Source organism: Chenopodium album, chromosome 6 (assembly GCF_948465745.1).
Source record: "Chenopodium album chromosome 6, dcCheAlbu1.1, whole genome shotgun sequence".
Taxonomy (NCBI): Eukaryota; Viridiplantae; Streptophyta; class Magnoliopsida; order Caryophyllales; family Amaranthaceae; genus Chenopodium; species Chenopodium album.
This window is the reverse complement of record NC_137839.1, coordinates 10,866,911-10,938,999: the sequence shown is the minus strand read 5'-3', so window position 1 is coordinate 10,938,999 and position 72,089 is coordinate 10,866,911. Positions and strand designations below refer to the sequence as shown.

The 72,089-nt window shown below is 35.3% G+C and overlaps 3 protein-coding genes across 3 annotated transcripts; 1 reads left to right on the top strand and 2 right to left on the bottom strand.

Moving 5' to 3' along the window:
- Nucleotides 1–34,316: 34,316 nt before the first annotated feature.
- On the top strand, nt 34,317–38,532 carry LOC145635850 (putative serine/threonine-protein kinase PBL16). The gene is made up of 6 exons (XM_081687220.1): nt 34,317–34,768; nt 35,618–35,913; nt 36,010–36,145; nt 37,347–37,483; nt 37,614–37,737; nt 37,844–38,532. The coding sequence occupies exons 1-6, from the start codon at nt 34,702–34,704 to the stop codon at nt 38,218–38,220; spliced, it is 1,137 nt and encodes a 378-aa protein (XP_081543346.1). The 5' UTR covers nt 34,317–34,701; the 3' UTR covers nt 38,221–38,532.
- Nucleotides 38,533–39,060: 528 nt separating this feature from the next.
- LOC145635849 (WD-40 repeat-containing protein MSI4-like) lies at nt 39,061–48,494 on the bottom strand. Its single transcript, XM_081687219.1, has 15 exons — nt 48,243–48,494; nt 47,369–47,432; nt 46,266–46,352; nt 45,666–45,728; nt 45,106–45,171; nt 44,916–44,990; nt 44,724–44,799; nt 42,818–43,013; nt 42,637–42,718; nt 42,130–42,203; nt 41,526–41,637; nt 41,369–41,443; nt 40,467–40,543; nt 39,998–40,097; nt 39,061–39,563 (listed from the first exon to the last, which is right to left on the bottom strand). Exons 1-15 carry the CDS (start codon nt 48,362–48,364, stop codon nt 39,462–39,464), a joined length of 1,371 nt encoding a protein of 456 aa, XP_081543345.1. The 5' UTR covers nt 48,365–48,494; the 3' UTR covers nt 39,061–39,461.
- Nucleotides 48,495–50,713: 2,219 nt separating this feature from the next.
- On the bottom strand, nt 50,714–55,796 carry LOC145634584 (uncharacterized). Its single transcript, XM_081686001.1, has 4 exons — nt 55,649–55,796; nt 55,445–55,551; nt 51,067–51,145; nt 50,714–50,953 (listed from the first exon to the last, which is right to left on the bottom strand). The coding sequence occupies exons 1-4, from the start codon at nt 55,649–55,651 to the stop codon at nt 50,906–50,908; spliced, it is 237 nt and encodes a 78-aa protein (XP_081542127.1). The 5' UTR covers nt 55,652–55,796; the 3' UTR covers nt 50,714–50,905.
- Nucleotides 55,797–72,089: the final 16,293 nt, after the last annotated feature.

Below are 72,089 nucleotides of genomic sequence, written 5' to 3'. Positions count from 1 at the left end.
GTTCACAGGGTGAAGGTTACACCCCTTAACGATCCAGGAGATCGTTTACTCCAATAAGTCTTGAACCAAGACTGGAAGTTCGGGGATGAAGGTACAAATCCAACCTAAAAGAGATTGAACCTGCCCTAATAATAGGCCTCTACTTTATTCTGATCGTATTCATATGCGCTTTCTGACTAACATGCAATCAATAGATTAACCCTAAATCTGTTTATCTATGTTTGTTGAATATTAATGCACAAATAAAACTATTATTGGCTTTTTCAAAAAACTATTATTGGCGATCACTTGAATTATAATCAAATTAACCATAAACAAGATTATTAATTATCTTATTAAGCGTGATTAGAACTACCAATTCCCTTTTAACATGCATAAAAGGCATGATCAAGAAATAACAATAGAAATATAATCAAGCAACATATAATAATAATCATAACAATTATAATAATCATAATAATAATAATTAAAATAATCATAATCATGCTAAAGCATAATAATAGCAAGATCCTAGGCATGATACTAACAAGATTAATAACAAACCCTAGCATGTCATTAAACATCAAAGATCAAATATATAGCCCTAACATGCTACTAACATGAATATTAGGAAGACATAGAAAGCATCTGTCATATTTGATATTAGAAATTATAGTTATTATTCTAAACATGATACTAGGAAGATCAAAACGCCCTAACATGATTTCTATATCATAATATCAATGAAAACAATTAAAGTACTTACTTGGATGCCTCGTATCTCTTTCTAATAACAAAATACACAAGTTAGTAACTTCAAGGAAAATAAAAGAAAACAATTAAATTAAATAATTGAAATAGAGATTTGGGACCAAATCCTCAGAAATATCAAACCTTTCACATCTAGGGCGAAGGCAACTTCGAACTTGTCTAGGTGTGTCTAGTGCTAATGTATGAGGAATTGTGTTTGTAAAAGGCTAGGCTAGAAAGAGGGAGAGAGAGAATCAAGAAATTCTTGATGAGAGTTGATGAAAGAGAGAATTAGATGAGAAATTGATGATGGAAAACGGAGGTTTTAGGAGGCTATATTTATAGAGAAAACCAGCCGGATGTAATAAAAAAAACAAACCAGAGTTTCGAAAAAAATAAAACACGACCGCAGCGTCAAACACGCGCGTGACGCCAAACGCTGAAGTGCAGCGCCACGCGCTAGGCTTGGCGTCCGGCGCTGAAAAACAGTTTTTGGGATTTTTTTTTTATCATATCTTTTGATCCAGAAGTCCAAATAAGTCATATAATATGTCGTCGGAAAACTCTTGAAGTCTACTTTCCATCCCAATTAGAATCAGATTAAAATATTTTGTAGATAAAAGGATATGGCCGAAATAGTAGAAGAGTGTCAGTTTTTGATAAAGTTTCATATCTAATTCATATTTTTTTTCTTTATGGCTCGGATTTAATATTATAATATATCATTGGAAAGATAATTTCAAGATCTATCCATCCATATAAAATTTTTATAAAGATTATGAGGCACAAAAAAATATCTGATTGTCTTTGAACATCTTTAAATTCGAATAGAATTAGGATTTAAGAAAAAGAAAGTTTTTATAAAAGGAAAGTTTTTATTCAAACTCAAATTCTTTGATTTTATCTTTTCAAAAAGGATAATTAAGATATTTTAGAATCTTATAGAAGATACTAATAAATCCTAATTAGTTTAGGAATTGGATTAGACCTTTGGACCCTCCACATGATCATTGGGCCGTAGGTAAAAATCGGTTTGGGCCCAGTTTAATATTTTGGCCATAACTTCCTCATTATTCATCGGAATTGAGCTTGTAATCTATCGTTGGAAAGGTCTTTTCAAGCCCCATCCAAATACACCATTATTGGACCCATATTATGGACCAAACTAAACTGGAATGCACGTTTTTCATAAATAGGGTAAGAAAAGAAATATTTTCAAAAACAGAAAGAAGAGATACTTTAATAAAAACATCCTCATCACTAGACTTTTCACACTTTCGCTTTATTCGATAATCAATGACATGAAAGGTATTTATCACCGGGTTTGGTTTTGGGGAGACACATTTGGGTGTCTACAGTTCTCATCATTTTTTCCACTATCAATAATATTGTACCCAACCCCTATGGTGCAATAATAAAAAAAAAAGGATGAATTACATATAAATGGATGAGTCATATCCAGATTTATCCATAAAAAAATGGATCCATTCAATCCAAAATTTGAAAATCTAATTCTATATAACAGATTAGAATCATATTTGACCTTTCATATTGTAAAGGCTACATTTCATATAGGCTAATACCACAAAATAACATATAGGATATGCACAATCGCACATTATATTCAATCACACTGATAATATGGATGCCAATGAAAATCTATCTACAGTTATTAATTAGGTCCGAGAAAAACTACCTGAAAATCCAAAAATCCGAAAATTCGATTCGAATCTGATTCGAAAATTCGATCCAAATCCAATCCGAAATTTTAGGATATATATCTGATCTGATTAGGAATTTCGGATCGGATCGCCGAAAATTCGGATATCGGATACCAACTCGGATAGCTATATTTTCAATTTCGCATATCCGAATAACCGATATATGGTTGGATATTGGATCAGATATTTGGATATCCAAAAAATTTCGGATATTTTTGGATAACGGATATCCGTATTCGATATATAGTATAAAAAAGTTTTTTTTTTATACATAAAAAATTTTAATTTTAAAATATATTTCAAAATAAAAAATAAAAATTAAAGAAAATTTCGGATAATTTGATATTTCGGATATCCGAACCTTTCGCATCAGATATCATTGATTCCGGACATCGGATATCCGATCCGTGCTCAACCCTAATAGTTATATACTATAGGAGAACAATACATGGCACATGTCAATCTATAATCATATCATATCACTAATATATAAAGTCGGTCTCGCAGCCAGGTCACGAAATAACAACACTTGACATTTCAGTTTTTCAGCAAGTGTCGCACCACATAGGCGAAATATAGGTATTATTGTGCACATATAGGTATTATCAATATATTTCTAATATTTCATATATACAAAATTAATTATAAATTTTTAATATATATCTTATAACTTAATAATTTTAGTTTGGTAAAAATACTTTTAGTTCATTAGAAATAATTCAAGTGCAATAAAAAAACATCAAATTAATAATAACATAGATATTTATTTACAAGTAAAACTACAAAAAGTACAATATTATATAAGTATAAGCGATATGATATCGTATGCCTTAATATTTTACATCATCAAAAAGGGTTATTATTAATCGTATTTAAGCTAAAAAGTTTAGGAAAATTCGGGTATCGCTCGAGCACAAAACTAGTAACTAATATATAAAGCTAAACTTTTAGCCAGGCCACGAGACAGCAACACTTGGCGTTTCAACTTTTCAACAAGTGTCGCGCCATATATGCAACAATTAAATATTAGTATGACATGTAGGATTTTTTTGGATATATCTTTTATGAATAAAAAAGTATTTTTAATATGATAAAAACTACTCCACATGATAGATTTTGTAGGATAAAATAAAATTAACTTAGAGTTTTATTTTAAATAAAATTTTGATAGATTTATAGGATTAAAATTGTTGCTTTAGAGTTTTATTTCCGATGAAATACCTATTTTTAGAGCGAATTATGTGATTCAAAGCGTATAATATTCATTTATAATATATCCTAATTGATTGAAATAAAATACTTCACAATCTAAAATGATTTTATTACTTTAGGTAGAATTGTCAATCGGATCGGGTAACAGGTCATTTCGAATCGAGTCACTTCAGGTCACAGGTTAAGGAATGTTCACACTAGACCAAAATTTTGGGTTCAGGTCAACTCAATGAGATAATCACAAATTTTTTGTTCACTTTATTTTTGGCTAATTTTTAGAAATTTATATTTCAAACTTAGTTTGTTTTTTTTTTATTTTAATAATTTTTTGAATCAAAAATTTTCACCAATATTATTATGTAATTTAAATCGTCACAAAATCACATCAATTCCTAACTAATTTTACATCAATGATATAATTAAAACTTTGTACATAGATAAAAAGTTTATTTTTAAATTTAATAAATAATCCGGGCATCGCATCGGGCACCAAACTAGTATTATTAAAACTCAAAGGGACAACATGTTACCGCCATGTGTCACCATTCATTCTATATGACTTGGCGCCACACGAGCACTATGTGTCACTTTATGGCATGTGTCGTCATTCATCACCTTATTACTCTTCATATGTGTATAAATTTTTAAAATTTTTTGAAAAAAAAAGTTATTATTTTATTGTGTAAAGTAAAGTGAAAAAAAAAAAAAACTAACACCCATTAATCTTAAATTTATTATTATACTTTAATTCACGTATAAATATTGTTGATCGAATACTAACCTTTTAAATTTAGTTTTTATCAAACTTACAAATTTATAGTGATCCAGGGTATCGCCCGGGCCAATAACTAGTTCCTAAATAAAAGATCTCCCGCCTAACTTCTTATAAATGTTAATTAAGGGTTCGTTTGGCATCGCTGTGGTTTTCTGATTTTTGGTTTTTAAAAGTATATGATATATGTCACATAATGAATAAAAAATTATTTAAACTTATTAAAATGATGATAATTTTGAAAACTGATAACAGAAAAGTGGAAACACCTTTTTCTTGTTTACTGTTTTTGGTTTTTAGTTTTAAAAAAAAACAGAAAACTAAAAACCATAAATGATGCCAAACAAACCCTAATTTCTTTGTTTGGTTTTTTTTTTTTCGCTAAATCATTTTAGGAAAATTTTTATGTTAGTATCATATTTTCCTTCCTATCTTACCATTATATTTGTCTCTTCAATGTAGATTATATATCAAATCTTTCTATCTTTTTGTTTCAAATTAAAAAAAAAAAAAAAAAAAAAAAACTTTCTATCGTTTTATTTATATATCAAGAAGAACTAATTTGAATGTAATGCAATCTTTCTCTCCTAAATTTAGTAAACCTTTTTTGTAATTACTTATAGAGAATTAACCATATATTATTATCATAAAGAAATTCATAATTTTAATTTTGAAATATGTACATACATCGTACAGGTGAACCTATCTAAAACATACTATTTGGAAGATTGCATAGATTATGAATAGCTTATTGTACTTCCTCGGCTTTTATATACTTGACTAACATTCCTAAAATGGAAATATTGTATTACTTGACCCATACTATACATGGTAAGCTTTAGTAGACAAATTCTCTAAACTACCCTCATACATTGCATATAGGGACAATTCTCTCCCCATTCCTTAAATATTGTGTCAAATATTACGGGTCAAGCAAATAGAAATGGAGGATCAAAAGTATATTATATAAAGAGAAAAAAAAAATTAGAAATACATGTTATTATGAAAGAAAAATACACTTTAATAATCCCAACTATGGGTGATTTACTCATAGGATTCCAACTAAGGTTTATCATCTAACAATCCTAACTATGGGGTTAATTTGCCCCTAATGGTCCCAATAATCAGCAACTTACTGAAAGAATTTTTTTTTAATAGCCACGTGTCAAGACGTGAATGGTCCAAATTTTGAAATTAAAAAAAAACATATAAAAAAAATAAAAATAAAAAGTGAGGAAAACCAAATTCTAGCCACCCTTTTCCCACCCCCAACTAGAGCTGTCAAAAGCTGACCCGACCCGAAATACCGACCCGAACTCGATTATTAACCGACCCGTTTGAACCCGAAAAAAATGGTGACTCGAACCCGACCTGAAACCAACCCTAGACCCGAGTATTGAGACCCGAACTCGAACATGAACCTGCCTGGAGATGACCCGATCCAAATGTAACCCATAAATTATTGTCCTAAACCGAACCCGACTTGAACCGAAATTGACCCAAACCCGTTTTAACCCGTCAAAACCCGAATTTAACATGACTTGTTACTAACCCGACCTAAATTCAAATCAACTTGTTCCTAACCCGACTCGAATTTAACCCAACATAATGTTACTAGCCCAACTCGAAATTCAACCGTACCCAACCTGTTACAAATCCGACCCGAAATCAACCCAACTTGTTATTGACCTGACCCAAATTTCAACCTGACTTGAATTGTCCCGACCCGAATTTTACACGATCTATTACTAACCCGACCCAAAATTCAAGTCGATCTGTTACTAAGCCGACCCAAAATCAACACGACTTAGCTTGTTATTGACCTAACCTAAATTCAACCCAAATTGTTTCTGGCCTGATTTCAAATCACCTTAAAGTCAATTTAGACCACCTTATTATTATTGATCAAAGCATTTTGTCTAGGCAGACCAAATCAGTCCACGCCAGCAAAAGAAAGAAGCATCATCCCCAAATTTAAGAGTTAAATATAGTATATAGAATTACCTAACCCGTGAAAACCCGAATTAAACCCGACCTATTATTCACCTGACCCGAATGTAACCTGACGCAAACCCGATAAGATGTATGACCCGATGTGACCCGACTCAAGCACGACCCAACCCGAACCCGACTCGCATAGGCTATGTCATTAACCCGAATTGACCCGACCCGAGTTTACCCGCTCAACTCTTACCTGACACAAACCCAACCCGTTTATCCGAATTGACATCTCTACCCCCAACCTCACTGGAATCCTAACCCCACCCCTTTAAGTTCGTCGAAAACCGGTCGGCCACCTCCCTTAGCCATCGAAACCGGCCGACCGGTCCTCTACCTCCACATCGAACCTACCTCGACCCCTTAAACTAGCACCCCGACCCCAATCACCGTCGACGCACAACGAAGAATCACCGCAACAACGGCAATTCAACGTGATCGTTTGCGCCATAGATTTCAGCAACGGGTGGGGCTAACCTTCTTTCTCAGGCAATCCCCTCAATTTTCCCTCTCATTACCACCCTCGCTCTTCATCCCAGAAAACGGTGCAGAAACTCATCATTGTGGTTGGTGGTTTTTGGGGTTGGGGTGGCTGTTTGGATGGTTTTCGAGGTCGAGGATAGGTTAGATGGGGTGAAAAAAGGTCAGTGATTCGATTTTGGTGGTTAAGGGGGGTGGCCAGCCAAAGCATGTTTATAGGTAGGGGTAGGGTTTTGCGGTGGTTGAAGGTGTCTGAGAATTTGTGTTTTTATTTTAATGTTTTTTTTGTTTTTTATTTTTTATTTTTTTTGGACCAATCACATATTGACATGTGTCATGGTAATGTGTTATAACACATCGTTGAATTGGTGTGAACCGATTGGGACCATTGAAGAAAAATTGATCCTATAATTAAGATTATTAAATAATAAAACTTAGTTGGGATTATTAGAAGTAAATCGTCCATATTAGAATTATTGTAGTTACTTCCTATTAAGTGAGGATCTATGTAAACAACCTGTACAAAAAGACAAACACGACTTTACACTAACTCATCCTAAGAGAAACATAGAAATTGAGATGCCGTCGAATCTTTCTTGGATCATGTGTTCAACCAATTTTTGGCAATTCAATTGTATTGGGCTATTTCTTGCCGACATTGATACAAGAGGCCCTACAACAAATTCTTCATCTATAGACTATAGTCACCTCAAATCCTCATTTCTTTGAACTGGTGCTTCACCGCTACGTGCTATAGATTCTTGATAAGGTTAGTTGCAGAAGAGTTACTTAACGTAACATTAAATTTGGAGAAACAAACCTAAAAGTACAATATACAACTATCTTAAATTTAATTAATTAGCTAACAAAAACTAGCATAGAAAATTGATGATATATGTGAATAAGTTCGTTTATTCAAATGACGGAAATGAGTAAGTTGTCAATATTTAAGAAATTAAAAGTAGGAAGTATTTTGGTTTTCGAGATATTTTACACTTTGTAAAGATGATGATGATACAAATTAAGGTGTTGTTTGGTTGATGTGGGAATTTAATTCCCATAGGAATTTATACTTCATGGGAAGTTAATTCCTTAATGAAATTCCTAAGAATTTCTTAAATGTGTTTAGTTGGCAATAAGGGAAACTAGAATTCCCATGAATTTTGGTTTACCTTGGGGGGGCTAGGTAATTTACTTCTCATGTTTTGTGGGAAGTTGAAATTCCCATGAATTCCCACTTCCCCCATTTTTGCTTTCTTATGTCAACCAAACAACTTCTTATTTTCTCAATTCCCATGAATTTTCAATTCCCCCATTTTAGAATGTCAACCAAACAAGGCCTAAGTCTGAAAAGCAATTAAATTTATTCGTTAAACTTTTGCATAGTACTTGTACAAGTTTAATTAATTTGCTATTTTGCCTGCAATTTACCCAGATATATTGGGCTATAATATCAATATGATTGTTTAACATATCGAGCCTAACAGAATAAGTAAATATGGTATACAAATACAAGACTATTATGACAAAACCAAGTAAAGCTTGGTGGACTTGGTGGGAAACTCACCTTGTGACTTTGAAATCACAAGTTTAAACCCCACTAACAACAAATTGCATGGGAGTAGAGGAATTCCCTTACCACTAACGATTGACGCGTGGTTTAACATTCATTCCCAAATTACTAGCTACTCCGATCCACACCATTTTAGGAAGTAAATTAGAGTGTTATCTAGTACCCTAGGGACGTTCGTTAGCAGGATCCCCAGATAAGTGCTAATAGGGAACTCTTGTACAAAGTTAGTGATGAGGTGGAGCTGAAGAAGATTAAAGGCCTGTTCTCATACGTTTATTTTCAGTACAGTTCAGTTCAGCTCAATTCAGTTCAGTTCAGCTCAGTTCAGTTCAGTTCAACTCAATTCAGCTCAGCTCCTAATTTCCTTCTCTTATAAAATATTCAGTTCAGTTCAGTTCAGCTCAGTTCAGTTCAGTTTAGTTCAGCTGATTTAAGTCTATTAGAACAGGCCCTAAGAGTTGACAATTTAATAGTTAGCCAAACACTTGAGAGTGGAGGGAAGGACAAGAAAATAATCTCTATGGCCAAATATGCTCATCACTTGGCAAGAGTTAAACCTTAAATCTCTAAAATATGAGGTAAGATTGTAAGAATCTTATCAAATGAGTCAACCCTTGCTTGATTGTCAGTAAAAAAATTGTTTACAAAAACTGTCATAAACAATAAATCGTATATTCTACGCATGGCAATAACATACGTAGAGAAAAAGGTAGCAAATTAAGCCATAGAATTTCCCAATGGCCAAATGTAGTCCAACAAGTCAAAGATTTAAAAGACTTCCCAATTGTTTACTCTTGCGGGACCAATATAATTAAGGGGTATGCGCAATTTTGAACTCAATTTTTCCTCATGATCATCCTCAAGGGGTGCATTCTTTTTATAATCATCTCACATGAAATGTGAACAACTCTGAATTTACTAAGGAAAATATCCAATATAGATGGTCCACAATATATATGATTTCTTAAAACACATGCATATCCATCATAGAGCATAGAAAGTACAAGTAACATGGACTAGATGTTCCTAGGCTAGAGATCTTGATGGTTAAGTAATCACTTCGTTCTTAAATAAAAGTTCTATTCAACCAAAAAATCTATTTTCTAGATAAATAATCTACTTTTTTTTTTCCCTAACTACTTGTAAATTAGATTACACTATAGTTATTTTATTCATTTTTATTCAATTAAACCTCAGTATCACGATTTTTTTATATACATTGTAAATTAAAAAAAATCCTAGCTATACTTTAAAAAATAAAAAAAATCACCAGTAATCAATCAAACCCTAATACTTCCTCTGCCCACAATTATGTGCAACAAAGGAATATTTTATATCTCATAAATGATACCCCTTTGTTGCACATAATTGTGGTCAGAGGAAGTATATACTTGTATTTTCTTTATTTATTCACCTTCCTAAAACACATGTATTAAAAGACAAATAAGAATTTTGTTTAAGGGACAAAGGGAATATATTGGAGGATATATTTTGGGAAATTATTAGGATATATTTAGTTTCCATAATTTATGCCTAGTATATATCTTATGCATAACATAATATCTTTTTGGGATCTTTTGATTATTTCCTAATTCTATCGGGTTAGGGAAACGATGTATTATTTATTGGCTATGGCCATCATCATTGTAATTCAAGCTTTGAGGTTTTACACAATTTAACATGGTATCAGTCGCTCAGGTTAATTGAAACCCAAAAACCATGGTCGGTGAAAATACTTTATTACCACCGCCATCAAATTCTACCATTTCCACCGTGATTGGGGGTTGCGGAGTTGGAACTTCGGTCACTCTTATCAATGGTGGATTTTCTAAGATATTTTCGGCAGAACAATGGAAGGCCTTAGCAAGTTTAATTGGTAATACAAAAAGTAATGATGATTGGTTGAACAATGGTTCGTTTGACAATAGAATGTGGATTATAGACACAGGGGCTTCTAGACATGTCACTTGTGATGATGTGTGGTTATTTGACATTCATGATGTCTCGTTTTGTCCGGTTGGTCTTCCGAATGGCAAATCAGTTATGGCCACAAAAGAGGGTTCAGTCCGTTTGTCTACCAAAATAGTTCTTAAAAATGTGTTGTTTGTTCCGGAATTGAGTTGTAACTTAATTTCAATATCACAATTGATTGATGATATGCATTGCATTGTTCAATTTAACTCTTCTATGTGTGCTATATAGGATCAGTCGGGGGACTTGATTGGAACGAGTATTAGGCGAGATGGACTTTTCTACTTCAATGGAGTAGAGTCGGTGCAACAAGTTTCAGTGAATGCGGCTTCTTCTACCTTGGAGTTATGGCATAACAGGATGGGACATCCGTCAGAAAAAGTGGTGAAGCTTCTTCCTCCAGTACGTCATTGTAAGGGTGATTTGAATAAAGCATGTGAGGTGTGCTTTCGTGCTAAACATGCCAGAGACAAATTTCCTGTAAGTTAGAATAAGACTTCTAGAATTTTTGAAAAGGTTCATTAGGGGTCCATATAGACACCCTTCTTCTTGTGGTGCTCGGTATTTTTTGACAATTGTGGATGATTTTTCCCGTGCGGTTTGGGTTTATTTACTCATTGATAAAACTGAGGTGTTTCGTATGTTTATGTCGTTTGTCGCCATGGTTGATAGACAATTTTCGTAGACAATTAAAATAGTTCAAAGTGATAATGAGACAGAATTTAATTGTTTGCGTGATTTTTTTAATGCCATCGGCATTTTGTTTCAAACATCTTGTGTTGGAACTCCATAACAAAATGGGCGGGTTGAGAGAAAACACAAACATATCTTGAATGTGGCAAGAGCTTTGAGATTTCAAGCCAATTTACCAATTTATTTTTGGGGGGAGAGTGTTCTCGCGACCGTTCATTTAATTAATCGAACTCCCTCCCCTTTGCTACACAATAAAACCTCTTATGAAATTCTTTTTAATACTTATCCCTCATATGATTCCATTCGTACTTTTGGGTGTCTATGTTTTGCACACAATCAAAAAACAAAGGGGGATAAGTTCGCAATTAGGAGTCGTAAGTGTATTTTCTTGGGGTATCCTTTTGGAAAGAAAGGTGGGAATCTCTTTGATCTTGATTCGAAAGAATTTTTTGTCTCTCGTGATGTAAAATTTTTTGAAGATGTGTTTCCTTTTCTCGACCCGACTTCTTCAAATATAGTACCAGAAAATATTGTGCCTTTTCATGATGCTGTCGACTATGTTTTTGCAGAGTATATTGATGAGAATGATGACCCTCAACATGTTGGGAGCATGGTTGAGGGTGAGAACAGTAATGAAGAAGAAGGGGGGGGGTGGGTGATGCGTCACACCCCACAGTTCAGCTAGCAGGGCAGCAACAGCCCACTCAAGAGCAGCAACTCCCCGACCCGGCAGTTGGCACCGCAGGCACCCCGCAGCAAATGTCTGCTGGCCGCAGGGGGGTGCGAGACCCCACTGCTATGTCATCAGTCACCGAAAATATGCAGCAAGCTTCTTCACCTGCAAAAAATTATGAACAACAAGCATCTTCACCCGTCATCGAATGTGACCAACCAATTTCTCTAGAGCAACCTGTTGATTCAAATGCTATAGAATTGGGTCGTGGAATGAGGGAGAAAATACCCTCAGTCAAGTTACGTAATTATGTGACACATACTATTCTTGCTCAAAGTCCATCTCAAGCATCGCCTAATACATCGTCACCAAAGCATCCCTCAGGTACTCCCTATCCTATAGCACACTATATAAATTGTGACATGTTTTCTGTGAATTATCGCAAGTTTCTTGCAGCTGTTGTTCTGGGAAAGGATCCAAAATCCTTAAAAGACACTACTAGAAAACAGTGAAATTACGACGGAAATTTTCCGTCGGAAAACCCGTTTCTGTCGGAACTGGTTGTTGAAAAACATTTTGTAGGAAAAACGCACTTTTCCGACGGAAATTCTGTCGGAACCACTTTTCCGACGAAAATCAGTCCGTCTGAAGATAGTCCGTCGGAAATTTCCGACGGACTATATTCCGCCGGAAACTTCCGATGGAAAATCCGCCGAAAAATGCTTTAAAAAAACAAAAAAAAAAAAGCCTACCCCCACCACCAGCCACCACCGCACAACAGCAACCCCACACAAGCCCACCTAACACGTACTACCACCCATCACCCCCACCACTAGCCACCACTGCACAACACCAGCCCACCTAACCCGTACCACCACCCACTACCCCCACCACCAACCACCACCGCACAACACCAGCCCACCTAACCCGTACCACCACCCACTACCCCCACCACCAACCACCACCGCACAACACCAGCCCACCAAACCCAAACCCACCCAAACCAAACCTAGATCTTCATCCCTAACCCAAGCCCAATTCGGCCACCGAAAGCCACCGTCACCACTAAAAACCACTGTGGCCACCGAAAGCCACTATCACCACCAAAAAATAGCAAAAAAATTAAAGAAAAAAAATTAAAAACTTTAACCATTACCCACAAAACCCAAACTCCAACAGCAACACCCTTCCACCACCATAAATCGTAAAAAAATAAAACAACAATTTAAATCAGCATTGAAAAAAAAAATACATACCTTAATTCAACCACATATATACTCGAAATTGGGTTTAAGAGGCCAAATTCGACCATAAAAACTCTAGATCTAGAGTTTTCATGGTCGAATTTGAACTGAAAACCTTTGTTTTCAGCATGAGAAGAGAGAGAAAGGGCGAAAAAATGAAAATTGTTGTTGATGATGTTGATGTCGATGTTATTGATGATGGTGCTGCTGGTGTTTTGTTGATGTCGTTGGTTAGTGGTTAGAGAGAATGAGCAGGTTAATGAGAGAAAAAGAAGAAGAGAATGAGAGAGAGGAGGATCAGGAGAACGAGCGAGAAAAAGAAGGAGGAGTGAGAACGGAGAAGGGGAGGAAAGAGGAGAGGAGAGAGAAGAGAGGAGAGAGAAGAAGAGAAGGAGAGGAAAGACAAAGAGCGGTTGATGGAGAAGAGGGGAAATAGAACATGGGTGTTAGGGTTTCTAGAGGATTTTTTTTTTTTAAAATATATTTTCCGACGAACAATTCCGTCGGAAATTTCTGACGGAATAATAATCTGTCGGAAAAAATGTGCTTTCCGACGGATATTTCCGTCGGAAATTATTTTTTCCGATGGATTTGTATAATTTGTCGGAAATATTCGACGGAATAATGGGTCTGTCGGAACCAGTCCGTCGTTATTTGCCTGTTTTCTAGTAGTGAGAAGCGATGAAATTCGAAGGTTGGCGACGGTCAATGAAAGAAGAAATAAGGGCTTTGGAAGATAATGGGACTTGGACATTGGAGCATCTTCCTCCCGGTAAGAAAGCTCTAGGTTGTTAATGGGTGTACAAGACGAAATTTTTGTCTAATGGTGATGTTGAGCGTCTTAAGTCTCGATTGGTTGTTTTTGGTAATCATCAACGAGAAGGCATTGATTATGGTGAGACCTTTGCCCCGGCTGCAAAAATGACTATTGTCCGTGCTTTTCTTGCTATAGCCGTTTCAAAAAACTGGGAGATTCAGCAGATGGATGTTCATAATGCTTTCCTACATAGTGATCTAGAAGAGGAGGTGTACATGAAATTACCTCCAGGTTTTGAGAGCTCAGATTCGGGTTTGGTGTGTCGTTTGAGAAAGTCTTTGTATGGGTTGAAACAAGCTCCGAGATGTTGGTTTGCAAAACTCACTACAGCTTTGAAAGGGTACGGTTTTATTCAATCTTACTCTGATTATTCTCTTTTCACATACACTAAAGGCAATGTTCAGATTAATGTCTTAGTTTATGTTGATGATCTTATTATTTCTGGGAATGATTCCGCTGCATTAACTGTGTTCAAAGCTTATCTTGGTGACTGTTTCAAGATGAAGGACCTTGGTCCTTTGAAATATTTTTTGGGCATTGAAGTTGCTCGTAGTAAATCAGGTTTGTTTTTGTGTCAACGAAAATACACCTTGGATATTGTTTCTGAAGCAGGGCTATTGGGTGCGAAACCAAGTGGTTTTCCGATTGAGTAGAACCACAAGCTTAGTCTTGCTAGTGGTGAGTTACTTGAGGATCATGAGTCTTATCGTAGACTAGTGGGGCGGTTGATTTATCTCTTGGTGACTAGACCGGATTTGGCATATTCTGTTCATATTCTTTCTCAATTTATGCATGCATGAACCTCAGATTGAGCATTGGGAAGCAGCTCTAAGGGTGGCTCGTTATTTAAAGGGTACTCCGGGATAGGGTATTTGATATGTCTAGTTTATATAGTGTTTTATCCCCGTCCCTTGGTCGTTATTAGTAGTGTTTTTGGCTCTTTCGGGCCACTTTTATTACTAATTTGTGTGTTCTAGTGTTTTTGTAGTTTTAGTTGTATTTTACAGGAAATTGCACTCTTGGAGCATTTTCCCGGGCTTTATGGATCGACTACGGAAGCTAGAAGGACACGACCACTTTTGGAGCCCAGGATCGGTGAGAGCCGGTGATTAAGGGCTCGGTAATTGGGATCACGAGGCATTTGGACCAAGTATTCGAGACCCGAGAGGAAATCCGGATTGGGCCGAGAAATCTAGCCCAATCGAAGTCCAAGCCTCGAAGAAGAAGACCGGGCCCGATCGGGAAAGCATACGCCCGATCGGGCGGATGCGCGCAAAGGCACCCTTAAGGAAGAAGCGCGCCCGATCAGGTGAGCGTAGGCTCAATCAGGCGCAGCATGCCAGCAGTGGGCGTTGTAAAGAGGCGGGCCCGATCGGGCGGCCCTTCGCCCGATTGGGCGCGTGTTTTCTTAGTAGCTAATTAGTTTAGTTCTAATTCTTGTTTTTAGGAGAGGTTTAAATACGTTTTGTACGGAATTATTAGTTACCTTTTTTTTCTTAGACTTTCTCTCTCTACTTAGTATTTTTCTCTCTCTTAAATTCTCTCTAAACTTTTGTTCTTAATACTTCCTTTAATTCCAGATTTATTTTTGGTACAATTTCTTCCCTTTTTAATTTCAGCTATTTTAATTGTTTTCTTGATTATGCTTTTAATTATTTACTTGATTAGTTTAGTTATGAAGATTAGTGAGTAGTTCCATTCTAGGGTTTATGGGGATCCATAATTAATATGAAGGGATAGTTGTTATTATTGATTATTGATATTGCATGATAATTTCCTATTGAATTGTTTTAATTCTTTGCAATTAGATTATGAATCGAGCAGATGTAATTTGATTGTGAATGTTTAGCAATATTGAATTGATGAATCGAGCAGATGTTAATTTAATATTAAAGGCTAATTTTAATAGGAACTTAGGTCTAGTAAATTGCGAGAGCCTGTTAGATCTATGTTGATTAATAAATTGCGAGAGCCTGTTAATCATGTTATTTGTGCATTGTTAGTTATTAATTATTTCGTTCTATCCCGGAATATTAATTATGGGTGAACCTGTGACCCTAGGTTTCCGTATTATTGATTCTTTTCTCCCTAAACTTATTCTTCGTAGTATAGAATTCATACCTAAAAATATAAGTTACTTGGATAATTTAGATTATAATAATTAATTAGAATTAAAAAGACTTGTTTCCCTGTGGAGTTCGACCCTACTTCCCTATCTACTGTAGTTAGTGATTTAGGTAATTATTTTTTATTAGGGGATACGACTTTACCCTGTCAAAATTTGGCGCCGTTGCCGGGGAAACGGTTTAATTTTTATTTTCTGATTATATTTTTGTAGTCTAGATTATCCCCCCTCTTTGCCTCAGAGAACATTAGTTCTTTGAGGCAAATCTCATATTTGTCTTTAGTTCTTTGTTTATGCCCAGGTGTTCCAGATCAGGTGACATCCCTTTTGATCCTGAGATCGAGCGTTCTTTTCATAGGCAAAGGAGACTCTATAGACAAATTCTGGCGGGTTCTGAGGAGGACAACGATCGAAGAGATCCTCCCCCTGATTCTAGTGACACGGATATTCCTTCAGATTCAGAATCAGAGATGACGGCCCAGAAGAAACTCAGTGATTATTCGCAACCGAAGCTCATAGATTTCCCGCACCTTACTCCCACTCCGGCTCTAGATGGAGTTCAATTTGAGATCAAGCCCCAATTTATCACTATGATAGAGAGGAAGCAGTTCAGCGGAGCTAAGGGTGAAGATCCCAATCTTCACATCGCAGATTTCTGCCAATATTGCAAAACCATTAGACAAGTCGGGGTCACGCAAGACCAAATCAGGGAGATTCTTTTTCCCTTTCATTATGTGGCAAAGAAAAATTATGGTTTAATGGTTTGAATAGAACTGCACTTGGTATTACTGACTGGGAAACTCTTGCTTTGAATTTTTATAATAAATATTATCCTGCAGAGAGAACAGCGGTGCTAAGGAGTGCTATTCAGAACTTCGCTCAAGAGGCCGACGAAACATTATATGAGGCTTGGGAGAGGTTCAAGGATCTACAGAGAGAGTGCCCCCACCACAATCTAGCACAATGGCAATTGATCCAAGCATTTCATAATGGACTTGGAAATTCATCTAGATTAGTACTAGATTCGGCAGCTAGTGGGAGGTTTATGAATTTAAATGTGGATGATGCAGGACAGGTTATCGAAGACATGGCAATACACAATTCCCAATATGGGAATCCGAGAGGGTTTGCGAATAAAGGAAAACATAACGTCGATTCCGTATCCTTTTTGCAAGCTCAATTAACATCTATTTGTCAAAAATTAGATAATCTTACTGCTGCTCCTAACTCTGTAGCTAATGTTTCTGCTGTTGCTAACCACGAAGCTTTTTGTGAAAATTGTGGAATTGTAGGTCATTGGGAGCAAGATTGTAGGAGCTCTATGGAACAAGTTAATGCCTTTCAAACCTATAGGCAAAATAACCCCTATTCCAATTCCTACAATGCCGGTTATAAAAATCATCCTTATCTTTCATACCGGAGTACCAATGTACAAAATCCTCCACCTCCACAACAACCACAACAGCAAAAATATTATCATCCTAATGCCGGCCAGAAAAGCCAAGCATCACCCTCATCATCTTCCGACCCTGCCATGACAGAAATTAGAGCAATGCTTGCCAACATGCAAAAGCATATGGAGAGTAGGGATGTGCAAATTGATTCTATCCTAGCCCATAATAAAATCATGGACAATCAAATTGCACAACTTTCATCTACCCTACAATCCCGTCAGCAGGGAGCTCTACCATCACAACCTATCCATCCTACAGATCATGCTAATGCAATCACTCTAAGGAGTGGTTCACATTATGATGGACCTCCTATACCAAAGGAAGATAGACCAGTTCCTAATCTAGATTCCTCTATACCAAACGGTAATCCTGCTAGCCCTGCAGGGTTACAAATAGATACTAACCCTACTAATGTTTCTGTGCAGGGTAAATCGCAGGATAAGGGAGGAGATGTGCAGAGCCCAGTTATCAAGCTTCCATTCCCTAATAGACAACTGAAGAGTAAGCTTGATAAACAATTCGGTAAGTTTTTAGAGGTTGTGAAAAACCTGCAGGTAACAGTTCCCTTCACTGATTTAATCACTCAAGTACCTGCTTATGCTAAATTCATGAAAGACATTCTGACTAGGAAAAGGGCCTTTAATGAAGTAGAAACTGTAGCTTTCACAGAGGAGTGTAGCGCTTATTTTCCAAATAAATCCCCTCCTAAATTAAAGGATCCCGGTAGTTTTTCTATCCCTTGTCACATTGGGAATGTTTTTATTGATAAAGCTCTGTGTGATTTGGGTGCTAGTGTCAGTGTCATGCCATCATCTATCTGCGCTAAATTAAATATGGGAGAATTAAAAATTACTAATATAACTTTGCAAATGGCAGATCGTTCGGTAAAATACCCCTTAGGTATTTTAGAGGACGTACCTGTCAGAGTTGGTAAATTTTTCATACCTGTTGATTTTGTTGTTTTAGATATGGCAGAGGACACACAAATACCCATTATATTAGGTAGGCCTTTCCTCCACACTGCAAGAGCGATTATTGATGTGAAAAATGGTAAACTAACTCTTTCTGTAGGTGACGATAATGTTACCTTTAATTTAGGGAAGGTTTTGAAAGGGTCTATGTTAGAGGAAAATTGTTGCTACATCGATACAATTAATATAATGGACGATATTTGTGATGATAGCTTGCCACAGGTTCTTGCGAAGGATCCCTTAGAGGAAGTTCTCTGCGGGAATCTATCTAGTGACAATGCAAGCGTTTGGGGTAATGAGGTACAGGATATTGAAAAGGCTCTTTCCTTAGAAGAGTTAAGCCCCAAGGAGACAATGAAGGTAGTAAATTTAGTTCAGGAATCAAAACATGCAGAGGTCAAGAAACCTGAGCTAAAACCTCTCCCTTCTCATTTAAAATATGTTTTTCTCGATGAACAGGAACTACACCCCGTGATCATCAGTACTGCACTCACTGACCTACAATCTTCCCAACTTCTAGGGGTTCTCAAAACCCATAAGAAGGCTATAGGGTACAGTATTGATGATCTCAAGGGTATTAGCCCTGATTTTTGCATGCACAGGATTCATTTAGAGGAAAATTACAAGCCCTGCATTCAACCCCAACGAAGATTAAAACCCAACATGCAGGAAGTAGTCAAGAAGGAGGTGATGAAATTACTTGATGCAGGTATTATCTATCCTATTTCTGACTCCAAGTGGGTAAGTCCTGTGCAGGTAGTACCGAAGAAGGGTGGGATGACTGTGATAACAAATGAAAAAAATGAATTAATTCCCACTAGAACTGTAACAGGGTGGCGTATGTGCATAGATTATCGTAGATTAAATATAGCCACTAAAAAGGATCACTTCCCTCTTCCCTTTATAGATCAAATGCTTGAGAGGTTAGCCAATCACAAATTCTTTTGCTATTTAGACGGGTATTCGGGATTTTTCCAAATTTCGATTCACCCTGAAGATCAGGAAAAGACTACCTTTACATGCCCTTATGGCACTTTTGCATATCGTAGAATGCCCTTTGGTTTATGTAATGAACCCGCTATCTTTCAACGTTGCATGATGAGTATTTTTTCTGATTTCATAGAGTCTATTATGGAGGTCTTTATGGATGATTTTAGCGTATATGGTTCTTCATTTGATTCATGTTTAATTAATCTCGCTAAAATTTTGAAAAGATGTGAAGAGTGCAACTTAGTCCTTAATTGGGAAAAATGTCACTTTATGGTGACAGAGGGAGTAGTCCTTGGCCATATTATATCTGATAAGGGCATACAAGTAGACAAGGCTAAAATATCAGTGATTGAGCAATTACCTCCCCTAGTCAATGTTAAGGGAGTTAGAAGCTTCTTGGGTCATGCGGGTTTTTATCGCCGCTTTATCAAAGATTTTTCTAAAATTGCTAAACCACTGACACAGCTTTTGCTCAAGGATGCCCCATTTATTTTTACTGACGAGTGTCTTGAGGCTTTCAACAGGATTAAGCAGGCTTTGATATCGGCACCCATCATATGTGCTCCCGATTGGAACCTTCCTTTCGAGATCATGTGTGATGCAAGTGACTTTGCACTAGGAGCCGTGCTCGGACAGAGGAAGGACAAGGTTTTGCATGCTATTTATTGTGCTAGCAAAACCTTGGATGAAGCCCAAGTCAACTATGCCACCACAGAAAAGGAGTTTCTTGTTGTTATTTATGCTTTAGAAAAATTTAGATCATATCTAGTTGGTTCTAAAGTTACTGTTTTTACTGATCATGCAACACTAAAATATTTGATAGCCAAGGCGGAATCAAAGCCAAGGCTACTCCGGTGGGTTCTCTTGCTCCAAGATTTCAACATAGAAATAAAAGATAAAAAGGGAGCAGAGAACGTAGTGGCAGACCACTTGTCACGTATCAGGTATGATGAGGGTAAGGATTCTTTACCTATAGATGATTCTTTCCCTGATGACAACCTGTATGCAGTTGTAGAGCATCACCCTTGGTATGCTGATTTTGCTAATTATATAGTGGGTGGTACTCTACCTCCTGACGTGTCCTACCAACAAAAAAAGAAATTCCTTTATGATGTTAAACATTATTTTTGGGATGATCCTTTTTTGTTTCGTGAGTGTGCAGATGGATTATTTCGCAGGTGTGTTCCCGAATGGGAGGTTCACGGCATCCTTACCAGTTATCATACTTCACCCTATGGTGGACATCATGGCCCCACTAAAACGGTGGCTAAGATTAATGAGTCAGGCTTCTTTTGGCCTACTATGTTTACAGATGCTAACACTTTTGTGCAGGCTTGTGACTCTTGCCAGAGGACTGGCAACATTTCGCGGAGGCATGAGATGCCCCAAACTGGGATTCTCGAAGTTGAAATATTTGATGTTTGGGGTATTGATTATATGGGGTCGTTCCCATCTTCCAATGGGAATTGTTACATACTTGTAGCCGTAGATTATGTGTCCAAGTGGGTAAAAGCCATAGCTTCACCAACAAACGATTCTAAGGTAGTCATCCAGCTCTTTAAGAAGATCATATTTCCCAGGTTTGGTGTTCCACGAGCTATTATTAGTGATGGGGGTACCCACTTCCATGAAAAACAATTGGATAACCTCCTTAAGAAGTATGGAGTATATCACAGAACAGGGCTTAGTTACCACCCTCAAACTAGTGGTCAAGTTGAGGTCTCTAATAGGGAAATCAAGGCGATCCTAGAAAAGGTAGTAGCCAAGTCAAGGAAAGATTGGAGCATGAAGCTTGATGACACACTTTGGGCATACCGAACAGCATTTAAGACACCGATTGGTACTTCACCTTATAGATTGGTTTATGGTAAGGCATGTCATCTTCCCGTAGAATTGGAGTACAAAGCCTTTTGGGCGATCAAAGAGCTTAATATGGATTCTAAGGCCGCGGGTAAGAAGAGACTTCTTCAACTCAATGAGTTGGATGAGTTTAGATTGTCGGCATATGATAGTGCGCGAATCTACAAGGAGAAGACCAAGAAGTGGCATGACAAGAGGATCTTACCAAGAGAGTTTGCACCGGGTGATAAGGTTCTTCTCTTTAATTCTAGATTGAAGATTTTCCCAGGAAAGTTGAAGTCTAGGTGGTCCGGTCCCTTCACTGTCACAAAGGTGAACAAATTTGGTTCGGTGGAGTTGGTGAATGACAAAGGTGAAGAGTTCAAGGTAAATGGCCAAAGGTTGAAAGTGTATCATGAAGGTGCTACCATTAGAGATGTGGAGGAGACTCTCCTAACTCCACTTCCAACATGAGCTTCAAGGTGGTAAGAAGGTCGTGCGGGACCTAGATAAACCAGCGCTTTGCGGGAGGCAACCCGTATTTCATGATTTCTAGGCTAGTTTACCTTTTCCTTATTTTTGTTTTTTTTAGAGAGGCGAGGAGAGTGATATTTCACCAGTTTTAAGTGTTGTTGTACAGGTATGAATTTGACAGGTATAAAGACTTAGAAAAATTTGACGAAGAAAAGAAATCGGAGAAAAAGGGCTGCTCGGGCCCGATCGGGCGAGGCTCGCCCGATCGGGCGCGCAAGAAACCCAGATTTCAGCCGCAAATTCGCCCGATCGGGCAACGCAGCCCGATCGGGCGCGCAAGCAAGCTTAAAATCGGACCTATTTTCGCCCGATCGGGCAAAGCAGCCCGATCGGGCGCGCAAGCAGGGTTGAAGCTCGCCCGATCGGGCGAGCAAAGGGCGAAAATTTTGTTCGCGTTCGTGCCCGATCGGGCGCGCAACTTGAGTTCTGGAATTCCAAACCTTCGCCCGATCGGGCGCGCCTGCAGCCCGTCCCCCTTTTATTTTCTTTCCTCTTCTTTCTTTCCTCACTTTCTCCTTATTTCATCTTCTTCATCTCACTTTCTCTCTCTAAAACCTTCATTTTCAAACCTTCAACCTACACTTAAATTCAAGATCTCCTATAATTCTTCCATCTAAACTTAAAAATTCTTACATTTTCCAACTCCTCTCATCTTCCTCTACAATCTACACTAAATTTTCAACACTTTCTCTCAATTTCTTCTCAAACCCTAAGAGAGAGAAAGCTTCAATTCCTACTACTTTCACATAAAATGGCTTTCAAGAGGTCTAGAACTGTAAGGGGTGAAGGATCAAGGCAACAAGCACCCAGCATTGACCCGGAGTTGCAAATTCCGGGGTGGGAGAAGGTGGTCATCACCACCCAAGAGCAAAAACAAAGGATTCTTAACCTCATTACGAGGCAGGTAATTCCCACTCGCTTCATTCATCACCCTACTCTTATTAGGCTAGGTATTGATAAGCATGTAGAAAAATTATTTAAAGGAGTTGGCATGAGCGGTTTCTTTGACATGCATTACGATACTTATGATTATTTAACCTTAGAATTCGTTTCTATTTTTAATGTCATAAAATCAAATGCCTTAATTTCTCATGTTCAATTTCGGTTATTCAATAATGATATTAGATTAACTTTGAAAGAGTTTGGTAAAATTTTTGAGTTGAAATCGGATAGGCCTCTTGAACCACCCCAAGACAACATTGTCGTTGTCTATCAATCCCTTACGGGGGATCCTAACTTGAACCTCCAACACGCTAAAGGCACTTGGATACAACATCCCGTGCCAAAGATTTGGCAACGGTTTGTTGGCCTTACCATTTTTGGTAGGCATGAACCCGCCAATGTTAGGCGGGATGAGCTTGAATTACTAAGGTCATACATGGTCCCTAGGAGTGAAAAGCTCAATATAGTCCATAAAATGGCCAACCACTTCCAACGGGTGGCCAATGCGGCCGAGGCGGGTAGGTCTAGGGTACCCATTTACTTTGGTGGCCTAGTTACACATATAGCGGTCAAACACCTTAGCTTTGTCCCTAACGATGATGGTAAGGTAGCCGGCCCAACTCTTATGGACCTACCCTATCTAGGTAGCCTTAATTGGGTTAATGTCATAGGAGGGGATACTTGGTGGGTGATTCAACGGGAATCGGGTAGGAGGGATAATGCTTTCACTTTACCCCACCCCACCTTGACCAAATTTGAGAAGGGGAAGCCTTCTTACACATTTGCACTTGACGGTCAAGGTGAGGTGCAACCACCTCACCCTTCACCCCAACCCCATCAATCACCAATTGACCACTCACCTCCTCACCATTCACCACACTATCCACCACCTCCACCCTTTACATACGATATCCCCACTTCCTCTACCAACTACAACATAGACCCTAACACCCCTTATGACTTCTCGGCTTTTATGAGCCAATTGGATAGGATTAAGACGGGGCAAGGGAGAGTTGAGGGTTTGGTTAGGGATTTGGATGCTAGAGTAGGGTCTCTAGATAGAAGGGTAGGACATGTGGAGAGGAACCTAGGGAGGGGTTTATACCCCATATATGATGACTACGCCCGTCGGGGGGCTATTCCCCCCGATTCACTTTTCCCTGATTGGTTCCAATATCCGCAGGGTGGATATACGAACCCAAGTGCCTTTGGTACCTACGTCGGCTACTCATCGGTCCATGGTTATGGGACCGATGTACCTTTTGGCGGGCTTGGGGGGAATGTGGACCCTAACTACTATGCTGGTGGTTCGGGGTATGGTGGTGGTGGCTCTAGCCATGGAGGAGCCGGTTCTAGCCATGGCAGGGGCTATTCGAGGATGGATGAGGATGAGGAGTAGGCTACTCTCCCAAGTCAATGAGGGCATTGCTTGATTTGGCTTGGGGGGGTGTTCTTTCACTTGAAAATTCTCTTCCTTTTCTCTCTTTTATTTGCTTTCATAGTATAGATGTTATTGCTTCCTAGTGTAGTTTTTATTGCTTTCTTTATATATAAAAATACAAAAAAAAATTAAAAAAAAAATCCAAAAATACGTTCCAATGAATTATAAATTATGCTTCCCTGTGCCCCTTACTTGAGAAAATTGTTTTTGATTCTTGGTATTTGATGATAGGCATTGTGGATTAGTTGATCATGATTTGATGTTTGATTGCCTTGAAACCTTAACATGCGTCAATTTTGTCCAACTACTTGTGAATATAGTGCTTGACTAGTTGACTTGGTTAGGAATGTGTGATAGTTCCATAGTTCCTGGTATGTCAATGAATTTGAGTATTGGTTTGCAACTACTAGTAATATTTGTATGATTCATTATTATGCACATTGTGGAGGACGAAGGCATTTGTTCTTTTAGGTAGCCTTCAGACATTGTAGATACATTTGTTCCCTTCTTGCTACCCATGTTGTTGCCTTGGCCTTTTGTTGTTTATTAGCTACATTACAAGCCTATTTTGCCCCATTGGTTACTAGTCCCAAGCTTGGCTTGGGGGAGCTATTAGTGAGTGAGGTGAGGGAGTTTGTAGTGTGCTTACTATTTGCACAATTTGGGTGGGGTTTGAGAAGTTGTTTTGTTGTTATTCATGTTTATTTTTGATGATTATGAGGGTTATATTTTCTTGAAAAAATAAGGCATGATATTATGAGAAAAATAAAGAGAAGTTCAAAGGAAAAAAAAGGTGAAAAAATAAGTGAACTTCGAAGGAAAAAAGTGTTCTAATGTTCTATTTGGAGGTTGATCAAAGAAAAATAATTTGAGCCTCAATGAAAAAAATTCAAGTTTGGAAAATAAAGTTTGTTTATTCACTCTATTTCTTCATTATCATAAATTTATGAGTGGAAATTGTAAGAGTTGGGTTTATTTATTATGATTGGAGTATATTTGGTTGATGTTAGAGTTGGTTATGTAGGAGATGTATGATCACTATTTATTTTGATCATGGGTTTTATTAGAATATGGCTCCTTTAAGCATAGCTTCTCTCTCACTTATTCCCAAATTTATCCTACCCTTTACCCTAGCTTTACATTACAAGCTTTAAAGACCTTCCGACCTTTGTGCATAGAATTGTATAAATGTGAAAGTGTTGTTTATCAATGCAAGTTATGATTTGGCGTATTTCGAGTCGACTAGTAGGATTGAGCGTTCATTGTTTTATACACACGAGAGTGTGAGTTGAGAGGGCATTATTCACATAAAGGGGTTGGATGGAGAGCGATCGAGTACATCTTTTACTCGCCACATAAATGAGAGTTGAGTGTGTGAGCACTAGTCTTGAATTCTATATGCTCTTGTGGCTTGCTCTTTTGACAATTGTTAGGGAAGATAGGTAATTGGATGGATTTGATTGGTTGACTTTGAAGCATGTTTATTTGATTTATCCTGGATCGTTTGTGCTTGATTTGTACTTTTGGGGTGAAGCATTGATTCATTGATGAGATCTTTGCTTAGGGACAAGCAAAGGTTTGGCTTGGGGGAGTTTGATGTGTCCATTTTATATGTTATTTTACCCCCGTCCCTCGGTCATAATTAGTAGTGTTTTTGGCTCTTTAGAGCTACTTTTATTACTAATCGGTGTTTTCCAGTGTTTTCGTAGATTTGGTTGACTTTTGTAGGGATTTATGCTTTTGGAGTATTTTCTCGAGATATTTTGGAGCAATCACGAGCATTGGAGAAACACGACCACTTTTGGAGACCAAGACCGGTGAAAGCCGGTGATTAAGGGCTCAGTAATCGGGATACCGAGGTATATGGACCGAGTGATCAAGACCCTAAGTGGATATCCGGATTGGGCCGAAGAAATAAGCCCAATCGAAGCTCCGAGCCTCGAGGTGAAGGAAGGGCCCGATCGGGCAGCTTAGCTCGATCGGGCAAGGCGCGCAAGATGCGTGCTGGTGCGCGGCCAAAGGCGCGCCCGATCGGGTGAGCTGCTAGCTCGATCGGGCGCGGATGTGAGAAGAGCTGTGCGAGAAAAAAGGCGCGCCCGATCGGGCGGCCTCTAGCCCGATCGGGCGCGTGTTTCTGGAAAGGCTCTTTTGTCGAGCAATTAGTTTCTAATTAGGAGTTGTTTTAGTTTTGTTTTAAGTACGTTTTTAGGACGATTATTATGACTTATCTCTCTTCTTACTTACCTTCTCTCTGAGACTTTCTCTCTCTACTTAGTTTTCTCTCTCTTAATCTCTCTCTAAACCTTTGTTCTTAATTCTTTCATTAATTCCAGATTTATTTCGGTAACGATTTCTCTTCCCTTAATCTTAGTTATTTATTTTATTCCTTTCACCATGATTTATTTTATTACTTTGATTAGTTTAGTTCTTAATATGTGTGTGTAGTTTAATTTCTAGGGTTTATGGGGATCTAATAAATAATATGAAGGGGTAATTTATTGTTGTTAATTATCAATGCTAGATTAATTTCCTATTGATTGATTTAATGCTCTGTGACTAGATTAGGCCTATCTTTTATGCATGAGTTTGACAATATTGATTCAAGAATCGAGAGATGAGAATTAATGTTTAGGTCTAGTTTCAATAGGCAAGTTAATTTATAAATGGTTAAGTCGAGATTCGAGAGATGAGATTTAATACCGGTAAATTAATTGTGTGATTGTAATACGTAGCGAGAGCCCTTTACAATATGGTTAATTGATACATTGATGATTGACTATTATTGATTATTGGTATAGCATGATGATTTCTTATTGGATTGTTTTAATGTTTTACAATTGCGGCTTGTAAAAGTATAGCAATATTAAATTGATGAATCGAGCAGATGTTAATTTGATATTAAAGGCTATTTTCAATAAGAACTTAGATCTAGTAAATTGCGAGAGTCTGTTAGATCTATGTTGATTAATAAATTGCGAGAGCCTATTAATCATGTTATTTGTGCAATGTCAACGATTGATTACTATGTTTTACCCTGGAATATTATTTATTGGTGAACCTATACCCTAGATCCCTTTATATATTGTTCTCTTCCTACTCTTATTCTTTGTAGTTTAGTTTCTTGCTTAATTATAAATATTGGTTACTTAAATAATTTAGATTATAATAATTAATTAGGAGTAAAAAGACTTGTTTCCCTGTGGAGATCGACCCTACTTCCCTATCTACCTTAGTTAGTGATTTAGATAATTATTTTTTATTAGGGGATACGACTTTACCCTGTCAGCGCCATCAGCCCGTCCCCCTTTATCTTCTTTTCTCTTCTTTCTTTCCTCACTTTCTCCTTATTTCATCTTCTTCATTTCACTTTCTCTCTCTAAAACCTCCATTTTCAAACCTTCAACCTACACTTCAATCCAAGATCTCCTCCAATTCTTCCATCCAAACTCAAAAATTCCTACATATTCCATCTCCCCTCATCCTCCTCTACAATCTACACTAATTTTCCCCTATTTTCTCTCAAATTTTCTCAAACCCTAAGAGAGAGAAACCTTCAATCTGCCACTATTTTACAAGAAGATGGCCTCAAAGCGTTCAAGGAACCAAAGGGGTGAGAGTTCGAGGGCACCACAACCAACAATCAACCCGGATCTTCAAATTCCAGGATGGGAGGAGGTTGTCATTACCTCGGAGGAGCAACAGGTTAGGATGGTCAACCTCATCGATCGTCAGGTACTCTCTACCCGTTTTATTCATCATCCCACATTAGTTAGGTTAGGCCTAGATAAATATGTGGAAAAATTGTTCAAAGGTATAGGCATGAGTGGTTTTTTTCAAATGTGCCATGATACATATGATTACTTAACATTGGAGTTTATCTCAAGTTTTAATGTTATTAAAATGAATGCACTAATTACTCATGTACAATTCCGATTATTAAACAACGATGTGAGACTAACTCTTAAAGAATTTGGAAAGTTGTTTGATTTAAAATCGGATAAACCTATTGAACCCTCTCAAGACCACACCGCCGTGGTCTATAAGAGGCTAACTGGGGAGGATTTAGTGAACCTCCAACATGCCAAAGGGACGTGGATTCAACATCCCGTCCCAAAACTTTGGCAAAGATTTGCCGGCCTCACTATTTTTGGGAGGCATGAACCGGCAAATGTTAGGAGAGATGAATTGGAACTATTGGCATCCTATATAATTCCTACTGCTGAAAAATTGAACATACCCCATAGGATAGCCAATCACTTCCAAAGGGCGGCCAATGCGGCCGAGGCTAGTAGGTCTAGGGCACCTATTTACTTTGGGGGGTTAGTGACCCACATTGCTAGGAAACACCTAGGTTGGAACCCGAATGGGCATAGGAAAGTTGTGGGATCGAACCTCATGGACCTACCCTATTTAGGGGGTTTGAACTGGGTGCAACCTGTGGGGATTGATACTTGGTGGATAGTCCACCGACAATCGGGTAGGAGAGACCAAGCCTTTACCTTACCCAACCCCGCCTTGACCAAATTTGAGAGGGGGAAGCCCTCTTATACTTTCGAGATAAATGGTCAAGGTGAAGTTCAACCACCTCACCCCTCACCACAACCCCACCATTCCCCCATTCACCACTCACCACACTACCAACCACCTCCACCCTTCACCTATGGCATGCCCACTTCCTCGGTCGATTACAACGTCGACCCCAATGCCCCCTATGACTTTTCGGCTTTTAGGAGCCAATTAGACCGCATCGAGACGGGGCAAGGGAGAGTTGAGGGTATGATGCAAAACCTAGACTCTAGGTTAAGCACCTTAGATGGGCGGGTTGGTCATATAGAGAAGAACCTAGGGAGGGGCCTTTACCCCATGTATGATGATTACGCCCGTCGGGGGGCTATTCCTCCCGATTCACTTACTCCCGATTGGTTCCAATACCCCCAAGGAGGGTATTCTCACCCCGGTGCGTATGGTACTTACGTGGACTACTCTTCGGTCCACGGATATGGGGGTGATGCTCCTTTTGGGGGTATGGGTGGGAATGTGGACCCTAACTACTATGCAGGTGGTTCGGGGTATGGAGGTGGTGGCTCTAGCCATGGAGGAGCCGGTTCTAGCCACAGCGGGGGCTATTCGAGGATGGATGAGGATGAGGAGTAGGCTACTCTCCCAAGTCAATGAGGGCATTGCTTGATTTGGCTTGGGGGGGGGTGTTCTTTCACTTGGTAATTCTCTTCCTTTTCTCTCTTTATTTGCTTTATAGTATAGTTTTTATTTGCTTTCCTAGTGTAGTTTTTATTGCTTTCTTATATATGAAAAATACAAAAAAAATTGAAAAATAAAAAAATTCAAAAATACGTTCCAATGAATTGTAAATCATGCTTCCCTGTGCCCCGTACTTGAGAAAATTTGTTTTGATTCTTGGTATTTGACGATGAATATTGTGGATTTGTTGGTCATGATTTGAAGTTTGATTGCTTGGATTCCTAAACATGCGTCAATTTTGTCCAACTACTTGTGAATATAGTGCTTGACTAGTTGATTTGGTTAGGAAATGTGTGATAGTTCCATAATTCCTGGTATGTCAATGAATTTGAGTATTGATTTGCAACTATAAGTAGTGTTTCATGACTTATTATTATGCACATGAGGAGGACGAAGGCGTTCATTCTTTTAGGTAGCCTTCAGAGTATTAGATACATTTGTTCCCTTCTTGTTACCCATGTTGTTGCTTGTGCCCTTTTATTGTTTATTTAGCCACATTACAAGCCTACATGAGCCCCATTGGTTACTAGTCCCAAGCTTGGCTTGGGGGAGCTATTAGTGAGTGAGGTGAGGGAGTTTGTAGTGTGCACATTATTTGCACAATTTGGGTGGGTTTTGAGAAGTAATTCATTCTTGATCATATTTTTGTTTTGTTGAGTTTAAAAGTTGTATATTTTTGAGAAAAATAAAAGTGTGATGAAAAAAAGAAGTTCAAAAAAAAAAGTGAGAAATTTGAAAAAAAGTGAACTTCTAAGAAAGAAAAAAAAAGAAAAAATATTTGATGTTCAAATGTTCTAAGTGAAGGTTAATCAAAAGAAAAGAAAGAAAAAGAATAAGTGGTTCAAAGTTTGTTTCAATTCACTCTATTCCATATTATTGTATTCTTATGAGTGAAATTGTAAGTGTTGGGATTGTTTATATTGTTTGGAATATATTTGGTGGATTGTTGTTTAGAGTTGGTTATGTTGGAGATGTGTATGATCATTATTTTTGATCATGGGTTTATTAGGATTTTGGCTCCCTTAGCTTTTAGCATAGCTTTTTTCTCACATAATCCCAAATTTATCCTACCTTTACCCTAGCCTTACATTACAAGCTTTAAAGACCTTCCGACCTTGTGCATAGAAGTTATGTAAATGTGAAAGTGTTGTTTATCAATGCAAGTTATGACTTGGCATATTTCGAGTCGACTAGTAGGATGAGCGTTCAATGTTTTTATACACACGAGAGTGTGAGTTGGGAGGGCATTGTTCACATTAAATGGGTTGGTTGGAGAGCGATCGAGTACATTCTTTACTCGCCACATAAATGAGAGTTGAGTGTATGAGCACTAGTCTTGAATTCTATATGCTCTTGTGGTTTGCTCTACTTGACAATTGTTGGGGAGGAAGGGTGATTAGATGAATAAGATTGATTGATGTTGAAGCGTGTTCACTAGATTTGCCTTGAATCGTTGGTTTTTGATTTGATTATTGGGGTGAAGTATGTTTTATGTGTTCATTGATGAGCTCTTTGCTTAGGGACAAGCAAAAGTTTGGCTTGGGGGAGTTTGATATGTCTAGTTTATATAGTGTTTTATCCCCGTCCCTTGGTCGTTATTAGTAGTGTTTTTGGCTCTTTCGGGCCACTTTTATTACTAATTTGTGTGTTCTAGTGTTTTTGTAGTTTTAGTTGTATTTTACAGGAAATTGCACTCTTGGAGCATTTTCCCGGGCTTTATGGATTGACTATGGAAGCTAGAAGGACACGACCACTTTTGGAGCCCAGGATCGGTGAGAGCCGGTGATTAAGGGCTCGGTAATTGGGATCACGAGGCATTTGGACCAAGTATTCGAGACCCGAGAGGAAATCCGGATTGGGCCGAGAAATCTAGCCCAATCAAAGTCCAAGCCTCGAAGAAGAAGATCGGGCCTGATCGGGCAAGCATACGCCCGATCGGGCGGATGCGCGCAAAGGCACCCTTAAGGAAGAAGCTCGCCCGATCGGGTGAGCGTAGGCTCGATCGGGCGCGGCATGCCAGCAGTGGGCGTTGTAAAAAGGCGGGCCCGATCAGGCGGCCCTTCGCCCGATCGGGCGCGTGTTTTCTTAGTAGCTGATTAGTTTAGTTCTAATTCTTGTTTTAAGGAGAGGTTTAAATACGTTTTGTACGGAATTATTAGTTACCTTTTTTTCTTAGACTTTCTCTCTTTACTTAGTATTTTTCTCTCTCTTAAATTCTCTCTAAACTTTTGTTCTTAATACTTCCTTTAATTCCAGATTTATTTTTGGTACAATTTCTTCCTTTTTTAATTTCAGCTATTTTAATTGTTTTCTTGATTATGCTTTTAATTATTTACTTGATTAGTTTAGTTATGAAGATTAGTGAGTAGTTCCATTCTAGGGTTTATGGGGATCCATAATTAATATGAAGGGATAGTTGTTATTATTGATTATTGATATTGCATGATAATTTCCTATTGAATTGTTTTAATTCTTTGCAATTAGATTATGAATCAAGCAGATGTAATTTGATTGTGAATGTTTAGCAATATTGAATTGATGAATCGAGCAGATGTTAATTTAATATTAAAGGCTAATTTTAATAGGAACTTAGGTCTAGTAAATTGCGAGAGCCTGTTAGATCTATGTTGATTAATAAATTGCGAGAGCCTGTTAATCATGTTATTTGTGCATTGTTAGTTATTAATTACTTCGTTCTATCCCGGAATATTAATTATGGGTGAACTTGTGACCCTAGGTTTCCGTATTATTGATTCTTTTCTCCCTAAACTTATTCTTCGTAGTATAGAATTCATACCTAAAAATATAGGTTACTTGGATAATTTAGATTATAATAATTAATTAGAATTAAAAAGACTTGTTTCCCTGTGGAGTTCGACCCTACTTCTCTATCTACTGTAGTTAGTGATTTAGGTAATTATTTTTTATTAGGGGATACGAATTTACCCTGTCAGTATTTTGTTGAGTGCATATAGTGACCTGACTTTGCAGTGTTGGTGTGATTCAGATTGGGCGGCGTGTCCTCTTACTCGTCGTTCGTTGACTGGTTGGCTAGTTTTTCTTGGTAAATCTCCTATTTCGTGGAAAACCAAGAAGCAACCCACGGTATCTTTCTCTTCTTCTGAGGCTGAGTATCGGTGCATGACTTCAACCACACATGAGTTGAAATGGTTGAAGGCATTGCTTTTGAGTTTGGGTGTCCAACACCCTAAGGCGATCAACAATTTGTTTTGTGATAATCAATCTGCTTTACATATAGCTCGAAATCCAGTTTTTCATGAGCGTACGAAACACATTGAGATTGATTGTCACATTGTTCGTTATGCTATTACAGAGGGCTTAATTGCCCCTTCCTATGTTTCCACTAAGGAGCAACTTGCAAATATTTTCACTAAGGCGCTTGGGAAGTCTCAGTTTGATCATCTTCTTTCCAACTTGAGGGGGGGGTATTGGAGGATATATTTTGGGAAATTATTAGGATATATTTAGTTTCCATAATTTATGCCTAGTATATATTTTATGCATAGCATAATATCTTTTTGGGATCTTTTGATTATTTCCTAATTCTATCGGGTTAGGGAAACGATGTATTATTTATTGGCTATGGCCATCATCATTGTAATTCAAGCTTTGAGGTTTTACACAGTTTAACAAAATATATTATGGTTGTACTTTTTTTTTTTTTTGAAACCTATTATGGTTGTACTTAAAGTTGGAGGTGGTCAAGAAAAACTCACATATGAGAGATTGAGAGGAAAAGAAGGAGGATGATATATGAACTATCAATTATACTCGTATGTGTGTGTGTGTATATATATATATATATATATATATATATATATATATATATATATATATATATATATATATATATATATTTGACACTCATTGTATTAATTTGTTGTGTAGTATATCAATATATTACTCGTAGCGCATGTCTTGAATTACCATTTGACTTGCTTGTGGGTAGGATTTTCTCTATTGGGAGTTTTGTTTAAAGATGACATGAAAAAAGCACGGCACAAACATGAACACGTGATAACTTAGGCAAGTTATGTGTGTTATTTTTTTTTTTTTCGATCTTGAACATCATTGGAGTTGCATGTGATATATTGAATGTTCTGTTCAAAGATGAGACGAAAAAAAGCTAGCATGGAATAACATGAGCACCAGGTAGGAAAGACATTTTTATTTTTAAAGAAGCCTGAGAATGTTTGGTATGTCACAACAAACAGAACACTAAAATACATCAAATTAATTTGGCTTAAACCTAATATTATGACATATGAACTTGACTGTGTTCGGGCTACCCTTTTATAAATTCGATATAAGCTAGGCTTTAGGCATGCATACAGGCCTGATATGAGACATAGCCCATAATCATATTTAATTGAATGTAGTGAAAATCTATCCCTTAATCTTTTTGTAATTTAATTTAATAATATACAGAAATTAAGGAATATCAGTTTATTGTTTATGATTTATAAAGATTAATTATGAATAAAATTTCATTTATACGAAGTGCCAACTAAAAATCTAATATAGCTTTGTTGGGTTGTTATAATCATGCTATTGTAATAAATCAAAGTATTTTTTGTTTTTTGTCAATTTTGTTTTTGTATATTTGAGGGGAAGGACAGAAAATGATGAGTGGTGAGCCCATGAAAATGCGCAGAAACGCACTAACTCCCACATGACACAACAAAGCACGCACACTTCAAGGGCAAGAAAGAAAACACAAAAAGAAGCACCAAAAAAGCAAAATCCAATAATCCAATTAGTCTTCAACTCATCATAACTTAAGGGAGACAGAGGGGTATGTGTCCGATTTCTATTATACACACGGGTGTACTTTTTAGAACGTTCGTTCACATAGTACATAATCTATATCAGGTATTATCACACTCTTTTACACTCGAGTATATATATAATGGAAATTCCGAGATAAGGTGATGAGGTGTGTGAAATGAAAACTAAAGGGCACTAACAACAATAATATCCCATCAATTAAGAGTGTGAACCCAATATAGTTTAGTTGTTTTCAAATCTAAGCACTTACCAGTCAATAGTAGTGGCACTCAATTTTATTTGATCACAACAACTTCTTCTAACTCCCCTGTGTTTATCTCTTTTATCCTTCCTTTCTAAACAAGAACACCCTTTTGAAAGATCTAGAACTGCTCTTAAGTGCAACATTAATCAAGAGGATTAGCACCCGAAATCGATCGAGGATGCCAAAATACAGCTAAATTTTTACAGAAAAATGGGTAATTGTTGGTTTAGATGGGGGCATGATTCAATCTACACAGTCTCTTCAGATCCCAAACCAGGTTTTTTTTCTTTTTTTTTTTCTTTCTCTGTTCTTTGTTTCATTTCTAACTAGCCTTCTAGCCCGTGCAATGCACGGCTTGTTCATAGAAAATTGCATTGAGAGATGAGTGAGGAAATACCAATAAATAATTATGAGTGTAATATGTAACCGAAAATATAATTGAAGAAATAAAAGTTTTGGGACTTTAATTTGAAATGAAACTTAATAGAAAGAAGATGGAGGGACTAAAATCAAAGAGACCAAATAAAAAGGTTGAATAGGGAAGATGAAGATAAAGTGTTTAATGAAAGAGTTAAGAAGAATTGTATAATTAAAAATAAAAAATATATAACGACATGTGGCACATTGAGTTGAAATAGATGATAGGGAAGTGTAATAGAACGATGACATATGTCTTTTTTGGTTTGCTTTTTTAAATACTAAGTATAGATTACTTTTATTTCTTTCTTCATTTTTAGTCTCTTATTAAAATAATCGCGAAAACTTATGTACGAGTGTATAGTATACAATAGGCCTCTTGTAAAAAGGGTTCGATTCTTATGAGAAAATATGAGAGTTGGAGGAATAAGGGATGTTGTTTGATTGGGCTGATAATCTTGAGGCACGGCAACTCGGCCGTGCCCACGTGTGCTTGTCAAATAAAAGCAATTGTCACCTCGAAGTTACAAAATTGCTATTTTAACGCGTAGTTAAATTTTTAAGTGATTTGAAGTGACTTTTGTTAGATTTGGGGTGGCTTTTGGACAACAAATAAAATTTTGCTAAATATGTCCTGTTGTATACAATACACTCGTAGACAAGACTTATGCGACGTATGAGCTAGTAATAACGTGCACGAAATTTTCAGATTCATCAACACAGAACGAAGCTGTGAAAGAGAGTAAATTGCCTTCTAATGCTAAGGAAGTAGAAGATTTACGTGGCCGGGATTCAGTGACAAATCCACTCCTAGTTTTCACCTTCCAAGAACTTAAAATTATCACTGAAAATTTTAGACCAGATCATTTGTTAGGAGGAGGTGGTTTTGGAAGTGTTTTCAAAGGTTTCATTTCAAAAGATTTAAGAGATAGCATTCAACCAATTCAAGTTGCTGTTAAGGTTCACGACGGGGACAATAGTTATCAAGGTCACAGAGAATGGTTGGTAAGTCGTATTACTCCCTCTGTCCCATATTCACGACTACAGTTAAAGTATGAGAAAATTAAAATAATAGGTCATATTTGACTTTTCGGGTTTCAGGCCGAAGTAATATTTCTTGGACAACTTTCGCATCCTAATTTAGTGAAGTTGATTGGATATTGCTGTGAAGAGGATCATCGTGTGTTGATATATGAGTATATGTCACGAGGCAGTGTGGAGAACAATCTGTTTTCAAGTAAGTTTTAATTATACAATGCATGTTAATTTGTTTAATAGCTTAATATAGTATAATTAGTTGTTTGTAATCAGTTATTTAATATGAGTTTGTTGCAATTAGATGTAATTCGAAATTAGGTGTCTAAAGTGTCTATATTAAACTAGGTGTACCTAGAGGTAGTCAAGTAGGTACACCCAACTCCCAAATAAGCAACTATACGGTTAAATTTTTTGCTCATTTGGACAATCATTTGGAAAATGTAAATTAGTGGAAATTTTGGCTCATTTTTATGTAAAATGAGCAATTGAAAAATAAAACTTTGAACTCAAATGAGCATAAAATTAAAGCGTAATTTGATTTTTTTTTTTTTTTTTTTTTTTTTTTTTGGGAAACCTAATAAATTGTATTTTCCTTGATTAACCTTTTTTTTTATATATATATATATTATTATTATTATTATTTATTTATATATTGCAATTTTATGATTATGCATGTTGTGTAATTAAACATTTGTAATTAAAAAATAGATAAAATTGTGGTATGCTTATTGTGAATGACTGAATGTATTCTTGATAAACTCGGATTATCTTTTTCATAATTCATAAATAATGTACGTAGTCCTATTGTAAGGCTTAAAATGTGCATTAAATATAAAATTTAAATACATATTTATAATATTTCGTATATTTTTTTTAATGGTTCCACTTTGAGTGAGGACATATATTCCAATTTGCAACTTGATCACTATAATACTCAGCTTTTTATTTCGGATTGATCACGATAGTAGATTAAATTAGACACATATTTTTAGAAAAAAAATTGGGTAGGGAGCAAAGGAGGAATCTAATAAGGTATGTAGTGGGTATATTTATAAAAGTACTTCCTAAAATAATATAGAGGCAGTATAAAAATATACAATTAAATTACAATTTTATTATAGAGTTTTTTTTTTTTTTTTAAATACGAGGACAAATTTTTATATTTTGAACAACATTTAGACTAGTAAATAAAGTTATTCACAAATTATTCCCCTCACTCGGGCTATCCAATAAATGAATAACATAAAATTTAGACAAGTCAAAACCAACTCATTACTGAGTTCACCAACATTTTTTTTTTTTGTTAGAGAAGCTCTAACCATTTGAGCTATCCATCACTCTCGCTTAGTTCACCAACATAATTGTATACATTTAACTCGTAACATATAATTTTATTATAGGAGTATTGCTTCCCCTATCTTGGGGTATCAGAATGAAGATTGCTTTTGGTGCTGCAAAAGGACTCGCTTATTTACACGATGCTGAGAAGCCTGTCATATACCGAGACTTTAAGACATCTAACATCTTGTTGGACGAGGTGGGAAACTTATGTTTTAATTATACTACCCTATGTTTTCTATCTTTACCTTGCAAATAAATGTGCTTAATTTCACACCCTTATTTACTCCGTTCAACATTCATATATATGGGAACATTCAACATTATAGGATTACAATGCAAAACTCTCGGATTTTGGCCTTGCTAAAGATGGGCCAGTTGGCGACAAGTCTCATGTCTCCACTCGCATAATGGGAACATATGGATATGCAGCTCCGGAATATATCATGACAGGTAAACAGTCGATGTATGACTATTAATTCTAAACAGAGGGAATATTGGTTATTATTAGTTTATTACAGTGTTAATAAACAAGTTACCGGTGGATGTATAATTGCAGGTCATTTAACTCCTAGGAGTGATGTTTACAGCTACGGTGTAGTCTTGCTTGAGCTTCTCACCGGAAGGAAGTCATTAGACAAGTCGCGACCAGCAAGAGAGCAAAACCTTACAGATTGGGCTATTCCATTACTTAAAGAGAAGAAAAAACTACTTAACATCATAGATCCTAGACTTGGAGGAGATTATCCTGTAAAAGGAGCACAAAAGGCAGCTATGTTAGCCTATCATTGCTTGAATCGCAACCCCAAGGCTAGACCACTTATGCGCGATATAGTAGACTCTCTTGAACCTCTTCAGATCGATGACAATGAACCTCAAATTTTGAATGGTCAAACCACTTTGACTTTCCAAGCCGAGGTTCCAAAAACTATCTAGTTACTTGTACTATAAACTAAGGTTTGTTGTTTGTGACATGTAGTTATGTTTTGTTTTATTAAGAACAATGAGATGTTATGAATTAGGTATCCTTCTAACCAAGGTTTTACCTAATTTATCATCGATCATAGTAATTGGGAGGTGGGATAGTTGATTGATAAACTTGTTTGAAAAAGTTTTTTTTTTTTTTGGCTTCATAAAACCTTCACAATTTGTCCTTAGTTTGTACGAAGTATGTATTAGGATTTAGGACCTTGTAGCTAAAAAGCCTGATATTATTCTTAAAGGATAATCTGATTTTCATTAGGCTAATTTGTGTACAAGATATTTCACTGTGTAATTAAACAATTTAGTAACAAAAAAGAATATAATTGGCATGCTACAATATTTCAATTTTACGTAGAATAAAGTTTTGAGCTTGAATTAAAAATGTTCTCCATGCCAAAAAAGGGCACACAAGATTGAAATCTTTAGGGCTTTCACTACTAGTCAGTTATAGGCTACATAGGTTTGATTTCATTTCTTTTTTTGTGTCTAAAAGGGTGCCCAATAGCGATGGTGATAGCCTGATAGGTTATGTTGTAAAACTTACAAAAGAGGAGAAAACATGGACAAGAGGGAAGGAGATAAGTATCAAAGATGGTAATTAGATTGTGACAAGAGTTGTGTCGAGTTTTATGGTAGCAAAAGGGGTTGAGTTTTATACGTAATTGCAAAATAAGTCGATTTCATACAAAGGATTGCTCGACTCCCAAACAGAGAGTCCCAAGTTCCCAACTATATCAACTCCTTTACCTGTCTTTGGCCGTTTGGGTGCACCTAATTCTAGGAACACTGGAGTACCATAATTCTAGCCTTAAATATAGATATTGCAAAGGTGAAATTTAGCTAGAGCAATATCTGTATCCTAGAAATCAAGCATAATAAGCTGCTGTCTGATGTAGTGCTGTTCAGCCTAATCTAGTTACATACTATCATACTTCAATCTAGTAGTACACAGATTCACAAGTTTATATTACAAATAACACTCCACAACCAAGGTAAAAGATCCCCACCACCCCCAAACACCCTCAAAGTAAAACATAACCCTTAAATTCCATAAATACTAAGTCCCATTCCTTAACTTTCCTGCATCAGCATGCTACATAACTAAAATAGATTTCAGCTCTCATCAGCCATTGTCTACTCTACACATTCATGGGACCTGGAAGACCATGTACTCTACCACTGCTTATTTCACCTCATGATTTAGAACCACATGTAACAACATGTGACTTGAATTCTTCAAGCTCAGCTAAAACCTCTTCTTCTGGTCGGTAAATTAGATCACTCATACGCCATATCTGCAGTAAAATACATGTAAGAAGACATCAGTGTTTCTGTTTATAGTTAACAAAGTTATGTTAGTTGAATGATGAGGTAATCAGATTATCAGAAGACTGATACAGCCTCAAATTAATTGTAGATTTCTGTCAGTTCAAATCAAAGGACTTACTGGCTTCTTTATATTAAGGCTTTGACTGAACAAAGCCAAAGTACTAATGTAAAAAAGGGCTTGTCAGTAGCTTCAGTATTAATTTAGGTCTAGCAGCAAAGCGGAGAATTAATTTAAATTTAGGCTGATGCGGCAACGTCAAAACAAACACTTCAACCTAAATGAAACTAAAACGCATTTCTTTCTCTTTGAATGAGCTAATATCATGATTAAGGTCATGATAGTCACTATTCACGAGTCAGGACATCTAGTGCATATGTAGCAATCAGAGATGATTGGTACCTGTAGAGTTCCACCACCGCCACTAGAATCACAGTCATCAGAAACACTCACAATAGTCCAAGCATCATAGGTATTCCAATGAAAATCAACTACCTTATCCCTGTATATAATTCAGAAAAGCAAATTTGTTCAGTTGTAAGGCTTCAAGACCTCATCTATTAGAAAAAACAATGCAGTCAGAAAACATACAAAATACTTTTGAAAACAATGGCTAATATCAAATTTGCATCAAAAACGTTTTTACACTAGCATTAGACAGAACCATGAACTGTTAAATTTTTTTATAGACTTGAATCACTTGATGTCAATTATTCTACAATATGACAACACAAAAGTATTTGTAGAGAAAATAATTTAATGAAACATGTAGAAAGATATGATGAACGAAAAATTTCCGAGTCCTTAAAATATCCTATAAACACAAAAGAAATGAATATATCATGTAGAAACATATTAAGAAAAACCAAACCTGTGTCCAGCATGCTGAAAAAAGAGACCTGGAGGAGCATTTGGTGTTCTTACCCCACGCTCTTTCTTTTTACCAACCTGGAAAAAATAGCAAAGGGTATATCAAAGAAGTTGTACAAGTGGTACAAAAATGCGGATAAAAAAAAAAAGCACCAGGATATATTAAGATGAAATGCTTGAAATATCTAAAAGTTTATATTGTAAAATCATTAACTATGTCACAAATTCACGATCGGATAACCCTTTAATAACACATGCCAAGAAATTATAATATCAGCAAAGCACAGAAATCTTAAGACTTAGTTCTATCTGGCTTATTTAGTCTCAAATTATCTAGTCTGAATCTGTTTTAGCTTGGAACTTTAACTCGTATTATTTGAACTTATCTGAGTTATATCTGACTCATTTGTCTAAACTTTATTAGATAATTTTAAGTTATTTCCACTGTGGCGGAACTCATTTGTGAGTGTGTCCAAACTTATTATTTGTAGAACTTATCTGAGCTTATGCCCAAGAAACAATACAACCCATGCACAAGAGTCACATGGTTATGCTTACACTAGATCTATGACTTAAATAGATGATGTCCTTGCCACGGTTGATATGTATTCAAAAGTCAATTTCAAATAATCTTCAGACAGATATTAGCAGATGTTCATATGTATTAAAAGAAGGAAAGGGGCAAGAGAGCATTCAGCAATTGACAAATACAATAGGCACTAGAATATGAAATCAAAAGCTAGAACACTGGCAGATTCTTTTTACTGTAACTTTCGGCACAAAAGTTAAACAATAAGTCCAAGCAACTAAACTAATTCCCATCTCCTGAAACCCTCTGCCTATAGTTGTTTTATCCACAGGTCTCTAAAAAACATTACAAGAGCAACTGCTGATTTTCTTTACCTTCTCATAGTCCCAAATGTCGAGAACACCATCCTCTGCAGCACTTCCAAAGACAGTTGGATTGTCAGGAGACCACTGAAATTAAGGATGTGTTGAGAACAGAATTTGCAGGATTATAGAATGTGGTTACAATCATTATGTGAAAAACTTTTAGAACCTGGACACAGAGAACAGCAGCTTTGTGGCCCTCAAATTTGTGAACAGGTGATCCTACTCCGTCAGAAGTAAGATTACGCCGGTCAAACATACGAACAGAGCTATCAGCAGATCTGAAGAAAATAACACAGAAGCCATGTCAACTCCTACAAAAATATAACTATAAGTGTTATTACTGTTACCTAGAAAGGGTAAGGCTGTGCATATTTTGACCTCCCAGACTGACCTCCGAAGGGATCAAACTATACGCCTATCCTTCTTCTCATATGGATATACAATAGATGATCATATCTCATGTATAAATGAAGCAACCTAACACTTCCTCTGTTTCACTAAAATTGCAACACTTTGACTTGTGCAATATTCACATACTCTACTCTGACCAACTTTTATGATTTATGGTTATGGAAAAATAGACATGTGGGACCTTATTAGATTCAGCTCAATTTATACTTTCAAACAAAATTTATAATATACACTTATTGATAAATAAAAATATTATAGATTGAAATAATGCATTGTCAAGCGTGAAATGAGAAGTGTTACAATTTAGTGAAACAGAGGAAGTACAGCATGAATGGAAAAATCAGTGATACAGAGCATACCCTGTGAGGATGTAATTTTCATCAAAAGGATTCCAGTCAACACAGTGAAGATCGGCATTATGAGCCTTCTCAACCTGTCAAATTTAGGACCAAAGCACCAAGTCATGTAACAAATAGAATCAGAGTTAATTACATATAATAATAACGAAATTTAAAAGATAAGTTTACGACTTGAAACAAACATATAGTCTATTTAGTTGAAAGGGTAGAAAATCCCTTGAAAATCACTATCACAATAGCATCAATTAAGGGAATTTACAATAGTATTAGATAAATTTATATAAAATTCTTACTGCTGAGATCAAATGGAAATTTCATCAATTAAACCAAATTAAAATAGCATTTGCCATTCATGTTTGTAGCTCAAAAGTAAAGATACATTTTGAAATCTGCTACTATACATAGTATATGATATTATGTATGAGCACATGTGCATGTTTGCATGTTTGTAACTATGATAAAATAATCAAGTCCTGCTAAAAACACAAAAAATAATGACAACTCTACCTTAATGGCTGGATCAGACCCAGTCCGAGCATCCCACAGTATAAGGCAAGAGTCATCTCCAACACTACAGAACTCCTGAGAGCTTCAAGATAATTGCAATAGAGTCAAAACCAAATGACAACACTGCAAAACTCAAGAGTCAAATTTTCACTTTACTAATAACATTAAATTGGAAAATCACCTTTTTGGACAAAACTGCACATCTTCCACAGTATCTTCATGGCCTTGAAAGATACCCCGAGGTCCAACAGAAGGGCTTTCACCATTTTGTTTCACTATTGTCGCCCCCGATCCTTGAGGCTTGTTGGTTGAAGGGTCTGAGGCTGTTGTTGTTATGTGGTCCTGAATGCTCCACAAAACTACGGACTTGTCTTTCCCTGCAAAATTATAGCTATGTGTGACAAATTTTGCAAATATAATTCAAGCATACTAAAAGCAAGTGATGCAAGTACAATTTATGGAGCTCCATTTTCAAGCATCCTGCTGTTATTGCTAATAAAATTATCTATCTTTGTACATGCTTTTTGTGGGAGTATATAAGAGGAGTTACATAGGTAAGATATTTAAAGCAGGAAGAAAGCTTGTCCTATGAGAAGAATATGAATCTTTCACAGACCTGCTAAAAAAATGGTATTATGTACAGCCAATGATCGGCATCTACCTATATAGATTTCCATCTGACTTATAGAAAATTATATAAAGTTGAAGGCAACAGTAATGATGGCAAAAACAACACACACAATCACATTAATAAACAAACCACAGAATTTCCTTATATCAGTTGAGTCCCAATAAGGCAGTAATACCCCATCATCGTACATTCAACACTGGAATCTCATCCATGAAGCCTAAAGGCACCCCTCTCAGAAAAACATTATGATGTCAATGGCACACCATATAACAGGCCTATAAATCTCATTAATAGGTATCCCACCTCCTTGATGTAGTGCTAGGGTAAAACAGTGTGGTCAGGTTAAATTGATACAATTCAAGAGAAAACAACCCACTTTAGAAAATCACTTCCCTAGTGGTAATGTGGTATGCTACATTTCCCTAAACACAGCTCTCAGAAATAAGGAATGAATCAAACAAAAATCTCCTTAAGAGAGAGTAATATCCCAAGGAGTATTACTACTGACCACTAGGGAAGTAAATTCAAAATATCTACAGGATCATAATATGTTTTACAATCAGATTAATGACTCTCTGTTCTTAAAATAAAAAAATAAAAATAAATAAAATAAAAAACCACCTCATTACTACTTTGGTACATTCTTACATAAGCTCCTCTTCCCATTTAAAAAAAAAAAATTATTAAGCACTATTTCACTTTACTCTCTATCGCGTCAGTTTTTTCCCAATCTCATGTATACTACTTCTTACCTTTTTCCCTCTTTCCAACTTCTTGCATTTCATTCATTCATATTCAAAAATTACTTCCTAATTTTGAGTGAAGATCATCTAGGAACACTTTATGTATAGAATATGATCCAACATATATTACCATAACTATAATTTGGATAAGCCGGACTTGATTTTTCAACCCACTTTGAACCAAAACCACCCCAAAATTCCACAGAGCAATGCTGGATTTACAAATAATTGAATCGCTTGTTAGTTTTCACATGGATGCAACAGAAGACAGTACGGCGAGGATATGTGCTTGCGTAGACTAGTTATCTGCGGGCGCAATTTTTTTGGATTGGCAGATTTTCTTTGTGCTTGTAATATTATGAATTATGAATATTCGCACCTAGTGAATGAACAAACACTGTTCCCAGATCCTACCCTGTTCCTCCCTCCACCACCCTCTCCCCCCCCCCCCCCCCCCCCCCAAAAAAAAAAAAAAAAAAAAAAGAAAAAAAAAAACTACTACAATATAAGACGATATGATTGGGCATTGAATAGAGTACCCAGCCAATAGCAACCTCAAGAATCCATGAAGTCAGACATTCCAAGATAATATCAAATCTATGAGAAAACATGATAGCATATTAACATCAATGTGATCTCAAAAAAAAGAAATATATCACACGAGCATCAAGATGAAGTCAAAACTAGAAGTACTAATAATACAGCCTCCCCACCTCCAGAGAGCACATAAGGTTCTTTTGGACACATTGCAAGAGCAAACTCGGCATTTTCTTTATGTCCTGTCAACACCTGCAAGAGAGCATGACATATTATACTTGCATGTTCCTTGAAATTAAAGCACAATGAATAACCCTAAATATATTATACCGAAATGAACAAGAAAAAAATAAAAATAAAAATCATACCAAATCTGGACGAGAAGGAGTTGCTCCTAGCACAGCATGGCGATTGGGTTGAGTCTCAACATCCCAAATCAAAACCTAAAATACAATCATATATAAACTTCTTTTGTACAGAAAATACATGAAAATAGAACAAGGGATAATAATAACATTTAGATAATAATTGTTTACTGTATGTCTAGAGAAAGCTTACATCAGGACTATCTGTATGGGTGGCAACAATATGATTATGCTGAGGAAGTTCCCTGATTCTGTTCACCTGTTAAAACACATTGGATGATTGCTCAAGTTCTCATCAGAAAGGAAATCATGCGCTAAAATTAACACTAATGAGTAAGTTCTTTCATAAGATGTCAAGCCACTTATAAAGAGTAAAACCAACTCAAGAAAAGGCACACACTCTCAAATGTCTAAGTTGATTACATTTGAAGATAAGCTATAATGTATGTCAACTTTTTATGTTTCCACTTAAATTGTCATCTTTTTGAATACTCTCTAAAAACAGCCTATCCAGGGCACCAGGCTTGAATAGTGTTATTCATAATTTTACAAGTTACAAACAAACAAAGGACATTTGAAAAGTAGCCATCAGTCACAGACACAAAATCACAAATAATATAAAATATAAATCCAAGCAAAGGCTCTAGCATGAAATATGAACATAATTCAATACAAATACGCATATACGAGCGAGTTTAATACTGTACACTTGTACAACCAGAGCTCTAGAATTCATAAACAATTTTTCCTCACCTCTCCAGGATGTATAATGGTCTTGTACTTCTTCACAAATGGAGAGCGAGCTTCTTCATTAAACTACACCAAAAAGAAATTAACATATTACAATCATCAAATGGAAAAACTGAACAGGAAATCAACAAAATAAGGCATTTCAATTATTATGAATCAGGATGGGATGGGGTGATATTTTTTGTTAACAACATTTATATGTATGCTTCATCTACTCAAGAGATATATATATATATATATAACTGGAACGCCTTGTGCCCTTGTTCCAGTGTCCAATACAGATGTGACTCACAATCACAGATTACAAAGTGTACTTAGAAATTGGGATAAAAGGAATATTAAGCAAATTCTACATCCTTCAATCATATCTTGCCACTTTCGAGATGAAAAGCACACCAATAATGAAAATAAAATAAACAGTTTTGAACTCAATTACGAAAAAACTGTCTCGTAAGTAGACTCACGAAATATTAGTTATTCTATATATATACAAAACTAACAACCACCTATAAGTGACAGGTAAAATGAAATAGGAGTAAGAAAAGTTGGTCAAGCAAACACTTAATTTGGAGAGCAGGGAACTACATAAGATAATAAGATCACCTGTGAGATATGCTCTGCAGCAGCAACTCTTGGCTTTACAATTTCGCAGTTAGCTATCACCAGTGTATTTGGCACACTGCCATCGGTCTGAACAATTACAAAGAGAAAAACCATCATAATTAAAAAGGACCATTTTATAAAAGAGCAAAGAAAGATTTAAATTTCAATCATATGTGAATGCAACTTTCTGAACAAACATTGGCTGAGTTCATGCAAAAGAAAATTTCAAATATAAATAATTTAATGGAGCATTGGAGATGAACAATCAAGTAGCAGAAAAAACAGAAATCTAATCGTTAACGATGCCATTGCTTGGTCCATGTCATGCCATAGCCAACACCTCTAATGAGGCTTTTACCTATAGCAATTCAAGCAACCCCACCAAACAAGCAAAGATGGTTTTCTTACATCAGACCTGTAATCTAAAAGTCACCTAACTGAACTACAATTTCACAACAAATAAAACATAACTACATAAGGTATAATAATTATTTAGTGACATGTTATATGTAATCCATTACAATTGAAAGTTGATATACTGTCCATCATAGAGGTTAGAATATGCCTTAAATCAGTTAGCCCCCTTCAAATGACTCTCTATTTGTTGTGTAGGCTATGGTTTTTTGTTTTTGAGCCTACATTCGGCCTAATCCGTTTTAGGAGTACTATATAAACACCTTAAGGGTTTAACAATTTAACCCTAGGAAATATTATATAAATTGTACTTTCCTCAAGATCAATAAAACTCTCCTCTCACCTCTCCGTGAACATAGCTAACTCATCATTAGTGAACGAAATAAGATTTGTGTTCTTGTTTGTTGATTTCTTTAATCTTTCTTGCATCCATTATAACAATAGACGTCTCCATACTTGTTGAGAAACAAAGTATTAGTGGAGGTCTCTTAATCATGTCAGTTAGAACTTGAAAAGAAATTCTACAAGAATTGCAACACGGAAAAAATAAGATGAAAACATATAAGCACGAAATTTAAGGCAATTTTTTTTTTTTATTATTTATTTTTTACTATAAATTCATAATGTACTATGAAATTAACCACTATTAAGATTAAAAGGAGAGAGATAGGAGGAAAAGCAGAAAATGCCTGTTCAGAGAGATAGAGACGCTGCCGGTTCTTGTAAGTAGCTTGCTCGAGCTGCGGGCCCCACCTGCACAAGGCCATGAACACAATTACTCAAGCCACACTAAAAGTACAGGTTTTTTTGAAGTGAATTATAAGGATGACAGATAATTAAGTTGCGCCCATTTGAAGTGAGTTTGTCGTGTTTAACTCCTCACAATTAGACCTGCTTATTATTTTTATTTTAACTCTGAAATTAACATCATACTTCAGAAGTTCAAACTTCAAAATGCCAATTATAACACCTTAAAATGCAGGAATACTACTTATCATTAAACCTCTAAAATTGCACAAATGTACTACAAAATCAGAAAATAAGGTAGTTCCATAACACTCATACTGCCAAATAATTTCAAAGGCGGACAATTTACGTTCATTTCATTCTTCATCACAACATCAAGTCATCCACACTACAAAAAAAATTCAACTTTGAAACACAACTGTGACGTTTAAGGTTCAGTTCGGCACGATATCAACACTACCGAAAATCCGCAACAACAATCAAAAGTATCAACTTTGAAACAAACAAACAAACCAAACCAAACAAACAAACAAAATTATTAATTTCTCAACAGAACCTAGACTGATATATTTAATTTTCCAGCAAATGAAGTCAATTATGAACTAAGTCAACCATTTTGGACACAAAAATTCATCATTACAACAAAAGAAGACGAACAAAAACAATCAACAACTAAAAAAAATGCAACAAATTCGTCAAAATACAATACCTAAACCACAAAATACGCCAAATTAGGGCATGAAGAATTCAACATTTCCAGAATTTAGAGTGAAACAGAAAAATGATAAAATACGAAACCCTAAAAAAGTAGAATACCGGCAAGAGAGAGAAGGCCAGACGAGGTTGTGATTAGCGAGCCAGTCGTAGAGAACAGGGACGAGAGATTTCCATTGAGCGTACTTCTCATCAACTGCTGATTGTTGATGTTTTCCTCTCATTTTCTTCTTCTTCTCTAACTTTCTCTAATTCTGCTTCTTCTTCTTGTCTACAGTTGAAGTGAGCTGATTTGCACTTGTAATACAGACAACACTATAAAATTACGGACTTGGGAGTTGGGAGTATGGGGACCCTATTTATTTTGTGTCTGTGTCTGGAATTGTAGAGAGAGATGATTGTGAATTTGTGACTTTAGTTTATGATCCGCTTATTCGAGCCTAACCCGACCTATTAGAATTAACAATAGAGGTATTAGAATATTTAACTAATTCCGATTTAATTTGAAAGTGACTCGAATTAAATTTTGACTTCTACGAAATGTAAACTCAATGTTATCGCAGGACTCAAATTCGAAAATAAACTTGATATGACTAGATCAACTGAACTTAACCTAATTTAACACCTCTAAAGTATCTTTAGCTTGTCTAAGGGTCTGTTCTCTTACGTTGAAATCCAGTTCAGCTCAGTTCAGTTTAGTTCAGCTCAGCTCAGTTCAGTTCAGCTCAATTCAGTTCAATTCAGTTCAGTTCAGCTCAGCTCCTAATTTCCTTCTCTTATAAAATATTCAGTTCAGTTCAGCTGAGTTCAGTCAATGAGAGCGGGCCCTAAGTCCAACACAACTCTGATTATCGCTATATTTACTCTATGGCCCTGTTTGGCAATTGGTTGTTGGCTATTGGTTGTCGACTGTTTTAGTTAGCTGGTTTGAGTGGCTATTTAGATTGGATTTTGAGTTGGCAGTTTGACTAAAGTTGTAGTGTTTGGTAAATTAACTTGTTGGGTGCTAGCTATTGTCAAACTACACAACACTAATCAGTCATTATTTTAACATTAATTATTGATTATAGATAATAATTTTTTAATAACTAATTATAATTTTAATTAATTAATTATTTTTTTACTCATAAATTAATTAATTATTGGTTTTTAATTAACAATAATTGTATTAGTAAACTGATAACTATCAATAATAATTATAAATTGATAATTATCAATAATAATATACTATAAATTACTAATATTTTAAATACTAATTATTAAATAATAATTATTAAACACTAATAATTTATGTTTCAAGAAAATTATTAATTATTAATTATTATTAATTATTAGTTATTAATTATTAGTTATTAGTTATTAGTTATTAGTTATTAGTTATTAATTATTAATTATTAATTATTAATTATTAATTATTAATTATTAATTATTAGTTATTAGTTATTAATTATTAGTTATTAGTTATTAGTTATTAGTTATTAATTATTAATTAATAATTATTAATTAATAATTACTAATTATTAATTATCATTTATTTTGACTAATTATTATTAATCAAAAGTTAATTATGCCAACAAGCCAAAAGCCATAAGTCAAAAGCTGCTCCAGCTAGCTTTTGGCTTAAAAGCCAGCTTTTTAGCTAGTTAAAAAAGCCAATAAGCTAACATATTTTTTTGGCTGTGTTGACCAATTTGAAGAAGACAGAAGTCAGCTGAAAAGCTAGTTTCCAAACACCCCGAATTCTCCAACTTAAAATTTAAGTTGATTCCACTAGCCCTTTTCGATTTTCTTAATGTGTTTTTCTTTTCCCCTCCTCTCCTCTCCCTTTTCCTTTTTTCTCTTTCCATTAGAATCTTAAATTAAAAGCGCTTGCAAACTTACTTTGACTTTCATTTTTAAAGTTGGAGAAGGCGTTAACCAATGATTTTATCTTTTATCTTTGTTCTTATAATTGAAGGATTTGATTAATCCCTTTTTTTCTTGTGGAATATTATTTAAATTATAATTCGCGGTTAGTTTGATTGATATATTCAAAAAAAAAAATGTTCCTTAGTGTGAATGATCTTAATTATCATCCAATCTCTATCGTATAACTGAAAACGTTGTATTGCTTTGAAATGAAAAACCTTACTTGACATCAATACTTCCCATGACATTCCAAGGGATGCCTAATTTTCCTTCATCATGGAGTAAATGTGCCTACACATTATCACGAGCACCAATATATGATTCCTCAAAATCTGTCATCTCGTTCACGATGGTGAAGGCGGCAATATGCTTCATCTTCATCGGCACAAGCTTTAACGTCCGTAATTATTCATTTATTCCCATAACCCTTTTTTCCCCCTCTTTTCCCTCCGTTTCCCTCAATCCAAACAAAGTATAAATGATGAAGATTGCTGGCAAATTATAAAGAGACGGATTCACATAACTAATGTCATATCATGTCATCATGTGGTTAATGTGGTAAGTCATAAAGTTTGTCCTACTTCATCTACCAATTGAATTTTGAATAGTCTTTCAGCCAACACTATTTAACTTCTTTCTTCATACTAGAATTTGAGAATTTAACCTTATATCAAAAAGTATAGCCTCCCATAATAAAGCATTACTGATCAACCCGATTCATGGAAGAAACCATGGTGCGGTCCATAATTACAGTTCATGATTTATAAGCCACAGTGAACTGCAAAATTGTCAAAACATGGCCAACTTTAACTATTACTCAATACTCTATAGCAAACAGATGGATGTAACACTAAAAATCAGACATAAACACCGCTTGCTAGGAGCAAAAATAAAGATCCAAAGCCCTGCAACAGAGACAAAGATTTGTGTCAATTCAAGAGGGACTACAGGGCTATCAATTTCAGAAAGTTAAATTATACTGTATGTAGTATAAACTAGATGATGCAGAATTGCTTACCAAAAAGACAGAAGCAACTCCTCCTGTGACGAGTTCTTTAGCTAGACTTCGATTCTTCTTAGCAGAAGTAGCCGCATAGCTAAAATAAAGATTAGAGTAAATATGTGGAATTAACATTAACAATGATACCATATAACCAGACAGAGCTAATCAACATTGATCGACCAGTACCACACAAGATGAATGCAGCAAAATCCATACTTAAATCAAACCAAAGTCCAAACACCAAATAATCCAAATCAGCATTTCACTCTCTAATACAACTAGTGTTGCACAAATGTTTCTAACAATCTGACCTCTATTGGTCAATGTGACATACACGTAATTTAATCCATATTTCACACTATATTCACGCAGGATTCCAAGACAATTTTCACCTTTGCTTCCAAATTGAAAGATAAGAACTCCTTACATTTCAAACACTTCCAGCCAGTTTGGAAAACCACACCATTGTTTAGCTAATTAGCTATAGCTCATCACCAATAAATGTTAGCAGTAAGATGTTGAGCACTTGAGCCAGTTAGATGTTACAACTATTCAACACAACCAGGTTTCAAAAAATATTTACACGAGAAAATTTGATCTAAAAAAATCTAAAAACATAGCTTGACACAATCATACCCTAAATACTAATCATACATCATGCAAAATCCTATCTTTAACTATAACATTAGTGCTCAAACTGATCACCACTACTATATCAAAGACTGATACTTGGAAGTTGGAACAAACTGTACTGCCAAACATGCCTTTGATTTTATCATGCTATACTACAAATCTACAATTGCTTCATTTTTTTACACATCTCAACATTGTCATTTATTATCCTTCCATACAACCAATTTAAGAAATGTCATAATACCCACAAAATCCGCATCCTTAACATAAGGCAACTACTTTTATAAAATTAAAATAAATAAATAAATAAAATAAAATAAAAAAGATAATAATGTCAGTATACTTAACAAAGTAAAATCCAGGCACCATCATAAAAATCATGTGGAGATGGAAGAAATAGAATAAAACAATTGTATATTGCACTCTCTGTACAGTTTGTCATACTTAAATTCAGCGTTCACTTACGCTTCTTTAGTTCCTAATTTTCTGGTAAGATTTGAGGTGGGATAACTTTCAAAACCTAGAGACTTCAAGTCTTCCAAAAGATAATCCTAACTCCTAACTACCATCCTCAAAGTTTTCTGGAACCTTAATAAAAATCCCTGCATATTCATCTACAGTTGACTGGCTTTCACAGGAGCAAAAGAAACCTGTGTAAGATCTAGGTCTTATTGAAGATTCACAGTATTACATTCATGACTCATACACATATACACTAGGCAAGTAGGCATTAATCTTATCTCAGGGACCACCGACCAATACAACATCTTCTGATTTAAGATAAGACTAAGAAATGCTATCCCCGACATGTTTTAATACCCTCAATCCCTCATATGTCACTTAGATAACAATAAGGGAGTGTTTGGTTCACAAAATACAGGTAAGAGGTATAGGTTTAGGGGCTGTTTGGTATGAGTTTTTGATATGAGTGGAAACGGAATCAACTTACCGTTTCCCTTACTATGTATTTGGTTGACAAGTAAAGAAACAAAATCCGTTACCTTGTGGTAACCGTTTCCATCCTTTTGTTTCCAGGGGAAACAATTAACGTTACTTGCCTCTATCACAAAGACAAATTATTTTCTTTTCTCTCTCCTCTCGATCTTCATTTTTCATGAGAATTTCCAAATTCGTTTGACAATTCAGTCAAGAATTCTCCCAAGAAAACTGCTATTCTTCATATTTTGCTCCATTTTTTACAATCTTCTACCTCAAATTTGTAAGTATTTTTGAATTTAATTTGTAAGTTTATTTAGTATGATTGTTTGTATTTTGATTCTATATCTCGAAATTCATGGATTTCTAGGGTTAATATGATATGAATTTCTAGGGTTAATATGATATGAATTGATTTCATAACATCAGTGACTTGCTTGTTTGTTGACATTTATTCGTCACTAACAATGTAATTATACATTAATCTAAGATTGATGATGCTAAAGGAGTGTAAGTTATCTTGTCAATCTATATTGTGTTGCACACAAAGTGTTCGATGAATTGTTTAGCTCAGAAAACTACGTGTCATAATTGCTGCAATTATGATGAGTACTTTATCTAGTGATACTTTTATTTATGCACACAAGCTGTTTGATGAAATGTTTAGCTAAGTTGAGTTTATCATCTTCCTGTTTTATTGCCTTTATTTGATTACTTGTATATTCCCAGATGTTGCAACCATCAAGTTTTCCAAATTCACTATATTTTTATAGCAACATTATTCTCATCTTCCCATTTCAATAATTACACGACACTACTTTTATAATCTCGGGACTGGCTAGTGCATGGTCTAAAGCGGAAGAAAGGGAGCAAAGAATGGATGAAAAAGTGAATAAGGTTTTGGATGAGGTGATGACATTAGATGAAATTTCTCCATCCAAAACTTTAGAGGTTGCTAGAATTCTTATGGCGGGAGAACATAAGCTCTGCATCTTCTATCAAGCGCCAACTAATATAAAGAAACAATATGTAATTGATCTCCTTAAGAAGTAGAAAGTTTTGTCCAAAGTTGTTATTAGAGTTAATGTTTCAATGGTTTTTAAATGCTTTTTTTTTAGAATACTATAATTTCAATGCAATTGTTATCAATAATTTATATGACTTTTGCCTATATCTAACATATGATATATTATGGTAATTGGTTTTTATTAAAAAAAAATATATTTTGGTAATTAGTGTTGCTCTACATTGCATAATGTGTAGTAAAAATTAGCCAAGATAACAAAAAATAAAAGGATAACTATTTGTTTCCAAGTTATTTATGCCAAACAAGAGGAAATGGGTTGGTTATAATTATTTACGTTTCCTTAGTAATACCAAACAACTAATAAGGGTAACACTATATATTACCCTTTCCCCTCCCAATTTGTTTCTATTCCCTTACATTTATTAATTTGCTACCAAACGCCTCCTTAGAGTGATTTAAACCCATACCATGTGTTTAGTCGATGAATTTATGAATTTCAAACTCATACTTCAAACCCTTGAGGTATGGGGTTTAAAAGCCTCAAGGGGGAGGTGGATTTGGCTTATACCAATAATTCAAGTATCAAATGAAATAAAATAAAATAAAAAAAATCATTTCAGAATTAAATCAAACACTTGATATTAAGAATTAGGTTCCAAACCTATACCATCATGGTTTCATTCCTTATTCCAACCCCATACCACTATGGGAACCGAATAACCCCTAAAAGGAATAGAGACCTTCAGGTGCAGGAAATCAAATGGGAGAGAGAAAAATAAAACCCTCCACCTAATGGTCACTTCTTTAGTTCTTCCTATTTCTCTTCTATATGTTTGTCTAAGGTTCACTTCTTCAAATCTTTTGACTTTCACCCCTTTCAATTTGTTTGTCCAAACACTTTTCAATTAAGAGCGAACTTAACTGAGGACTTTGAAGAAGCATACCAATTAGTGAGAGTTAATATTTACAAGAAACAAAAACCACAACATACACTGTAGAGTAGCCTGAAGTTTTACTCTACTGACTGTGAATAAAATATAGGTTTGGAAAAAGTGAGTGAAAAGATTTGAGGCAAAAAAAAAAAAAGACATTTGTATGACAAATAACAACGAAAACAAACACTAGCCTATGCAAGATTCCAGTTGTCGCCATGAATGGGCAGACTATAGATAATGGATGAACTTATAAAAGGTCATAATTTTATGAGGTGTTGATGTATTAGTATTAATAAATAATGATGAATAGCCTGTATGCCCTTCAAAATTCCCTTACCCCATCTCCCCCCATTTCGCGACAGTACTACTAGGGTTTCATTTGCATCCCCAATTTGCAAAAGTTCAGCTCCACTCATCAAGCATAAAAGCCGGAAACTCGACCTCCCACTTTCACATACTAAATGAAACAATGACTAGTTAATCTCAATTGCAAAAACATTACTTGAACTCTACCAAAACATACCCAACAAGGGCATCAACAAACACAAAAATTGAATTACAACAAGGCACCAGGTTCGGAATCATCAAATTCACAAGTTCTATGCATTACTATAACAATTCAATCTTAGTTTAACTTCATTATCAAAATACCCAATTCAGAGATCAGATCACAACAATCACATAAACAAATACTATTTTATATGACATTAAACAGAAAATCCCAATTCAAAACAAAAATCTCACAGAAAAACCCATCAAATAAATACAAAATCACAACAAAAAGCAGAAAAATTCAACCCAATAAACCAATAATTACTCAATGAAAATAAAAATTCAAAACATTAGGTAGAGATCGACTTACATAAAGAAAGATGCAGTGACAATGAGCCCAAAAACGAGGAGGAAGAAAGCTAGGGTTGGATACAGCGATGGAGGAACAGGACTAGTGATGGGTTTTGCCGATTGAGCCTGAAAAACACCATTAAAAGAGAAACAATTACAGATCAAACATTGATTAAAAATGAAGATTTGACGAAGAATGGAATATGAGGAGAGAGATTGGTACCATGAGAGACGAGAAAGAGAAATCGCGATCTGCTCAAGGTTTTTGCGTTGCTTCAGCGAATTCAGGGAGACTGAAAACAAGTTGAAGGGATGCACGCGCTACACTCTCTTGGGGAGTTGGGGTTTATGGTTTTTTTTTTTTTTACTAATCAAGGACTAATGTGTTTTTGGTATTTGAAAGTCATCGAGGCGAATGATGAAAATCAATCCCGGAATCACATCACTAATTAAAGACTAACTACGTAGTTTTTTGGCCCGTTTAATACACTAGTTGATATTTGGGTTAATTATTTTTAGACGTAGGTATGTTATTTATGAAGTATTTTTTTTTTTTTTGAATATTACGAAGTAATTGTTAATTTCTAAAACTTAAAAGAAAAAAGAGTGAGGGTAGAACTGTGAAAGAAGATGAAGGAATTTAGGGTCTGTTCCGATTTACTGACATGAATTGTTTATGAGAGAAGAATATTAGAAGCTGAACTGAACTAATTAGAGCTGAGCTGAACTGAACTGAAATTAAACCGAAGAGAATGGGTCCTTAGTTAGATATACATATATACATGAAGATTTTGGGATATGCAATGACATATTAATTAGTTTAAATTATATTTAAAGCCTAGGAGATGTAAATACAATTTTTATAATAATTCATATGTTTATGTAATGTGTACTAATTAATCGAACTTTATTTTATTTTGGTGGAAATGAAACACTTCATTTTCTTACTTGAATTTGCAAGTTGTAGAATGCATAAAGGATTAAACATATTAAGGGAGGTGAGATGTGGCATATGGGGGGTAATGAGTGACTTGTGATGCGATGTGTCATATGAAAAATTGTGGTTTGTGTTTTTAAATACTAAAGGTCTCGTTCTCATCAGATTATTTTCATTTCAGTTCAGTTCAGCTCCTAATTTCCTTCTCTCATAAAATATTCATTTCAGCTCAGTTCAGTCCAGTTCAGTTTAGGCCTAATAAGTTCAGTTCAGTTTAGTTCAGTTGAGTTCAGCTCAGTTCAGTCAATGAGAACAAGCCCTAAGTATAGATATAGATATAGACTAGTTTTTTAGGTACGGGCAATGCCCAGAGTTACTACATTATTTCATGATTGAAATCGTTATTTATATTCAATTTTGGTAGAATGACATGTAATATGGTGATATATAGCTTAGTGGCTAACACTTTAGATTTTAAACTTAAGGTTGTGAGTTCAAAGCTTGTACTAAAATTGTCAAGTAATTAGAAATAGAGTGAAGCCGATTTGGTTATGCGTGAATTATGAGCAAAATGGACTACCAATTGCGCTGCACTTTACAGTAATGGGAAAAACCAATTTATGCGTGTGTGACACCGATCAACCAATTGTACCATTATGAATTAAAATTAGGGGTTCGCTTTTACGCGATCTCTTCTAATAACACGTTGAAACAGACCTTGTATTTGATTTTTGTGGAAAAATAGTAAAAAAATTAAGTACATAATGAGAGAGCCATATAAAGATTGATAGTATGGGAAATACAATGATTTACATGGTTCAATTGACCTATTTCACGAATGGAGGACTTTGGAGCTTTTGAAAACTTCAATGGCGAACATCAGCACGATTACAAGTGTCTTTTCTAATGTGGCTCAATCTAAATGATCATCTAATTACATAAATCTTTTATTAGTCCCCGTGAAATAACCCAAGTGCAAATAAAAAACTCGAAAAAAGAAAATAAAATTAAGATGGAAAAAATAAAAACTAAAGCAAAGAGAAGTTTAATAAGAAAACTTCCAAAAAGCTCATTCAAACCTTTGAGTGAAAACTTTTATCTTCAAACTTACTGTTCTTTCATTGTAAATGGTCATTAGAATCATAAATTTATCATTTCTTATCATAAATGTGTTTATGACTAGTCTTTGTAAGTCTATTGAGACAAACTTTGACCTTTAACTTAAATCACATTGAAATCATATGTAGATTAATTATTGAGAGATACGAGCATCTAAGTTCATGTCATCACTATTCGCCTTTGATTTCAAGGCATAGTTAACAACGTGATTAGCCACTACTAAAAAAAACATAATAATAATAATAATAATAATAATAATAATAATAATAATAATAATAATAATAATAATAATAATAATAATAATAATAATAATAATAATCAATCAATCAATTGGGAGAAATGAGTGATGAACCACAACTTCTTTAACATATAGTAGTATTATTTGATGATTTGCATAATCTAATGTTAAGCTTAACAATTATCTTGCCAGCCATATCATATTGTATAGTGTAGATTACTACAAGTATTAATTAGGCCGGCATGATTAAAGGAAGAGATTATAAATACATGTAGCAAAATAAAAACCTCTATAAGTTAGTAATCTACAAATCCTACAATATTAGTCACACAAAATTGTAGTATCATATAAGAAAAATATGGCCAAGTTCATCCGTAGCACCAACTTAGCTGCTGCTTTACTACTTGTGCTCGTTGTGTGCTCTGTCCTTGATGTTGCTCTGGCGCAGAATGGTAATGTATACTTCAACCAAGATCTTAATTTCGTTTACTCCCCGACCACAAATTTAATCTATATCCAATACCAAAGACATCAAAGTTTTAAACCTTCGTGTTTTATTTTATTTTATTATATATATATTGCGTATATGATATCAAAATAATTTTTTTAATGAAATGAATTCTATAGCCAAAAAATAAAGTTCAAGAAAAAAGAATGATGATATTACTGTAATCATTGATAATAATATTTATCTAATTAACTTTTTTTTGGTAAATTATAATTACCTTATATAATAGTATATGCTTTAAAAAAATATAACAGTATAAAAATTTACCTAGTATATATTGAAGATATATACAAATTTTCTAGTTCTATTCAAAAAAAAAAAAAAAAAATACAAATTTTTTAGTTAATTGTATACAAATTGAATATGATTAACAAAAATGAGAAGACAATGATATAGGTTATAAATTGAGATTTTTAGTTTGCATGCTACACTTTTGTAGGTCCTATTGTAATATACATCACTTGGTATGTTTAAGTGAATCAGTTGTAATGTAAAATTTTAATTACATTATATAATTAGGAGACATTGCATTTATAAAATAAAAATTACAGTATATGTGTGTGTGTGTGTGATGTTAGTCAATGATTTTCTCATTTGGTATATATATATATTTTTGGAATAAATATATGGAAAATCTTAATCAATCCATGGCTATTTATTAAAAAAAAAAAAAAAAAAAAAAAAAAAAAAAAAAAAAAAAAAAAAAAAACTAGTCTAAGGCCCGTGTCATGCACGGTAATTAATTATATCCAACAAATAATATTTGATAAAACATACAAATCAAATATATAGAAATTATAATGTCATAATCTTAATTTATTAATAGGCAAAGCAAAAAATTATCTAAAAATTGATTTTTTTTTTTTTTTTTTTTTTTTTTTTTTTTTTTAAGGCAGCACAAACCCATTAATTTTTCTGGTGGGGCTTGGTTTGATCAGGTCTAGTGGTCATATTAGTAAATACTTATTAATAAATGCATTTTTAATAAACATCTAAAATCAATCAAACATCAAACTAAAATTTCCACTAAAACTATTAGTAAAAATGCAAACATACACAAAATTACAAATACTATATCCCCTTTTATATCTAAAAAATCATTTGTCAAACATAATTTTATAGCTATACGCCTATAAAATACTCTATAAATCCTTAATTTGTGATAATATGTACGTATAATAATAAAATTTCAGAAACAAAATTGTAATTAACTTAAATATATAGTTATATTAAATTAAAGTGAAATATTAGCTAGCTGAGATATTCGAAAAAAAAATTAAGTGATGTTTCAAAGTAATTACTATAACATCTATTATATGAATCAATTTATAATTTCTTTTTTGTCAAAATCTAATAATACTCAGCTCCATTTAAAAGATAATATAATATGAACACCAAATAAAAAGGAATATATATACTTGTCACAAAGATAATATAAAAGATTTCATAAGATATTATTATAGAAACAAATATTAACAAAATAAATAAATAAAAGACTAAAAAGGAAAGGGGAGTTTTGGAGGGAATAAACAACATCAGGACGTGACACGTGTCGGTCTGTTTTAATATTAAGTTATTGATTGATTAGATTTTTTTTTTTTTTTTAAAAAAAAAATAAAAATTGAAGGGGAAAAGCAGCACCATGAATTGACATGTGTCATTCTTGGTGTCTGTGTTAGGATTATGTTATTAATGATTTAACTACATTATGACAATTTGTTTTATACTTTGTATATGGTGAATTGTAAGTGGGGGGATAGGAATTAGTAATCTCAAAAATACTATCTTTGTTGTTTTTGTTATAGGGTATAAAAAGACATGACCCAAATGACTTGACTATCATCAATCTCTATTGACAGTATCATTATTATTGGTAATAATGTAATCAAAATATACATGCATGGCGTTATTGGCATACTTTCTAAGTATATCATTATACTTCTATCATGATATGAGAGTGAGGGATAGCTCAAACGGTTAGAGCTCCCTTGCCTTCCGATTCCAAATGATCTTAGGATTGATTCTCATCATTTGCCATTGCGGCTCTCTAAGCACCAAAAAATGATATGATTTACTTGATTGTAGGTCGTCTTAGAGAGTTTTGCGATAGATTGAGCAAGACAATCAAAGGTGATTGCACAGATCATAAAGCATGTAGAAATTCATGCTTGGATGAACAAGGTCCTGTTCTAGGTGGAGGTTGCATCCCAACATCTTTATCATTTGAGCAAACTTCATTTACCGACTGCTTGAACGAAGGTCAATCGATAGAACTGTGTGGCCAAAGTGCTCGTCGCAATACCATGAACAGATGCGTCTGCTTTGTCGCTTGTTAATGAACGATATCAAAACCCAAAATCACTGTCAGTCCATTCAAGTTATATTATTTCAATTGTACTACATGTTCGTACCCCTTTTAATTTTCAGTTTGTGAGTTTTTCTTTTGTTGATTAATTTCATTCAATTATGAGTGTATTTTGTTAATTTTTAGAGAATCAACTTCAAAACTTTAACCAATTAAGTTGGTTGACATCTACTTTTGTTATTCTAATGTAAATTATTAGAAATGTAAAAGTGTATTAAACCTCCACTTCACCCGCATAGTGAAGAAAAAGCACCAAGGTGCACCAATGCTAGCACAACACCTCCATGTGCCCACGCCCAAATAATAAGCAACTACATACCATAAGGTTTCACATAAGTGATTTACTATTATGCGGAAAAGTAGTCAATCTTGATGTTGAAAGAGAAAGGAGATATTTCCTTTATCATAGTGATTTTTTTGAATAATATGTTGAAATCATATTTACACGGAAAAATTGCCCGGAATAATCCCACTTTTGGCCCGTCCGCCAAAAATAATCCCACCTTTGGATTATTTTTAAATAATCCGACCTTTATATCCACTTCGCTCCTACTGGTCCCTAATGACCTGTAACCGGTTGAGTAGGTAATTTTTTTTAATTAAGTTTAATTTACACACGTGTCATGACGTGATTGGTCAAAAATTAATTTTTTATTTTAATTTTGTTTTAAGAAATAATTATTAATAATTAACATTAATTAATTATTTTTAATTTTTTTACTTTAAAAAAAAAAACTTAAAATTAACCCAAACCCTAGCCCCACCGCGACCTCAGCCACCTCGTCACCCCTACCACCAGCCAGACGAGGCCCAGAGCAGCAGCTTCGTCGCGCCGTTCTCTTACTCGGAGCTGCTCTCCAACCCACCCCTACCCTTTTACCCACCACAACCATTAACGAAGTCAAGGTTTTGAAGAGGAGGAGGGCCAAAATCGCCAAGTTGGAAGGGAATAAGGGTCGAAATCGGAGCGTGGGGAAGGGGAGTTAGCCGGAAAAGGGATTGGGGAAGGGAAGGGGGCTGGGATCGGGATAGAGAAAGGATTTCGAGGGTTGGGGACTGTGTTTCGTGGCGGTGGGGAGGGAGGTTCGTGGGAGGGGGAGGGGGAGGGGGAGGAAGGGCGTCGGAGCTGCGAGGGAGCTTCTTGGTGGTCGGCGCTGCGGGAGAGCTTCTTGGGCGATCATCGGTGCCGTGGGACAACGGAATCCGGCAGCTGGGCCGGCGGGAACGGCGGCGGGGAGGGTGGTTGTGGCTGATGGGGGTTTTGGCTGGTCGGGGTTTATGAAATAATTAATTAATCTTTTCTTGTTTTTTTTTTTTTGTAAAACTTTTGTTAATTTTTTATTTTAATTTATTTGACCAATCGTTGGCCGACACGTGTCATGGCGACTTGTGATAACAGGTTAGTTGACCGGTTGGGACCATTAAGAGCGAAGTGGATATAAAGGTCGGATTATTTAAAAATAATCCAAAGGTGGGATTATTTTTGGCGGACGGGCCAAAGGTGGGATTATTCCGGGCAATTTTTCCTATTTACACATTGTAACAATTATATTTAATTTATATGACTATATAAAAAAATCCTCGAGATAAACTCCCACCGCTTTCTCTCTCCTAGGTTATCTACTTCCCACCGCTAGGGTTTTTCCCCGGCAAACTGCTAGCTAGGCCTCGCCGCTTCCCGTTCTCCGGTGAGCCTTAACCCTCTTTGTTCTCATTCTTGGTTGCTGGGGGGTTCCTTCCACCGGCAACCTTGATCTTCTGTGGGTGCTTCGAGTTACCCTTTTCTTTGGTTAATGCTGGTTTGCTTCTCCTTTTCAGATCCTGGTTCTTTTTTCCTTTAGTTGGGTCGTTGGGTTATGTTTTATATGTTCTTGTTTTAGTCTTCTATTCTTGCTTTTAATTCCCTTGTTTATATATTCACGTTTCTTTTTTTTTTATTCATGGATTACTTTATGTCTCTCTTTTTTAAACTACCTTGTTAGGATTTGTCTCGTTTCTTGTTTCTTTTTCTTAGGTTAGTTTGCCTCTTTTACAAAGATTACTAAAGTTTTTATTGTTTTGTTCAAGAGTTTTTTCTTCCATTTTTTTTTGTAGAAGTCGTTGAGTGGTTGTGCTAGTTGGAGATTCCTCCTCCTTGAGTTGTTTGTTGTTTCCTTTTTTTAGGCTCTTAGTTTAATTAGAATTTTGAGTCTCAATATGGACTTATATATTTCCATCCTTTATTATTTCTTTTTCATCTTCCTAATGATTTCAATGATGAAAACGTTTTCCACCTTCTTTCCTCTATGGATAATCCTGGTGATGTTGTTGTATGTTCCTCGAAGTTCAAGGAGTAAGGGAGCTCCTTGTTTAAGGCTGACAAGTTTAAACTTGCCTTTTTTAAGTATGAATTGGCAAGTAAACTGTTGTGTTTTACTCATGTTATGTGGAAGTGTAGACACCTAAAAATGTCTCCCCAAAACCAAACCCGTTGATGAACACCTTTCACCGCCATTATTGGTCGAGTTGAGTATTTAATCTTTGGAGTGCTTAAATCCATGTTCTATCCAATATATTTCATGAACCAATCCAATTTCTAGCTCATTTCCCTAAACCATAACCTATTTTCCACTTTTCGTGTCTACTGAGAGAAACTGATTTTATGGCTATACAATTTTGATCCAATTATTATTTTGTTGGATAGGCCTTTAAATAAGATTTCCAACCATATATCATGAGCCCAATTTCGAGCTATAACGAAAAAGATATGAGCAAAACACCAAACTCGGCCTAAAACCGACACCCTTCCACTAAACGGACATATCTTAAAATCTACATATTATTTTGACTTGATTCTAATTGGGTTGGAAAGTAGACTTGATAAAATTTCCAATGATATATTATATGCCTCATTCCGAGTTACGGATCAAAAGTTATGATGGTTTTTAAAACGGGTAAAAACCTGGAATCACCGCGCACAGTGCAATTCCACCGTGTCACGGGAAATTTCACCGTCTGACGGTGGGAATCTCCGTGACACGGTGCCCTTGCTGTGACGCGGGGCTATTCCGTGTCCTATTTGCGTTCTTCGTACCTAAATAACTCCCGCGTCACGGCATTTTCCACCGTGTCACGGGAATTTACACCGTCTGACGGTGGGATTCCCCGTGACACGAAGTTGTTTCCGTGTAATTTCCGCGTCTCCCATACCGTGACACGGTGTACTGTACCGTGTCACGGTGGATACTGCCGTGTCACGGTACCTGTGCCGTGTCACGGGACATTCCGTGTCTTTTCCGCGTAAACCCTTAACGCGTTTTCCTTCCCGTAACCTATATATTTCCCGTGTCGCGCAAATTTGTACCGTGTCACGGGAAAGTTTCCCGTCTGACGGTGGGATTTCCCGTGTCACGGTACACTTTGCCGTGTCGCGGGATACTTTTTTAGGGTTTTTTTTATCATTTTAGGGTTCCGTGTGCTCCCTCAGCACATTTTCTCTATAAATACCCCCTCATTTCTGATGTACGGGGCACCAATAATCATTCTCTCTCACCTTACACCAAAAATCATTTTCTTCTCCCTCTTTAACCTAATTTCTAGCCTCCTTATTCTTCCATAATAATTCCCCTAAGCACTCCAAGGAGTCTATACTTAACCCGAGGTTCCGTCCTTAAACCAAGGCGTGAAAGGTACAAATAACTGAGGGTTTGGACCAAATCAATTCTACTTTTTATTTAATTTAATTTTCATTTACTTTTTATTTTTTATTGAAGTTACTAACAATTTATTCATGATGTAGCAATTTTAAGGAACGCGCGGAATGTGAGTAATTAATTAATTTAATTATTCTTATTTTATTTTTAATATTGCTAGTATCATGATTAGGTTTATTATTATTTGATTTGGCTAACGCTATTATTGTTGAATTGCTTCCAATATTAATGTTTATTCTATTATTATTATTGATCACTATATTGCATGTTTAAAGGGAATATGTAATTGAAAATCACGCCTAATAAGATAATTTGGACAACCGGTTTAGGTTCCTTTTAATCTTGTTGTTTAATCAAGTGATCACAATATTTTAGAATAATATGTTGCATTAATATTAAACCAATTTAGCCTAATAATAGTTTGGAGCAAATTGAATATTTTGTTTGTATGCCTTTGAGATCGCATGAATCACTTTTCACTATAAGAATCGAGTAGAGGCCAATACGGGCGAATGTGACTCCATGACTCACTTCGTACCATCATCCCCGATCCTCCTTTCGTGGTTCCGAACCATATGGAGTTAGTAATCTCATGGATTATGAATGGGGTGTAACCTTCACGGGTCAATCGTTGTTGCCTTCGTTGTCCCTTTATTCGTGGTTGCCTTTTATGATCCGTGAACGGTTTACAAGTTCCTTAAAAACTTGTTGGCGGCTCCCTACTTTCCTTGTCCCCTAATCATATATGTCAATTCCCACTTCCTATGATTTCCAAGCATATTCACCACATGCTTTAACGTAGGCGCATTTCAAACGACGCCAACAGGAAGCTTTATCTTCGTTTCGCTCTTTGGCATATTCTTTGCATCTCAATCTTGCGGCTTGTGCTTTGAAGCTTCTTGATTATTCTGCAGTTGTTAAGCTTTGTTCCTTCGTGTTAGAGTTTGATTCCTGTCATATTAAGGCTCTTTATAGGAGGGCCTCTGCGTATCAAGAATTAGGCAAGCTTCGGTCCGCTGGAAATGATCTAGTTAAGGCTACTTAAGGTGATCCTAATAATTTAGAGGAGTTAACAAAATTACATTGTCTTGAGGGTTTGCTACAAGATGTGTCTTTAGTCGATCAGAAGCAAAAGGGTATGATGGTCCAGTCTATTACCCAAGTTGAGTCGACTGTCCAAGTTCCTAATGATTGTGTTGTTGGTTGTCAAGTCATAAGGGATTGATGTGTTGCGGAGGTGGCTGCTCCGGTTGCTGATCTTCAGTGTAGTGTGTTAGATTCAACTGTTGTTTCGGAGCCAGTATTAACACCTAGTTCGTCTAGTGGTGATAAAGATTGTAATCTTCCACCAGAGAGTGTTGCTATGGAATGTAATTTCCATTAAGATTTAGTTGTTAATGACAGGATTACAGAGAGTGTTGATATGGAATGTGATTTCCAATCATATTTAGTTGGTATTGACAGGAGTTGTAAGTCTTTACTACCTTTCGTCGAGAAGCTGAAGTCCCTCGTATGCATGAGTATATTTCTCAAAATGGTTCGAGTGCATTCCTTTGGCTTTCTTCCTCAAATTTGCAGCAGGTTAAACAAGACAATGTCATTCATTTCTACCATTCTTAGTCCATGTTGTTAATGTCTATTTGGGTTTTGTAATATTCCGTATTATTATTATATTTTTTATACATGTATAAATTATTTATATTATTCATTAAAATGATTCGTTTCATTTTAAAAAGAAATTAATTATCTAAATAATGTGTATAAATTAAATGAGTCATGAATTGAGGCAATAAAAGTATTTTGAATTGGGTCAATCTTGGTTAATGATTGGACCAACCTATTGGGGAATTAAGGAAACTTAAAAGCCTAAGAAGTTGGCTCTAAAGGAAAAGTTAAGGGGGAGTATGATTTAGTAATGACAATGTTATAATTATGAGTTTTTGTTTTAAAAGGGGAGTATAAATACCTTAAACCTCAAGATTTTTCCACTTAAAATTTTATAATTGTCAGATTTCACAAAAAACCCAAAATTCTCTCTTTATTTCCTCTCTTGATCCCCTTATTTTTCTCTCTTTCTCAAGCCTTTCTCTCCCTCTTTTTTTTACCTCATGCCGACAGCCACCTGCACCACCACTACCACCGGCGGCAGTAGCAGCACTAGCGGCCACCACCGCCGGCCGTCTTTCTCCTCCTCCTCTCCTCTTTTTCGGTTTGGTATTATTTTTTTTTATAAAAAAAATCTCTTTCTCTTCATAATTTAATTATATTGTTTTATTGTTCTTTAAGCATAATTTTAATTATGTTTTGGTATTGATTTTGGGATTTTGATGTTGTTAAATTATTCATATAAATTTTAGATTTTTATTAATCAAGAACCCTAGAAATTGGGGATTTTATGTAATTGGTTAGGGTTTGATGCTAAGTTGTTGTTATTGATTAATTCATGGTTTAAACAGGTTTTCAATGTGTTTAAAGCCCTCAATTTAATGTTGTAATTTAATTATACACACTACTATTTAATTATTGAGTTAGGGTTTGATTTCTCATAAAAGGGAAATAGTTTTAATGATTTAAATATGTTTTTTCTAGTCTAAAAGTGATGTTTTATACTCCTTCTGTCCCCGAACGAACGACCATTTTGGGTTAATTTTGCGGGTATTAAGAAAATTAAATAAAAAAAATAAAAGTATATTGGAAAGATAAATTTACATGGGGTTTGTAAAAAACTAGAGAGAAAAAGTATTAATATACATGAAAAAACAAAATTTATATGGGGAAGCTAATTTTACACAAATATTGTTGTAAATTGGTAGGTATTTTAATGTAAATGGGTCGATCATTTTGGGACTAAAATTAGGCCAAAAGGGTCTAACTTTTGGGGACGGAGGGAGTATTAATAAGTATGCTGAATTTTTTTTTAAGTTGTGATGAAAACTAAGTCTTTTTGAAAAGATTTAAAGTACCCACTTAAAGAAAATGTTTTATGGCTTTTATTTCATTAAATTGGGTTTATTAGTAAGGTTTAAAGAGTATTATAGTAGATACTGGAAATTTGTGAGAATAGTGGATTAATTATAGTTATGTATTTTTATATATAGGAAGCTTCGAGCTAGCTTAGGTGATTTCTAGCGAGTGTGGCCGAGTTTAGGCAATAATTAAGGAACGTATGTGCACAAGAATATTTGTATATGCGTAGTATCATGTTAGGATTGTGAATTATGATTTAAGTGATGAACTAGTACCATGTTTGGTTGATTATATGCTTGGAATTGATGTTGGATGAACATGGATTATTTTGCAAGCATGTGAATATGTTAGTTAAAGCATGATACAAATTGAATATGTATGAATCATGGAAGTATGTTTTATTATCAAGTATCAAAGAAGCATGAAATTTATAAGCAAGGCTTATGCATGTTTAAAAGAGCTATAATTAGAATTATTGAGCATGATTCATTAATTAAATTCTCACCTATTAATTATTGGTGTTGAGTCAAGAAGTTAGTTTATTTATTTAATTACTCGCTCAAGTAAGTTGAGATTGAGTCAATGAAGTTTATTAGTGCATTCTATGCACCAAGGTAATAATCGTGCAATTTTGTGCACAAAACTAGGCAAGGAACCTTAATGAAAATAAATAGTATGTGCTCAGTAATTAATTCAAGAATGAATTGGAAGTATGTGTTGTATGTTATGTTTATTCTTGATTGATTAGTTGGAGTCATCACATGTTAAATTGGTAAATCACGTAAAGTGTAAGAGGATACGCACTAAAACTCTTATATACCTTGATTATAAACATATGGGGGAGTTATGGGGTTTTAAATTTAACCATAGCTTCTATAAGAGTACATGACGCTGTACTTTCTTTTATTATTTATGCGCTAGAATTCCGTCATCAAGTGTGACATAGTAAGTGCCAATTGGGGTAGCTCCTTGATTGAAAGCTCCATTTTTAATGGGCTATTTTTAAGGAAGGAAACTCGTTCGATGCGTAATCCAAAACTATTATTTATTCTTGAATTAATTATTGAGCACATACTAGTTATAAGTCAAGGTAAGTTGACTTGTGAGTGTATGACAAAGCATGTTTTATTTACTTTTGTTGATGATATGATATTCATGTTACTGTGATGTATATGTACTCAGCTTTTGCTGATTCGTACTTTTTTGGCTTTCCTTCGGTTGACCCTACTATGACCCATTTATATGATGATTAGAGGGTTGAAATAAAGGGAAAGTGACATGTACTTGAATCATGAAGAGCTTGAAGGGAATGAGTGCCGAAGTTACTTGTTATGCTTTCCTAGTTTTATATTTTGAATTATTTGAGTATTAAATTATGGTTTATGTACTAAATTTACTATGTTTGTTTTTAAGTTGGTTTTTAAAAAGGGCCTTGTTTGGAGTGGTTCCAACTTGTGTTTTATTTAATCTTGCTTTTGTTTTGAGGTTGTGAACTCAAGTTTTATTTTAAGAGTTGGTTTTTATTTAGTTTTCGATGTGTAACTTTGAAAATAGCCTTAGATGTTATCACGGTGGCGGTAATATTTTGGATATTTCCTAAGAAGCGTTTTATTTAGGATAGAAAGTGTATTTTTAAAGAAGGAAATTTCCAGGTATTATAGATTTGCCCGAGTCAAACTTCTATCCAAATAGAGGTCCCCCAAGATGTAATTAACTTCTAGGGAAGCAGAGACCTCTATTGCCACTTCAGCTAAGTTTCCAGGTGAATGAAACTTTCAAGGGAGATTAATTAAAGAAAGAGCAAATAATTAAGCTCATAATAGGACACCAGGCCAACACCACCACCAAAACCCACCTCCATCCTTCTTTCCGCCAGCATAAACCCCGAAATGCAACCACCACCAGACCTGCAACCACCCAAAAACCGACCAGACCCACAACCACCCAAAAACGATGACACCCACAACCGCCCAAAGTCGACTAGAACTACAATCGCCCAAAACCGACCACACAACCACCTAAAACCTGCCGGACCCACAACCACCCAAAACTGATCAAACCCACAGCCACCAAACTGAAAACCCACAACCACCAGACCGAAAACCCGCAAACTCGGAAACCCACAACCACCGACCTCCCTCCCTTCTCCCGGAAATCACCACCAACCACCCTAAAAATATGAAGAAAAATAACTTAAATTTGGAAAGTATTACCTCCTCATCGCTAATTTGGGGTTTATTTGGTCAAATTTGACCATGTAAACTCTAGATCTAGAGTTTTTATGGTTAAATTTGACCATAAAAACCTCAACTTTAAGCTTTAATGGAAGAGGAAGTGGCAGCAACGACTTTAATCAAGGAGGAAGTGGTGGCGACGACTTAATGAAGGAGGAAGCGGTGGCGACGACTTAATGAAGGAGGAAGCGGTGGCGACGACTTTAATGGAGGAGGAAGTGGCGGCGACCCGATCTTATGGCGGTGGTGGTATGGTTGTTGTGAGAGAAGAGAGAAAATTGGTGGTGAGGGTGGCTTGTTAGAGATGAGAGAGAAAATAAGGTGGTGGTTGTTAGAGAAAAGAGAGTGTTGGTGAGGGTGGCTTAAGAGAGAGGAGAGAGAAAATATGGTGGTGTGGGTGGTGGATATGGTTGTGAGGGGGGATAGAGAATGTGTCTTAGTGTTATTATTGATATATATATATATATATATATATATATATATATATATATATATATATATATATATATATATATATATATATATATATATATATATATATATATATATATATTGATTTTTTAAAAATTTTGTTTGAAAAGCTCCCACTAGCTGTGTAGGCTATAGAAATGAGCATTTGTGTGTTGCCTCCACTGTTGGTTTATTAGTTCATGACACGTTTGTGGTGTGGTGTACGTATTTACCTTCTTGGAAAAAAAACTGAACTACGCATTGTAAGATAATAATGTAATTAGCACATTATAGCGTCTTAAACACATTAAACAATTCGACACACATTTGTAATCTTTTTGCCATAGCCTACAAGAGGGAGTACCAATTAGTACTTCCTCTGTTCTTATTTACTTTAACATTGTATACACACCTTTAACCGTCTTTTGTATTTATACATCAGAAAATACATAGTTTTGTATTAGATTCAGCTCGTAATTTTTTTTTTTTTTTACAATATTAACTTTTAATAATTTTTACTAATATATAATTAACACTAGTAGAAAATATCAAAAAGGCACCCCCTAATTGCCACCGGTTCAGTCCAAACCGGTGGCAAAAATGGGCTACAAAATTGGAGGGAAGTTAAAACAGAGTAAAAGGCACCGGTTCAAATCAAACCGGTGGCAAAAACATAAAGGCCACCGGTTTGAACCGGTGCCCTTGTGAACCGGCCTTATATTTATTAAAAAAAAACGCGGCTCTCCTCATTCCCCTAACCCTAATTCTTCATTCCCCTCTTTCTCTCTCCTCTCCTCCTCTTTCTCTCGCCGTTTCTCTCTCCTCTCCTCCTCATTCTTTCTCCTGCTCCCCTAACTCCTCCTTCTTGATCTTTCTCTATCTTTCTCTTTTTCGATCTCCTTCTCCCTCACCTCTTTCTCCACCACGAAGCTAAGAACATCACTTTCACCACCACGATGTCCTCCTTCTTTCTTTGATTCGAAGACCAAAACTTTCACCACCACGAAGTTCATTTTAATCGAAGACCACCACATGCAACACCATTTTAATCGAAGACCACCACCAATTCGAGGTTTAATCGATTTTATTCCGTTTTCTTTTTTATTTTTTCTGGGTTTTTGTTTTAATCGGTTTTTTAAATCGATTTTTTTTACGTTAATACATATTAATTCGTTTTTTTTTTATTTTCTGGTTTTTTTAGTTTAATCGATGTTTTTTTTATGTTAATCGATTTTATTTCGTTTTTGTTTTTTATTTTCTTGGTTTTTGTCTTAATCGATTTTTTAATCGTCTTTTTTTTTTTTAATTTTAAATGATTTAAATTCGTTTTTTTTATATTTTCTGGGTTTTTTTTTTAATTTTAATCGGTTATTTTTTTTTATTTTAAGTGATTTTAATTCGTTTTTTTTTATATATTTTCTGGGTTTTTTTTTATTTTAATCGATTTTTGTTTTTTATTTTCTGAGTTTTTTTCTTTATTTTACACGATTTCTTTATTTTCTGGGTTTTTGTTCTTGTTTTTCTTTTTTCTTTTTTTTTAATCGATTTTTATTTTTATTTCCTAGGTGTTTGATGTTTTTTTTATCAGTGTTTCGATTTTTTTTTGAGGGAATCTGGGGGTTTCGAGTAATTATTTTAATCGTTCTTTTTTTGGTTGTAATTGGTGCAGGTATATTGATGCAAGAATCAGGATGCAAGTTTTATTGTGATGTTGTAAATTTTTTTTTTTGATTTATACTGTAATTTTTTTAATTTTTTATTTATACTGTAATTTTTTTTTTTTGGATTTATACTGTAATTTTTTTTAAATTTATATGTTGTAATTGATCTATATTGATTGATATTCGATTTACATTTTGTGTTCTATGTATATTAATCTCTACAATAAAATTACTAGATTCATATACTTTAATACCAAATACCCAAATAATTTTATGTGTAACAAAATACCAATAATGTAAAAAAAAAAATAAAAAATAAAAAATTTGGGGGGTTTTTGGCACCGGTTAACTGGTGCCAAAAGTAATTAAAAAAATTTCTGGATTTATTTTTGGCACCGGTTAACCGGTGCCAATAACTATTTTTGCCACCGGTTTGAACCGGTGGCTTTTCACCCAAGTATTTGGCACCCCCCACATTGGCACCGGTTCAAAC

What these genes read in the sequence shown, in the direction of transcription:
- LOC145635850 (XM_081687220.1), top strand. Translation starts at nt 34,702, where the DNA reads ATGGGTAATTGTTGGTTTAGATGGGGGCATGATTCAATCTACACAGTC. An exon ending in AAGGTCACAGAGAATGGTTG is followed by an intron (nt 35,914 to 36,009) that starts GTAAGTCGTATT and finishes TTCGGGTTTCAG; the next exon opens with GCCGAAGTAATATTTCTTGG. An exon ending in TCCGGAATATATCATGACAG is followed by an intron (nt 37,738 to 37,843) that starts GTAAACAGTCGA and finishes GTATAATTGCAG; the next exon opens with GTCATTTAACTCCTAGGAGT.
- LOC145635849 (XM_081687219.1), bottom strand. Translation starts at nt 48,364, where the DNA reads ATGAGAGGAAAACATCAACAATCAGCAGTTGATGAGAAGTACGCTCAA. An exon ending in GGTCTGATCCAGCCATTAAG is followed by an intron (nt 42,204 to 42,636) that starts GTAGAGTTGTCA and finishes TAAATTTGACAG; the next exon opens with GTTGAGAAGGCTCATAATGC. An exon ending in GAAAATTACATCCTCACAGG is followed by an intron (nt 41,638 to 42,129) that starts GTATGCTCTGTA and finishes TATTTTCTTCAG; the next exon opens with ATCTGCTGATAGCTCTGTTC.
- LOC145634584 (XM_081686001.1), bottom strand. An exon ending in GTCACTGCATCTTTCTTTAT is followed by an intron (nt 51,146 to 55,444) that starts GTAAGTCGATCT and finishes TCTTTATTTTAG; the next exon opens with CTATGCGGCTACTTCTGCTA. An exon ending in GAGTTGCTTCTGTCTTTTTG is followed by an intron (nt 50,954 to 51,066) that starts GTAAGCAATTCT and finishes TCTCTGTTGCAG; the next exon opens with GGCTTTGGATCTTTATTTTT.